Consider the following 72,089-nt stretch of genomic DNA (forward strand, 5'->3'; position numbering starts at 1 on the left):
TGTTGAACATTTTCTGAATCTAACAATAAATAATAACATCCATTGAGTTTATTTTAATCAAATATACTTTATATATTTAATAACTATCAAAATGTGTTTTTTAATCAATTAGTCCTACTAATAAATGTAATAAATCAATAAAAGAAGAAAAAGTTTAAAGACAAACATTTAATGACACAAGAAAATAAATATTTTAAATGTGCATACATTTTTAACAGTCAAATATGTTTGAATGTACTAGAAATACTAAAGTATAAAATGTAATTTATTAGTATTTAAAATTGTGTGAGTGTTCAGTAACAAAATATGAGTTCATAGAGGGTAGAAGATAATTATAAAATTTTTTATGCTAAAAGATTCTTTAGTTGTTCTTTAAATATATAATAGTAGATTTCAAATCTCAATGTTAAGCACTTTTTGTATATTATAAATGTAATTTGCACTATTTTTAATCTATCTAAGAAAAAATAAACTATAGTCCATTGCCTTAGAATTTCTTGGTTCAATATAGTAGCTACTAGCTACATATGAATATTTAAATTTAAATCTAAATTAAACTACATTAAAATTAATATCCTTAGTTATACCAGTTACAAGTTACATTTCAAGCAATTACATGAGGCAAATGGCTACCATATTAGACAAAAGAGATATAGAAAATTTTCTCACCACACAAAATTCTATTGAACAGAACTATCTTAGAAAATTGTACATACTTCAGCATTAAAGTCCCTCTAAGTTATACAAGACGAGATTTTCCACATTGGTAACATATATGCTTTTTTTATTCTTTGCTCTCACTCAGAAGAGATCAAAATATGCATAGAAGTGGAATTCGAAGATATGTTGGTACCTACATGGAAAATTTTCCTTTGGACCTTTTATTTGAAATTGTTACAGCTTTTTAATTAAAAATATATATAATTAGTTTCTGTCGATTTTTTAAATATAGTTATAAACACTGAAATCATGAGTAATTTATAGCTGGTTTTAATTCCAAGAGATTACTTTTATTATGGATATCCATATGACTTGGCGGAAGAGATCACCTCTAATATTTACCAGTTCTACTAATTTATAGTGTTCAGTAGATATATAATATTGAAAAAAAATGGAAGTAGTATTTGTTTTAAAATATACATTGTTATTAAAATTTCTAGCAAAGAAATTGCAGGGTATAGAATCAAAGCTAATCATTAGCTGCAGTTATAAAAATATATTGTACCCTGATGTAGAATTATACAATTAGGATTAAACAGAGATCAGTGATGTATGGGTGGCATTTGTTATGTGAAGGGAAAATATGTCATTTTTCTTTAAAAAATATATGTTACTATATTAGGACCATTATAAAATTGTCAAGGTATATTCACAGATAACAGTCTAAATTACATAAAAATCTAAGCAAGTTTTTAGAAATCGGCTGTAAAGGCATTGGCTTTGTGTGCTCTCATTTCAGCAACCCTGAGTGTAAATACGTTTCTTAAAAGTATATGATGAAGAACACTAAATTAGGTTTTAATGAAATATAACTATTTAGAGAATGTTAGGTTTTATTTTCCCATGATGTTGATGTGTCATCTGTTTCTTCTGTTACTGAGCTAAATAATAAACATAATGAATCTATCTTTTTTCTGTTATACAGTTATTAATTTTAAAAAGAACATGTATTTTAAAACAGTTTTAGATTTACAGAGATATAAAGATACCACAGATATTTCCCATGTACCCTAGGCTCACTTACTCAATTTATTGACATCTTACATTAATTTGATATCCTTGTTATATTTAATCAACTAATATTGCTAGATCATTATTAACTGAAGTTTATAAATGATTCAGATTCCCTTAGATTTTACCTACAGTCCTTTCTGATCTACATAGTATCCAAGTAACCACATTGCATTTAATTGTCATGTCTCCTTAGGATCCTCTTGGCAGTGATAATTTTTAAGTCTTGCCTTGTTTTTGATGGTCTTTACAGTTTTCAGAAGCATAAGTCAGGTATTTTATCGCATACCTTTCAAGTGTTTTTTGTTTAATTCTTATCTCATGATTAGAGCGGGCTATGTGTTTTCGGAAGGAAAAGCACAGAGGTAAAATGCCATTTTCATCATATCATATCCAGCGGTGCTACTATGAACCTGAATTATTGCTGTTGGTGTTGACCTTGCTTGACAGCTAAGGCAGTGTTGATACCAGTTACATTTTAACACACGATGAAAAATAAGTACAAACTGCATAAATGTATCATAAAAACTCACTAAATAAAAAACAAAGGTCAACATAATTTAAAGTCACGCTAATACTTTAGATGACATATCATTCAAGATTAATTCATTGGCAATATAAAAACAAATATCCAAGCAACAAATTAGTCATAGCATTTTCCATTCAAATCTAAATTATACACAGAACTAATTTGATTTAATTTCTACATAGAAAAAGGTAGGTGATTTTTATTCACTCAAAATTGCTTAGTCATATTATACATGTACATCATGTATCTGAGAACATTGTCATCAGTCACTTTCTAAGTCACTGCTCATGAAAACATAGCAGGTACTTGCGAGGGAATTTGAATTCCAGTGTCAGATCCAGCTGCACCAGAGATAAGGTGCAACACCAACTTGGAATCAACGCTAAAATATTAAATCTTACGTAAGACTTACCAACCAGTATTGGCCACAGGTAACATTTTGATTCATACAATGATAATATATATTCATTCATATATTTTTCCCTGATGCAATGCCATATATAGTTAAATAAGATATGAAGCATACTTTACAAGGGGCAGATCCTATATATGTTAAATAATTCCCATTAGGAAAACCGCAAAATTGTCCCACTTAAATTTGCTGAACAGCCGTGGTCCTTTAGGGCTGGACTAGAGCCAGAGGAACCACTGAGGCTGCCTCAGGCGATGGAGGAGCTGTCAGAAACCTCCCGCTGGTAGGCAGACCTTGGGTGCTCCCAGGCAACTAGGCCAAACATTTCTGAACAATGGTGATGCCAAACCACTGTTTACCTCCATTTCCTGTAATTAGAGCCAGCGCTAGAGTGAAACAGAGTCTCCTGAGAACGGGACATGGGCAATCATGGAGATTTTTTTGTCCAGAAAGGTTGCTTGAACATGGGCATAGAAGTGATTTGAAATTAATGTTTCTAATGTCATATATCCAAATAAATGCGTTAGCATGTTTAAAAAAAAAATGTCCCTATTTGTGTTCTGATATATTTTTGTTTTACTGTTTCAGGAGGCTGATTTCTTATGTCACACTGCACGCTTTGAAATATTCTGTATCTGGGGAACTAATTGTTATTTTCCATCAGTCACACGCTCAGACGTGATTACTTGTTCAGGAAACTCCCTTTGCCTCGACAGAACAGGACTTCTAGTGTAGCTGTGAGATTACACACGAAGGACAACTATCTGCTCAGTAAAGCATAAGGATGTGTACAGCAACATTATACCATGTTTTAAAGTATAGATCGTCAAGTTAGGTTGAAAACGGTCATAGGACATTGAACAAGTGGCCCCAAAAGAACAGGATTTTTGTTCAATTTATCTTTGAATCTCTAGAGATTAGTACATCATCTGCCTTGTAGCAGAAAGTCCAAAAGCAGTTGTTAAATTATTGAATGACCCACATTATTTTGTTTTCTCAATAAAATGCTACATACAATAGGATATATATATATATATATATGCGTGTGTGTGTGTGTATGTGTACAGGATTGGGCAAAAGTAGGTCTACAGTTGTTCCTATGGAAAATAATACAAAATAATTAAATAATAATACAAGAAAAAATTGTTTTGCATACTCACAACTGTAAACCTACTTTTGCCCCATCCTGGATATATATTTAATCAGCCTATCAGCAAAGATGTTTATAATATTTACTATATGTTTAGCACTACTGGTAAATACTGTAATGTTGAAGGCTAAGATTTCATATTTCAATTCCCTTAAGAGAACAAACTAGTATAAATTCAGAACAGGCACAAAGAATAGAAATTCAGGACAGAATCCGGCTTAAGGAGGAAAACATAGTGTTAGGGCATTAGGAAGAGCATAAATTGGGGTCACTGCTCGGGGCACCTGAAATGAAAATGTGACCACGGGAGAAGCAGCCAGCCTGTGTGCCCTGGTCCCAGACCAGCCCTCAAATCACCAGGCAAAGCCCCAAGACGAGTCACTGCAGTGAGTTGCTTCCTTAAGTGGAATGTGTAACTTGCGTCCTGACTTCAAAGAATTTCTATTTGAAAATAGGATAGTGAAATGGAGAATGGTATGAAGTTTTCTAGAACTCATAATATACAAATTTGAATTTAAAAATAACCTAGAAACATTTTTCAATATTTCTGTTTTCACTTTGCAAGTTAGGTCATAACATTCTATATACTTAAAATTTTAATTAAGGCATAAGTGATATACAATACACACATGCTTAAAGCTTTTAATCTCATACATTTGAATATGAATACATTCTTGAGCCAAATACCATAATCAAAAATAGACCTACCCTGTGCTCCCTCCAACCCCCCCAGGAGTTCTCAGGTCTCTTCCAAGTCCTCTCCCTCGGTCATCTCTCCTCATCCCTTCCCCTTGCCAGCATCACTGTGCCTCTTTCATTAATGATTCATTTTGTTTTGGAGCTTTAAGTAAATGACAACATAGAGTCTGTACATTGTTTGAATTTTTCAATGCACTATAATTATTATTTTTTTATGTATGTTGTATGCGTCCATAATCCACTCACTTTTTATTGCTGAGCTACCTTCTATTGTATGGATATGATTTGTTTATCTGTTTCCCTGTTAACAGAAATGCGAGTTGTTTCCTGTGGGGGTTACTATACATATAGCTGCTATAAAAATTCATGTAAAGGCCTTCTTATGGACTTTCTATACCCAGTGAAAGATTTTTGAAAGAAGGAGAAATAGAGAAAATTGAACATACAAGAACTAAAAAGAAATCAACACTGGCAGACCCACAGTATTAAAGAAGCTAAAAGAAGCCCTTCAGGAAGAAAAAAAATGATCTCAGATTGAAATCTGAAGGATCAAAGGAGCACTAGAAATGCTAACTTAATGGGTAACATTTTGTTTTAAATTCCATATCTTCTAAAAATAAAACTGACTCGTTTTAAAATTAATTTTATTGGGGTGACATTGGTTAATAAGGTTACATCGTTTTCAAATGTACAATGCTATTGAGGAGACAGAGGCAGGTCAGGCAGAGGGACGGACCGCGGGAAGGGGAGGCTGAGACACGGGGGAGCTTGAGAGGACTTGGGGCTCAGCACACAGGCAGCAGCCAGGACACAGCAGATATGGAGGTTTATTTGGACTCTACAGACCTCAAAATAAAACTAAAATCAAGATGGATATTATGTTCCCAGATGAGAAACTCCCAGCCCCCATTTATAGAAATGCAAACTAGAAGCTCCTGGAAGGACCACAGGTCAATTATGAAACAAAAAAACCCCAGAAAGGCTGGTTTCATGTAGGAAGGGAACAGAACTTGTATCCATTCCTTTCTCTGGGACCCTGATGGGCTGGCAAAGGAACCTTATTTACTGTTGAAGAATATAGTGCTGCTGATTCGGACCCATTCCAATTAATATACCTACGGCTTTCTGGGAACAAGGCAACAGGATTGTTGAATGAGTTCTGCAAACCATAGAGCATGTTTCTGTTGCAGAAAGCCAGGTTACCTTAGAAAGGATTACAGGAAACTAAAATTGCATTTAGAAAAGCAACCAAAAGCAAGCCTAGGGTTGCTCCAAGGGTGTTTCCCCTCCTCCTCACTAATAGCCTGGGAGAAGTTGAAATGATCATAGGAAGGGAAGCCACTAAGGTCCCTATAGATGACCTAGGGCTGAACCCAGTCAGGTGGGAAACACAAGCTTTAAAATGTGTGGATGTAGCTAAGGCAGAATTCCTTGAAAGGACCAGTCAGAGGCTAGCAAAGTATTTATCTTCCCCTAGACCACAGAGCTCCAGGGGCAGCCCACGGGGGTCCCCTCCCTGCTGTGGGGAGTCTGTCTGTCTTTCAAATAAACTTTCTTTCCCTTGGTCCGTGAACTCATTTTTGGATTTTATGAGACAATGAACCCAAACACTGCCACTTGCTTTTACTGTGATACATCACCTTACACTGCACTGTGTGCCATCGAGCTATGAATGTGGTGTGTATAACGTGTGTAAGTATAATGCATGGCAAGAAGAGTGTAAGGTACGGGAGGAGAGAAACAGAAGTACACTATGCAAAGTAAAGTTGTATAGCTTCACTTGAAGGCAGACCGTGATAAGAAACATTCATGACTTCATGATCTAAGTGGCTTACAGCCATGAAATCCTGCATATGTCACCTCAGAAAGTGACCATTAAACACTTAGCTGAAGTGCCAGTTTGGAATGGTACCCTGAGGAGCTGGAGTGCTGTGCTTCAAGATGGTATTGGTAAATTAAAACATCCAGGATATATGGTGTTGTTTTATGGTACTTAGCAGGAAAAGATATAATTTATATACTGCAGAGGACAATCTATCTTGATTATTATGTGTAGCTAGTGGGCACATGTGAGTATGTATGTCTAGGACTTGAGAAATTCACTGGGGTGTCTCTTGTTGCTTCAATGTCTAGTGAAAACATTGGAATGATGATTTCAGCCACCCTCGTGTGACCAGGACAAAAGAACTAAGGGCTTAATTCCCCCAGGAATTGAAATCTGCAACCTAGGAAAGTTGAAGAAATGCCTGAGGCTGATGCAGAGTATCAGTGGTAGAGGAAGTTGACAAGATCATCAGTTACGGTCTCAAGACCAGTTACAGGTTTTGGACAATATGGTATGTTTCTCTAATCCCTTGTCCGAAGTCTTTTTTAGAGTGTAACGAGCCACCACATTGAGTGCACTTACTGTGGCCAGAGCTGTTTTGAATGTAACAAGTGATTATATGTCTGCTACTCACAGTGTCCGGGTCCACAGACTCTTAGTGTATTCCTATTTATAGCTGTCGCTTAGTGAGAAGTCTCTGTGTAACCCAGTAGCATTCGATTTCAAAGCCCTGAATCTACTCTCCTCTCAAATTTTCTACCTCTTCTCCCCAAAGCTATAGAAACATGGGGCAACCTAGAAGTGTGGGAGATTACAATACCAAGAAAAAACTTTGTCCACTGGGGTTCAGAGGTTAGTGAATAAATGAACCAACATTACTTCCTTTGTAGAGAGAGGACGATGTAAATGTGGCATGATTTTCCAGATGGATTGGAGCAGGGTCTAAATCTAGACTCTCAAGGCAATATCCAGGTCAGCAGCTCACCCGTTGCTGGTCTTTTCTCTCTTCCTGTCTCACTTTTTCCAGCTTTCTCTTTCTTCTAAGGATGACCTTGCAAATAAACTAGCTGTAGGTGTTTTAGTCTCTGCTTTTATGGGAACCCAAAGCAAGACTCTATACTACTAAGGTGAACTCTGTTTTTCATTGTGAAAGAATTCTGTTGAATTCATCTTCCCTTCCTAATCTTCACTCTGTAATTTGTTATCTCTTGAGAATATATGTTAGAATCATGTGATCAAAATGTAATCATTTTTCAGGTTCTCATCATGGGCTGACATATTGCTTTTCAAAGCTTACCAATTTATACAGCACCAGCAGTGTATGGAATTGGTACTTAATTGATAATATTTCCCATGCTTATCTTGATAGAGTCAGTGTAATTTTGGCCAGACTGAAAAAAAGTTTATAAGTCAAATAAAATATTGTTTTATTTTGCATTTAGAGCATCCTGCTGTTTTATCCCCATACTCTTAACAAATATATTTTCTATTCTGATTTATTTATGCAAAAAAATCTAGAAACATTTGAGTCAATTATAGTAACTATAAGTAAGAGATAATCAATTCAGATTACAATGTGTAAGCAATATTTCTGATTCATATTGGGGTTAAAACCCTTTTTATTTGTATTTCGATAGATAATTAATAAAGAGGAGGCTTACCTTTCAATTAAAGCAGTTTTTTCTAGATAATTTCAAATATGTACACTTAAAAAATCAAACACATAGGTTATCATTTAATAAATTAAATATTGCAATAATATATGGACTACACAATGATATACATAACTAGTAAGACAATTCAATAAAGCAATCGACTGAAATCTTATTTAGTTTGTTGATAGATATATAAACTGTCAGATATTTGTTCTCCTATACTGTAATACACACTCCGCCTTCATAAAAGAAGATTCGTGTTTGATCTGTACTTTGAGATCGTGTTATTATGTGTAGTGTAGATACACTTTTCAAAGTAAGTAAACTCATGTTCACTCTGTGTCCTTATTGCATGTATTTGTAGTTCTGTTTTGCCCTTATTTTAGATATGCACACCTAAGTTCCTTGAGGGATTAATATATTGGGAATCTTCCAACCCAGTGTCTAATAATAATAGCTGCGTATTGATTTAAAATAACCATTTTGATCAACTTGACTTAATCAAAATAGTTTATTTTTTAAATGCTTTATCCATTTTAATTCAAATGTTTTTAAAAATAGAAAATTGTTTATATATTCAAAGCTTTTGAAGTCAAAATTCTTATCCAACATATTTAAAAATTAGTAAATAATCTATTTGTTATATGTATTGATGACTCCTGTATTTGTTCTGGTAATACAACTTTTTTTCAGTTATTTTTCAAGGAGATTCATCTAAAACTTTTCATTAATGAAAATCTAGTGTTGGTATGCACCTGTGATAAGGGGAGTCGAAGACTACTGCTTCCTGTCTGTCACACATAATTATTGTCTCTTTGCTAGAAAAGAAAATTTTTATTTTTATATCTAATTGAGTGTGTTGATAGAATGAAGTTATTCATAATTAATGAATATTTTTATTAATAAAAGTGATATAAATTTAAGATAATATATTTCTTAACAATTATCATTTATTATTAATGAGGATTTAGATAAGGATGTTAGTTACTGTTTAAAACCAATGCAGTATTTTTTCTTTTTATTTCTATTATCACTGCAAACAGTTATTTGATTGGTTGCTAGCATGATATCAGTATCATTATAAGTCACCATAAGTTGAGACACAAATTAAAAACAAAATTGACCATAAAATTAAAATTAGAAATCATATTGTCTTTATATATGCATATGAATATATGCATATATAAACTATTAGATTAATTATGAACTTTATATTGCCTCCATTATACAAATGAACACCTTGACATTTTTGTATGACATCAAGGTATGACAAAAATGAGCCATAAATAATATGATAATCTAGTGATAACTTTGTCTCTAATTTAAAGCAATATGACAATGCATAGGTACTAAAAAACTAAATGAACCAATTCAAAGAAACTTAAAATTAATCTTACCTCACAAGAACCTCAAATTAGTAGATCGACTTTTGAAGAGTGTTTTTAACAAGCCTTTTGCCTGGGATCATTGGGATTGATTTCATATGTATATATATATATGCATACATTTATATGCATATATATAAATATGTGAACTTAATTTCAATGAACCAATTGTCATAGACACCTGAGGAAATGGAAACAGGCAAGGACGAAATGTCAGTGTAGTCTAAAACATTTTCTCCCCTAATCTTCAGCATTTCATTGAATTAAAACTGGAGCAGTATTTGAAGGTCTGATGACAGGGATTTGATAAATAGTTTATCAATAACCTGCAGTAGATAAAACCACATAAGCATCTGTTCAGGAAACACATAACTAAATCGAACATGTGCCTTGGAAATGGTTGAGTTGGTTTAAGCCTTAAAGCAAGGGAAGAAAATCGAAGCCATTCCTGCTACCAAATTACATTATCTGGTCTAGAAATACGGGAATATCTTTTAATATTTTGAAACAAATTATTTTGAAGAAAATTCAGCTTTGCAATTTCCCGTATCTATGCAATTGGATTGAAAATACTGCCTTCCCTATATAACTCATCCTTAAGTGCATAAAATTATTGTATATCCATGTTTGCTAAATACTTAGCCTCCATTCTGGAAAAAAAAAAAAAAGCATGGCTATCAGATCATTGTATCAGAAGAACAGGAACACTTTTAAAATGTTTGTAATTTTGTTTTGATAAATGGTCACACAATGGGTTCATCATACTTTGTTTATACTATATGTGAACTTAATATTATTTTCATTAACAAGCTGAATGAATCTGGGAAATAAAAGGACAATCCTGCCTGCCTTTCCTCCAGGCAGGAAGATTCCGCCTTTCTTCTGTGATGTGCATACTAATTCCATTAAAAAGGAGAATTGCTAATTTGTGAGTAGATTGCTGAAGCATGGAAATAGATATCAAATCCTTTGAAAGTTTAGAAAGTCTCTTTCCCAACCACAGCTCTGTGTAAGAAAAGAAATGTTAGAGTTAAAATAGAAGCAAAACACACACAATCCCTGGCAACACATTCCGATCTGCTGTTTTGGTCAAGAAGCTGCACAGAAACTGTGCCTCTAATTTCCACACTGGCAAGTGCTGCCGTGTTTGTTTTGGTGTCATTCCAGCAGTTCGAACATGATAAGAATCTTCGTCGTTATCAGAGCTGCAGCCTTGACGCATCCTCTTTTCTAAAGTTTTTTAATTAATATGACGGGGAAAAAAGCGAGGTTCTGCTCCACCACTCGGAAAATTTGCTGGATTTGCAGAGAAATAGTCTTGAAGAGTTTGATGGAATTTTTATTGAGAAATATTACTTTTTTACCCCTTCAAAATGAAATCCCCGAAGAACAACTTCACACAATGGAGTTTATCTATGGCTCTGCCTCCTCGGGTAGATGTCTGAAGCCACACAAATGAGAACAGTTTTTCATTTATTTAAGACTCTGTGATTGCAGACTCAGAGGCTGCTAAGCCTATAATTTGTCAACATGTCCATCTGGAGAGGGTGATTGAAAGCCAAAGAGGATATGCTTCTGAAGACTTGCCAATTTTATTGCAGGTGGAAATCTATAGGTATCTTGAATCAATACATAAGTTTTGACAGGGTTGTTTATTAATATCACTTAAAATGGAACGTAGATTAATTGCACTTCTCTTAAGGAGAAGGAAATACTTGCAGAAATTACCAAAATTGACTTCGTTGATTTGTGAAAAAATAAAATTGTAAAATATGACTTGAATGCAGAGTTTGGGATAATTCCCTGACTCTTGATTCAAGAGTTTCTTCTGTGCATGTATGCATGATCAATGGACTTGGACAACTAAGCCGGGGACAGTACGGGGTGGGGGTGGGGAGGGGAGTGCCAATGGGGTAAAAAAGGTAAAATATCTGTAACAAAAATAAAAATAAAAAATAAAATAAATAAAGTCTAGTAAAGAGAGGACCTAAGAAAATTTGGACCAGGGATAAAAAAAATGAGAATATATGATAATCAAGGATTTGAAAGAAGATTAATAACAATTTGAACCAATTTTCAAAGCTTTTAGGACATTTTCAGAATATGTTATCTTTAAAAGAACATTGTAATACAAACATATACTTAGCTACTATTCATAATGTTTATTAGCAACTTAATGCATTATATGCAATCTCCTTCCTGTATATTCCAAAAAGTGTATAAAAAATATTACTGCAAAAAAAAAAAAAAGAGTTTCTTCTGTAGCAGAGATTACTAATTGTCTATTCAATATCGATTCTTATTTCTTAGATTGACTATAATATTGGAGGCAGATATATACACATTTCCAACTTAAAGACTGCCTTTAGCAGCCTCCATCTCATAGAAGAGGTAGGAAATTAGATGTAAGTTGTTAATAATATCCTGATCTTTCTTCTTCATTTTCCTTCCTGCTCAAAGCATGTCCTTCATGGCTCATGCTCTTGCAGTCATATTATCACCATGAGTGTAATGTTAAGGATAGTAAAGAAAATAAAAATAAAAAAACAGGAGAAGCATGTGATATTGACCATATAAATGAGGCAGAATAAACCTCCATTTTGTTTAAAACTGTATTTGTTTGCTTTAGGTGTCTGTAACTAAATGATAAGTTAGTATTTTTAGTCATGGGAATGTTGATTTCATTTGATGAAACATCGCTTGTAAAACAGTTTCCTCATGGCTGTAACCAAAGTGAGTGTTAGAAATTGGATAACCAATATTATATAGCTGTTGTCATTGTAAATGATTCAAACTTTCATTTTTAACTAAAATGTTATAAAAATGGCTTTCTTATTGAAATGAACTTTGCCTTATAATTGAAGTGTATTTTGTGGGTTTCATTTAAAAATTTTTTCTCATCTTTTTTCTGAAATTGATTCTTCATTTTTTTACAGAAACGTAAGACTGAAAGAGATCTGTTTCTTTCTTGGCAGAGGTGAGTGTCTGTCAGAAACAGACGTTTGGTCGTGGGGAAGGCTGGCGGGAGTATTCTTAGGATCACCCTCTGCCAAGGGCAGGGAAGGGGAGGAACAGGGGTGTCAGGGATGGTGTGTCTGTGACACAGTCCTTGTTTTAGCCTCAGGTAACCCAACATGGGCATCCGTGTTCAGATGGAACCTCAGAGTGGTCTCTAGGCGAGGCAGGTGGACAGGTCTGTACTACATTGGCACTGCCAATCTTCGGACATGGACCACCCAAGGAACGCATTTTGGTTGTGTGAGGCCGTGGTAAGCCCAGTGGGGGCTTGACAGTTGGACGGAGTCTGATGGCAGCACTCTGCTGAGGTTGCAGATCTGTTTCCGGGTGGTCATCTGGGCAGCATGTCACAGGATCACAGAACAGGTCATAGTTTAAAAGATAAGCAAATTTCCAGTGCAAAAAAGTGATTAGGATTGGCATTGTTTTGAAGAGAAATAAATACAACTGTGATCAGAACCTAATTTTTATTCACTTCCTCCTTAGACAAAAGGTTTAAAAAGTGCTTAATTTTTTAAAAACAAACAAAAATATTGCTCAGTTAAAAGAACAGTATACAATTAAAAAAATTAAAACGGATTGAATTTTAGACAAACTTGTCTTAGGGGATTCATCGTTTCAGTGGAGGGACTTGAAGCTTGCTGGGGAGAAGGGCAGTGTCTGCTGATTCCCAATTTCCCGGTGACAGCACAGGCGTGCCTTTGTCCAGACTCATCGTTTACATCATTCGTGTGTTTTTTGTTTGTCTGAATCAAGATCTAAATGAGTTGTATCTTGTGATTGGCTGTGATGTTTAACTCTGTTTTCAATCTGGAGGCTCCTCTCAATCCACTTCTCCTTCCATAATGTCATCGAAACGGCGTTGCTTGCTTTCTTGAATTCTCTGAAGTGTAGGTTTTGCTGATCCATTATCCATTACCCATGGTTTCGAATAAAATGGTAGGTAGGTCTGGAAGCTTCATCATATTAAGTTTTGAACTTTTTTTAAAAACAACTTCATTGGTGGTATTTGGACCTCTGTTAGGTAATAGACAATATTTCATCTCTCTGTAGAGGCTGGTAGATTCCCTTGTGCTGATTACGAAGAATCACAAACCATTAGGAAATGTAAAATCATGGCTTTCCAGTTCTGTCATTGCCTCTCCACTCGTCAGTGCAAATACTTCCATGAAGAGAAACGTCCCTTCAGAATCACTTTATGATCTGAAGTAATGAAACTTCATTCATAAGTGGAGCTGATTTGAAGATTTGATGTGCAAGCATTGTCCATATGTGATCAATAAGGCATTATTATGAATTTATAAATTTAAGCATTGTAATTTTTTTATTTTCATTATGTTTATTCATGCTTTATATATATATAAAATATATATGTATATATATTATATATATATTATTTTTACCAGTTATGGTCATTAGCTATTGATAATTTCCTTTTTTTACCTTATATTTCAAGATGTTTTAGGCATGTAATTTTCTGTACCAGATACAGAATTTGCTGTTTCTTCTTATGGTGAGAAGTGATATTTATAGATAGCAGATTAAGTGCTAGGTTCTGTGCAATATTGTTATCAAAACAAAAATATAGACATGAGAATATTTATCAACTATTCAGTGAAGAAAAGTAGGAAAAGCAGATATGATGGGCCAAGACCAACAATATGAAGTTTATTACACATGAAATAATCTCTGAACTCATGGCTAAGAAAATAGTCTCCACATGGAAAAGCTCTAATATAAATTCATTACATAAAAGACTCAGGTGCTCTATTTGACCATTAGCTAAAAAATAACCATCAGTGACATGGTTGCCAGCAAAGCCAATGGGACCCTTGACTGCAAAGTGAAATCACGGCCAAAATTCAGATGAAGAGAAATGATGGTTTATCTAATGTCTGTACTACTCACAGTGCACCATTGAATTTAACCAGGATTCAGTTCCTAGTTTAAATATTGGTTGACTGGAAAGGAGTAACCAGAATGGGGAAATTTATTGAAACCATATCTTATAAAGAAAATGAGAGTTGTAGAAAAGTCAAGTTGTAGCCCAGTAAGGACAGGGTCTAAAGCAGAACCAGCCATGCATTTAGAAGGCCAGACTGTGCAGGAGAGGATTTCATAATTGTGTAGATCTGGGGATAGAGCAAACCTTAGAGAGTAATTGAAGTCAGATTGTTGTACTTTATACAAGACTCATCTGTCCATCAGAGGTATCAAAGTACAAGAAAAAATATTGAAGCGGTGAATGTTCTGGTAAGATTGCCTTAAAGCAAAAAAATTATAGTAATAGTTGAGTGAGCCATCTGGCCATAATGAATAAGAATTCAGAAAACATTCTACCGTTAAATGTCTCCCTCACCACGTTTAATTTCTAAAGTATATTTCCTCTACCATCCAGTATGCGTGAGCCACATAGTCCAGTGAGTAAGAAGGGAATTTTCACTGTCCCGCAGCCAGAGAGAACTGAGGTCCAAAACTTGCCTTTGCAACAGCAGATAAGGCAAATACACAGACTATAAAACACGGAAAAAAGAGAGTCCAAAGTCTGGAAGGTTGCTTTGCTACTACCCTTCTGGAAAAAATATAGAGTTTATATCTCATTCCAACTGGGAGTGTGCACATCTGTCTATTCTGTCATTCCATTGATCCATTTGTCAAAAGAAGGGAAGTATAATACTTTTTATGCCATGGACATATTTTGACAAGATTGAAATTTAGTGTCATTGATTTTACACAGTTGGTGGTCCCCTCATTCACCCGCAGTCAAATGTAACACTTGGCTTCTCCTCCTTTTCCTGCTGTTAGTTCTTATTTATCTATATGCCTTAGAGTTTGTATCACTCATGTAAAAAAAATAGTATTTTTAATCATTTAGCATAGAAATTAAGGTGTATAAAAGAAAAATAGGATAAAAATAGATGAAATGTTTTGGTTTGGTTGTACTGGGAGCCTTTATAGAGCTTATAATTTTGAAGAGTAAATTTTATAGAAATGCAGTAAAATCCACAACAAAATGATATGTAATAAGCAGAACTCTAGACTTTTCTGAACCTTAATATAAAAAACTAAACTAATAAGTTTAAATATCTAATTTGCAAGTAGTATTTCTATTATTTGTTTTTTTATTTGAATACATAAATTATTATGAGGCTATAGTGGGACATTTAATTTTGTAACAAGATTATTGGCTGTTTAGCACACATTTAAAAATCCTTTGAGTTTATATTATGTACACTTTTCCTTCTCTCTACAAAAATCCCATTGAAAATTGACATTGTCGATAGACATCTAGCAAGTCAATATTTAAAAGACAATCACTTTTAGCTTACTCATACATAGAAATAAATTGCCATTTTAAGCAATTATTTTAAAAACAAGCATACAGAACTGATTCAGTTCCATTCTTCAGCTTCTTCAGTGTGACTGCAATTCACAGTAACTGTAAACCCTGTGGTCTTCAGAACACTGCATGTGGTTAGCATGGGTAAGATTTAGCTAGTCGAAATAATGCTCCAGGTGAAATCAAAGGTACTGGCCAAACAGTGACCATCAAGTCCTAGAAAATGTCTCTACAAAGATTCTAAGACACTCAACAAGCAAAGGCAAGCGAAGGAGGGAAGGTGACCATCTGCTAAATTACACGGCATTGCATTTTAATATTGAGTACATTTGGATTTGTCAAGTTTCTGTACTGTCTCTGACTCCGACAATATTTTTGTGAAAAATTTAATCGCATATATGTATGAGGAGACAGAGGCGGGTCGGGCAGTGAGGGACGGGGCCATGGGAAGGGGAGCTGAGACACAGGGAGTTTTGAGAAGATTTGGGGCTCAGCACACAGGCAGGCAACCCACTGGGGTCCCCACCCCACTGTAGGACATCTGTCTTTCATACAAACTTTCTTGTTCTTATCCTTTGTCCATGAACTCATTCTTTGATTTTGTGAGACAATGAACCTGAACACTGCCACGTGGTTTCACTTATATTTGCATTATACTTAATAAACTATAAATAAATGTTTTAGAATGTGTATATGCATATATATACACACATATTTATATATGTTAGTATGTGTATATATATATATCAGTGTGCATTACAGATATATCCTAAAATTATATATATATATATTGAAAATAGAAATTGGTACAAGCAAAAACCAAGATTTCAGCACTTATTAGTGTATAATGTGTGTGTGTGTGTATGTGTGTGTAATGACAGAATACTCTGTCATTCCAAACATATATATGTTAAAATCTTGGTTCTAGCCTGTACCAACATTTCTACTATGGGAAAGTTGTTTTTATTCTGAAACTCAGAATTTAGAACCTTAAAATAAACTTGATGATAAAAATGTTTATTACACATAGTTGTTGGTAGATTTTTAAAAAACGCTATGAAATTAAAATATATACAAACATATGAGAGCAATTACAAATTACCATAACACAATAAAAAGTACTTTTTCTGCAAATAATGATAGACAGGGATGCTGTGCTGCAAGAATCTGACAGGCTTGGCATCGAAGGGTCATTCCCTGATCAGAGCATGAGGTAATGGCTTTGAAAATTTTTGCATTCCAGTCCCTTTTTACACCCCTAACCCAAGATGACACTGCCAGGACATGTTTCTTGACGACTGCAATTTAGAAAGATGGGCTGGGCTTATTGGATGAATTATTTTCCTGAAGGAATAATATGCACTTGAATGTGCGGTTAGTTAATATCAGCATGTGCTAGAGCACTAAGGTCTAGAAAAACACCCCACTGAAATCAAATAAAATCTATCTGATTTATGTGCCAGACAGCTAAATAAGACTCACAATGATTTTAGCAGCTTTACTGGTGCTCAGATTTACAGACAATTGAATTTCTACAGCAGAATCTTCCTGACAATAAAATTTAGTGCTAAAGTAGGAAACATTGTTAGCACTAAGAAGGATATTGTTAAGAAGAGAAATTGAATTTTGTTGTGGCAAATTTCAGTGTGAGTAAAGTTAAGTTAGTCATCTAGGGAGACACACAAAGAGCCCTAAAGTAAATGTTTAGAGTGATATTAACCTTGCAGAAACAGAGAATAGAAAATGACCTGGGGATATCATAGTAATTAATAGTCTGAAATTAAAAGTTCAGGATCTAGCAGGTATAATGAAGGAAAGTAAAATCCCAAGACATATATATTTAAGCAAAAGTAATTAAAAATCAAGTAGATAATACATCTTATTCACATAGAATGTCAGTACTAATCACCATCAATATTAAACTGAACAGAAGTATTGTTCTTTTTTCTCCCTGCAAAACTAAAACTTTAAAAGATGGTGTTAAATAATCATCAGACATATGTAGAAGGAAAATACAACATATTGGCCAGGAGCTATTAAGAGCTTTCGAGTCCAGAGAGTTTCTGATATGCATTATAAAAGCCTCCAATACATGTGAGTATTCTAAGAATATAATGACCATGTTTGACAAGGCAAAAACATTTGCTAGAACTTATTCTATTTGAATATTAAAGTTGGCTTTTCTTCAGTGTTTGGTCATAAAACTATATTAACTAAGTAGTATAGTTTTTGCATTCTATAGACTTGATTGATATTTTCTGATAAAGTATAACATTTTAAGTTATAGGAATCTATAATGTCAGAGATACAAATTATAGTCCCCATATAATTATTGCATACTGGTGATGGACATTCAATTTTTGGCTAAAAGTATTTCTCAAAAACACATATTCACTTCAACAAATATTTATTGAATATGTACTATTTCATGAACACCGGGTGGTTACGGCAGTGCACAGTAGAAAGGACCATAGGATTACTTTGCCAGGGTGATTGAAAAATAAAATAAGTGCTTTTTGGAGGGAAGAGAACAATGGTCATAAAGCAACGTAGGCCCAGGCCCTAATGTCTCCTGGCTTGATTTTTTCATTTTGGCTGAGCCTTCTGTAAGTGGTGAGCTTCGCTGATTACTTGAAAGGTCTGTCTGAGCTTCACTTTGCTGTTTTGAAAACTAGTGGTAATACTGTGTTAGGATACTGAAATCTGTAAAATTTGACTTATCATAGGGACCCAAGAAATGATTGTGTTTGACTTATTTACTTGTTTGTTGGTTTGACCTGTAATATCTATACCTTCTTTGGGTTTCTTTTCTGAGCCTATTCTAAAATTAAGGCCACACAACATAATCTCTATTTAATTTTTCTCCCATTTGTAGAGTATGATATAACATATGCATTCGGGTGAAATATTATAAGAAAGCAACAGGAAGAGATTATTGGAATTCATTTGGGAGCAAGCATTTTATCAAGTAAACTTTGGAGTGAATTTTGAATAGTAAAAGAGAGGTAGTAGATTCTCTTTTTTAATATTATTATAACTCAAAATGATACTTGAATATCATTATAAATGTTTTCTGTTCAAATTTATAATTATCATGTATTGATGATATAGCTTTTTTGGTGATTCTTTTGAGGCATGAAATTTTATGACTTGCCATGCTGAATTTAATTCTGTGTATTTACTATCCAGTAATTATATCTGAAAAGAAATTACATTAAAAATGCCACTGTGATTAAGGGTTATGAGAGGATTAAATAAGATAACAGAATTATTGAAAATGACTATTTGTTCAGTCTTTTTTGGACATAAAGTCTATGTTTCATATTTATATATACCAGTCTGTTTTTATTAAATGCTGTATAAAATATATGCATTTTCTTATTAGCTTTTGATTTTTTGAGTTTGGTATCTTTTGACTTTCAGCTGTGAATATTAAGTGATCAGCCCCCCCCCCCCCTTTTTTCCCCACTTTCAGAACGATGTGATAAGAGGATGGAGATTTTCATAGACATTGTGGTTACCCATGGTAACAAGTATTTGGAGCAATTATGAACTGTTTTGAATACTGAAACTAGTTGTTATTCTCTACTATACCGGCAGATTTAATTGAAGTTAAGAATGCTAAAACAGCAGATTTTTCATAAAAAGAACACCGACTTTCCATCTTTCAGAGTTGAGTGTTTCAAAGCAATGGCAAATACTGAAAACATAAGTGAAAATATAAACCTTATATCCTCAGAGAGTCACATAGATATTCCATCTCAAGAACACAAAACTAATTCAGAGTCAGAATCAACTCAACAGCACATAACTAGTACAATTTAGAGTATAGATATGAAGAATGAAGTAAATGTTTTATTTGGTGACTTTTATTTTATTTGTATCTTTAAATTGAGTAATGTGTAATGTTACATGATGTGTAGCATACAACTAAACTGCATTTGTTGAATGAGTCGTTTTACATTTGCTTTGCTGCTTTCTCAAGGAACTGTCAAAGGTCGATGAAAGGATAAACTCAAGTTGAGTTTGAAAAAGAAAGCACAGACTTCAAAAAATACTCACATTATGAAGGAGGCATCTACTGATTTAGGAATATTTTGTCCATGATCTTGAAAATCTGTTTGACTTCTGTTTACACATAAAAGCAATAAGCCTGGGCTTGCTCTATTCAACAGAGGGCTTAAGACATGTCATCTGAGTTTTTATGATAAATATTGAAGAGAATAACTAGAGTTGACACTTTTTGTCTTTCGTTCTCTTACCTGCACTACACTTTTCTATCACTGAAAGGTGGAGCTAAATCCAAATAAAGAAAAAACTGAATCCAATAATTAAATTGCTCCAGTTTCTTGCTAAACCTTTTAAATAAAAAAGTTAGAATTTTTAAAAATTATCCTGATATTTTAATTTCTAAGTGTCTCTCTTCATCATAGAAATACCCACATTTTACCTAGTAAAATTATTGCTAGATTAAAATTGACTGAGAAAAAAATCAGTCTTGTCCTATTAAAGGAACTGTGCACAGCTGTTTGAAAAAATACTATTGGAATACAGACGATTTAACAGGCAAAAACATATCTGCACTATTTTGAGTGTTTGTATGTTTTCAAATCTTGATAAATACTAGTTAAGAGGCATGCATCTTTAGAACATGTGAATCAAAAACAATCAATTGTTTTAAATATCAGAAAAATATCAAAAACATTTTTGCTTTGTTTAAAAATAGAACTTGACATTCAACCAATTAATTTGACAAGATTGATTAAGCATAATCTGACACCAGTTACGCGTAAATGCCTGACATATATGTAACTGTGTGTGTAAAGAGAACTAACTAAAAATATAAATGGAGGGCATTTTAAAAGTTATGCATTTAACAATTCGTGGAACAAAAACCGCTTTAAATATGCATTAATTAAATTGTTTTCCATTGGAAAGAAGAAGGTACATAAAATATGGAAGTGGTATAGTTTAGAAAGGAGGAACCATAACCACTCTCCCTTTTCCTTTTAGATTTCCTGGTAAAGCTAGTTTGAGGCCTGTCAAGATCAGCATATTCTGAGATAACAATAGAGCAAGTGAGCACGAGATTTGCATCTCCACTTTAGAGTTCTCATTCTCGAACCTCCTTTTGCCTTATCAGTACAGCTATGAAAGGGCTCCGCAAATGCAGCTGGAGTGGAAGCTCTCATTGCATTGCAGACTGGAAATCTAATTGTTCATGTCCATCTCTAGCAGCAAACCGTGTCTGCAGACTTGCGATAAATCCAACCAAAGAACAGGACAGGCCTGGGGATATATGCAAAGAAAATATTAACCCACATCTGCAAGAGTTAATAGAGCAAATACTATTATAGATATTATGTACATAAGTTAATTTCATTTATGCTTTACATTGACTGGCCTCATCAAGCCGAAAAATATTGAACCTGCATTTCAAGTAGTATAGGTCAGTTTAAAAATGCCTAATATTATAATGCCACTAATAAATTTATTTTTGTCATTTAGATCAAAGGCATATATTTGCTGCATTTCCATGCCTGCTTTTCAGATGTACCGCTATTCTTTCTTCCCTCTACAGATGTAAACTTAATGCTTATAATCTTTCAGAGTATAGAAAATAACAAGACTAAATTTATGTGATATTATTTTCCCCCAAACAATCTTTTTCTCTTTGTACAATTGCATTCTTATTTGTTTATCCATGCTGTGCTTCAACTCATTTTTAATACTTTACTGTAAGAAAACAATGTATTGTATACTGGGAAAGAATAGATAATAAAAGAAAAATCAAACTTGCTGGTTAAAAATATATCATTTTTTTAATGTAATGAGAAAAATTTGATGTCTGAATAAAAGGACTACTATTTAAAAAGCCTATTAGAATGAATATGTAGAAAGTAGAAATATTATGACCAACTCCAATAAATAATCAATTATGATTATATGCTAGATTTAAAAAAATGGACTCTGTATGATTATAAAGCAAAAAGCAAATAAAAGAGTAAAGAAGAAGAAGAAAGGGAGGAAGCAACAATGCAAATTTAATTCCCCCTGTAAAGGCAGCAGAGTCTGCAATCATAACAAATAAAATATCAGTTTCCATTTTAGTATCTTAACATTTGGGAAGGACTTTAGGCATAAAAATTTCTACAGATTTGATATTATCAAATGTTTAGGAAACATATAAGGTCCCCCACCCCCTTTGAGAAGTTAGTGTTGCCTTTTTGATAAAAGTGATTAATAAAGTATTTTGTTATAAAAGATTGATGCTTGATATCATAGTAAGAAAATGTATTTGAACTAAGAGTACAATTGGTAGTGTAGTTATAACTCTTTGTTTAGTTGGCATTTACTAAGACATTTTTCCTAAACATCATTTTCGTCTAGATCAGCTTCAATTTGTCTTCGTTTATTGGGGTTTCTCTAGGAGTCTATGTTCAATATTCTGTTAACACCAAATATGGCCTAGGTCATGTCATAATTATTCTTTATTCATGTGAAGATTAGAAAGTATATAGGATAAAAACATTTCCCTGGATAGTATTCTGAAGCCATCCATTAATGTGGCTGTTTTATTAGTTAGAAAATTGTAAGATCATATCCTTATAAAGAGTAGTTCTTTGATAATATGGAAATAAAGACATCTTTCTTAAGCCAATTTTTCTATTTATATTTTTGAGACACAAATAAATTAGCTTGATTTAATAGTGTAAGATTTACTTTTTGGGAAGAGTCTAGATTGATCACAGACTACATTGATCACATGGAGGCAGACGTGTACAATGGTTTGGAGTTCAAAAGACTTGGGTTTGTAAACTGTGGTCAAAACTTATTTTATAACATTGGGCAAGTTAATTAGTCTCCATGAGGATCAATTTTCTAAACTATAAGTCTGATAGAACAATTTCTGCCTTGAATGTTTAGTTGAGTTTGGAGTGATGTTGATAAAACATGGTCCATACTCAACAAGCATTAAATTCATATATTGGATTAGATTGATGGCATGAAACCTACATGACAACACAAAATTAATTAGATTTTTAATTAAAATTTACCCACTCCTTTAAGTAGTTGTACCGTTTCAGATTTCCTATAGTTGAAATAAATAACTTCATCGTGGTAGACAGGTGAAAAACTTACAGGTTATGTTGCTATGTGCAAAGCAGTCTTAATAAATATTGAAGATTAATCATTGATAAATATTCCTGATAATAATTTTCAACACTTATTTTTGAATTGGGAATTCTTGGAGTTGCCAAAGTAAAAAAAAAATATATATATATATGTATATATATACACATACACACACACACACACACATACATACATATATATGTGTGTGTGTGTGTAACTTAATACATAGAAATATATTTCTTAAATTTTCCACAATTTATTATACTACGGAATTTCAGAGTAGACATATGACCGGCATGTAAACAACATTTTGGGAGCTATATAGTTCTACTCAGAAATCCATTTATCCATCTCATTGAGGATGAGAACAAAATGATGAAGAGATCAATAATCCAGGCTGGGAGAACAGCATCTTCAAATGACTGAAGACTAGAGAGGGCATCGTAGTTCAGTATATTTTGAATATATAATGTAGGATGTAAGACCCATGGTAAGAGAGAGGAAAATAGGAGTAAGAGGCTATCAGATGATTTGTATGTCATCCAATTAGGGGAGTGGTCTGTCAGATTTTTACCTTGACTTTTAGTATGGAAAATTGAATTAAATCAAGAAGTATGGGGACCCTAGAGGCAGTTTTGGTAATCCACTGAAGAGATTATGGAAAATTCAAAATAAGAGATAATTTGGGGTAAAATTAACCAGACTTGATCATTCTAATGAAAGATTAGGAAAACTACTAAGTCCAGATCAGAGTCATTCACTAGTTACAACAGCCCAGGACTCACAAGAGAAATCTTAGGGAGAAGCATCATATTAGAAATTATTAGTAGTTTTAATGTTCAAATACTAATTTTCTTTTGTGTACTTAGTATAGTTCTAAAATATTTTGTAAAATATAGAGAAAATACTATTCTGTTTAGATGCAATGATTATTTCATTTTGTTAAACAATTTTAAAATATTTTGAACTATATCAATCAATGATTACTTCCATTTATAACATTTATATATTGCCATTGTTTCTGTATTTCCATACTGAATCATCTTAGCTTTCTTTAATCATATTGCAACCAAGACAGTGTTCAGGTCCAGGTTTGTTGTCTCACAAAATCGAAGAATGAGTTCATGACAAAGGGGCAAGCTAAAAGGAAATTTATTTCAAAGATAGACAGACTCCCCACAGCAAGGAGGGGACCCAAGTGCGTTGCAAGTGAGCCTTCTTTTCCAAGGGTAGATATGTGCCTTGCGAGCCTCCAATTGGTCCTTTCAAGGAATTCTGCCTTAGGAACATCCATACATTTTAAAGCTTGTGTTTCCCACCTGACTGGGTTTAGCCCTAGGTCATCTAGCTCTAAATTCATATTACCCTTCTGGAAAGAGCAGATGTGGGCATCACAGATTTTAAAAAGCTCGCACTATCAGGTGAATTGGGGCAGATTTGATTAGCAAAGGTATATAATGTCCCATAACATTCCCTCGTTGGAAGTGGAGAGGTTCTGATTAAAAAACAGACATTGATTACTTATGCCTGATTTGCACAGAAGCCTTACTCCCAGAGAAGAGCCAACTTAGTTGGATGTGGTTAAAAACAAATAAAGTAGCCCCAGGTATCTATAGGGGCCTTGGTGGCTTTCCTTTCTATGATCATTTCAACTACTCCCAGACTCTTCGTGAGGAGGAGGGGCAGTGCCCTGGGAACAACTCTATGCTTGATTTTGGTTTCTTTTCTAAATCCAGTGTTGGTATCCTATAACCTTTCTCAGGTGGCCTGGCTCTCTGCAGCTTCAGAAACACAGTCTACAGTCCACAGCAGAACTCATTCAGCAATCCTGTGTCCTTGCTCCCAGAAACCAGTAGGTATATTAATTGGAATAGGTTAGACTCGCCAGCCCTATATTCCTTAACAGTAAATAAAATTTATTTGCAAACCCATCAGAATCCCAGGAAAGGGAACTATACAATCAATCACAACCAGCCTTTCAGGGTTTTTTGTTATGTGATTGACCTGTGCTCCGTCCAGGAGCTTCTAATGTGCAATCAAGCATAAGCTTTCATTCCTGTAATGCAGGGGCTGGGAATTTGTGGCCTTGGAGGCACAATTTCCCATGTTGACTTTAGTTTTATTTTGAGGTCTGTAGAGTCCAAATAGACCTCCAGATCTGCTATGCCCTGGGTTGCTGCCTGCGTGCTGAGCTCCAACTCTTTGCAAACCTCCCCACATGTATCAGCCTTCCCTTCCCATGGTCCTGTCCCTCACTGCCCAACTTGCCTCTATCTCCTCAATATCTTTCCTGTCTCTGTACACCCACCACCATACTGTTTTTTAAAAGTTAAAACACCTTCAAGTAAAACATAAGGTCTTCTAGCAGCAGGAAAATTTGGTTGTTTTGACCACTGGAATACATCAAATATGTAGATAATGATACATTTTATGAAATAAGTGTTCAAGATTTTTAGTGAATTTCTAGGTCAAAGATTAGCCATGAAACTTTCATGTGACATTTGAGCTTAGCAACAGGGACAAGGAGATTATATATGATGCACATGTCTGTGTTGTTTCTTTTGTTTGCGTATTTCATGTTAAATAATAACTTACTACCTGACCAGATTTTCAGAAAAGGGTTACATTATTAACTGTGAAATATGATAATGTGTTATTTTTAAGCCGCCATTAGAACACACCTACTTTCTGAACTAGGTTCCTGTGTCTCTGAATTCCATGAAAGAATTTGTTTAGAAGTTTTCTAACTTTCGGGGAGCAGGGGAGGGGAGTTAAATTGTGTTTATCATCACAGCTATACTATATATCAATTAAAAACCGATGCCTCTATTAAAAACCATTTGAGAAATCACAGCCTTTTGTGCTATATAAAGGAAAGTATATTTTAACATATTAAAATTTTGATATGTGGGTAATAAGTACATACTATTTTTAGAGGAAGAATTTAAAACTGACCTGTGCAAGCAAATATAAGACTAAGAAACACTGCTCTTGAAAAAAAAGTACCTGAGATCTCTGTTCTTTGATTTATTTATTAAATGTCTTTGTTTTACTCTTATTAAAAAAATAAATTTTTACTAAAACCTATACCAATCAGATGTCGAAGCCCTAGCTCTGCCATAATCTACACTTCTCACGTGAGGCAGGAAAAGCCAATATTACTGAGTCTAGCTGGCCAAAATATTAAGCTCCCAAAGGGTGCTTTTCTCCTTCATGATCTAATTCTATGAGCCTTCTCTTTGTGCTCAGCTCCGTCATTTCTGATCCTCAGTGAGCATAACATCTGTGAGCTTGATCACTCTTCTTCCTGATGCCAAATTGGTGGCAAATGACCCACACATTTCAAATAATATCCATATAAGCTAAGAATAAAAATAATTCATCCTTTTGTCTGGAACAGGTGTTTCTGAAATGACTTTCAGTAACTCATGCTTTGGTTTGACCCCCAAAGCTGTGAGAGTATGTCCTAAGCAGGTGACAAATTGCTTATCCACAAAATTAACATTTGTCACTTTAAATGATGCAAACATTTTTCCAGTACCTCCATATCATTCCATCTATGTCATTTTGAATGTTTTACACCCGTATGCCATCCTAGCTTTGCCTTGAAAACTACCTAAGCCACGCTTTGCAACACGGAAGCTGCTAAGCAAACCAAAAGAACATTCTGTGCAATTCTGAAAGTCCGCTGTAATCCCAGTTGTGTGAAATGGCAGAGGAGATTGCTCTATTTTTTGTTTAGTGGCTTTGTCCACTCACAAGGTCATATGGACTTGATCTTGGCTCTTTGTTGGGATCTGAAAACATCAATAATATTTTCATTTTACTCTGAGCATGAAATCATTCCCTGTATTATTTCTCTTGTGTCTCCTGATTTTCCTAGCAGAGATGAAGCAATAGTGGTCCCATATTTAGAAAAAGTGACATTTAAGGAAAGATTTAGTGCACATTTACAATAGATCAAGCATGCATGATAAACTACCGTATATACCAAAGGAGTGCAGTCTTTCTACTATTAACCCATCCTGAAGTTTTCAGTATTTTATCTTTATATTTTGCAGGAGGCCCAATCAGGGGGATTCTTATATGTATTCAGAAATTTTGACAGTTTGAACCTTATGAAATGAGTGTTTCCTTTATTCGTGCAGGTAACAGACGAGTAAAGCGAGACCCGTGGCAGGGTAGACCGTTGCACTTCTTTAGCGCATAGGCTGTTCCAGATTCTCTGAGGACTCCAATGAGAAAACACATTTTGTCAAAAAAAAACACAAAAAACTGTTTTCTAATTTATATATGATATTGCTACTTTTGCTAAAAGCCCAAAAGTTTGTAGTAAAATAAATAGAGCTTTAAAACTCCTAATAAAATGAGAAAAGAAATTATACAAAGTAAAGGTAAAACAATGTGTAAACAGAATTATGAACTAAGGTAAAAACAGAGATAATTTGTATCTGAACCATATTTTTATTTTTTCTCTTTTAGTTACATGTGTGTGTGTTGGATCGTGTTGGCAGTGACATTCAAAACCAGATATGGGAAGTGCTATTAGTATGATTATTAAATAAACTGAAATCTAGATCCACAATTAGGCCCAGGAAAAATTAAATTAGTTTAGTGTAGACAGTTGTCACTTTTTATACCATATTAATAATAAACATATTATTTTTCTTACATTTGATGTCTTTTCATAAAATTCAATGGCTAAATTCTTTTGCAAATCCTGACGATTTTTCTGGTACACCTGGGAAATATCACTTCTGAATCCTTACAGTGACTTTAGAGCAATACTGTTTTAATTATCCTCAGAATTTTTTATTATTTTTCCTAAAATAGAAACATAACGGGATAGAGTTCTTCAGCTGTTTGTTACAAACCCATTTCATAATAACAGAATGAGTATGTGTTTACACATGTAGATGTCGAAGTTTACATAATGCAGCTTTAGTTGAAATCAGGTGCATATTTTAACCGCTATTAAGTAAGTTTAGACATTATCTTCTGATATATTCAGGTGAAAATACGATCACTTTCATTGTCATTTTATCTTGAACACAGTTACGTTATTCAAGCTGTTTAATTGTTTCATTACCCTCGACAACCAGACTGATTCGGCTCACTGTGCCATTGGACAAGTCCCTGGAGTCTTACTTCCTAAAGTGAAGGAGTTTGCTTCAAGCCTTCCTGCATTTCTTCTAGGGCTGTGATGCTCCAGTCCTGTGCCAGAGCTCATCAAGTCTCCTGGAATCTGAACACCCTTATCCACTATTTGTGTGGTCACCTGTTACTTAGCTTCTTCTCTTCTTCATCCCTGTCCTTTAAAATTCGTGGACCATTCCATGTACCACGTCCCTCTTAACCCATAAAAAAGACGCAAAGCTATGTATTGATTTATACATGTCTTATGTCCATATCGAACTTCAAACTCCAAGGAGCAGACACTGTGTGTAATACTAACTAGGTGTTTCCCATTGTTCCAAGGATTAATATTCTTTATTGTTCTTGGCACAATACTTTGCAGAGACAGGCGAGGAATACATACAATAAATGTGTATAGATAAATTAGTTTAATTGCTTGGTTGGTAATTATGTTACAGATAATAAGTTGCTTCCTTTTAAACTCTTCAAAAACAATACAAGTACATTAACATTGCAAATATGAAAATTATTTGTTTTTAAGGGATTTCAAATTCTTTAAGCTTATTTCTTTCACTGAATATTGCTAGAAATAGATTAGAATTAGGTCTATAATGTAGCTAACTGCTTCCTCTGGTTTTTCTTATAGAAATTACTCATAGATACGTACCAATAATGCTTTTCAGCAGATTCAGAGTCTTCAAAGAATTAAGTTCAGTTGTGGTTCTTTTTCCAGCTTTATTTTACAAAACAAAATAAGATTAATACCCCTAAGAAGAAACAGGTATCACACAGTTTATGGTACCTCAAATACAAAAAGTTGGAAACAAAATTGTCTGTATCCTGCAGGAAAATTATCTCTTTTAGTAGCTTGCAAGTAATTTTGGAAATCTATTTTCCACTAGTAGTATGATGGAGCTGGTTGCCTGGGATAAGGTACGACTTCTAAAAGTTGTTTATGGTTCGATTATTTTTTAAATTATTCAGACTTCAGAGAATGGAATGCACAGAAGGCACTGTTTATCATCAATTATGCAATATTTTAATTAAGCATGAAATAATAAGCAAAGGTGAAATCTATTTTACTTTCCAGTCCAGTGATCCTCAAATGTGTATATATTCAAGAAGCCCAGAAGTCCATGTTGCAAATTCCCAGGAACAGTTTTGTGCCTGCACCTTGGAAATTCCAGGAACATGCATTTTGAAAAGGACTGGAGGTGTTGCTGAGCCAGTGAGAATTTAAACCAATTTTCAGACGTTCTCTTGCACTTCCCTGAGGTTGGGACAGTTGTGGCTCAGGGCACAGAACAGGCCTGAAGTAAACATTTGAGGAGTGGATCTAAATGCCAGGCGTGCACATCTTGTTGAAATTCTAAAATCATAATTTTCCCACATCAGTTAAACAAATACAGTCTCATTATTCTTAATTATGAAAAAAGTGATGATACCTGGCCCTGGCCGGTTTGGCTCAGCGGTTGGAGCATCAGCCTGCGGTCCAGAGAGTCCCGGGTACGGTTCCCGCTAAGGGCACTTACCTCGGTTGCAGATTGTCCACGGCCCTGGTTGGTCGTGCGGGTGGCGGCCACTCGATGTGTCCCTTTCATGTTGATGTCTCTCTCTCTCTCTCTCTCTCTCTCGCTCGCTCACTCTATCTGAGCAGAAAATGGAAACATGTCCTCAGGTGAGGTTAAAAAACTAAAAAAGTGATGATACCTGTTCTTATATAAATACAATTTAATAAATTTTAATTCAGTAACATAAGTGGTACATACACTGATTTCTAGTAAAAATTATGATAATTAAAAGAATAATAGTTCTTTCTCTATATATTTCCCATCCATTATCCATGTCCATTATTCTCAGTCTCATAAATAATTTATACAAACTTCAATCACCCTATTCAGTTATCATTAACATTAGCTATTGAATTATAATTTCTTCTTCTATGTACTCACAATGGCGGACTCAACAATTGTGAACAACGTTTCATTAAAGTGGCATTGCTGACCAAAATGATAAATATTTAAATAAAATGTTAAACACTGAATTATTGCTAATATATTGTTAATTCATTCTGAATCTTACTTCCTGTAGGGCCACATTTTGTGATCATGGGTCATTACATATAATTACATATGAAGAGTAAAAGCTATTTTAATGTATATTTTTATGGTTTCTTAAAATGCATGCGCAATCTGCCCTGGCTGGTTTGGCTCAGTGGTTAGAGCGTCGGCTTGCGGACAGGAGAGTCCCGAGTTCGGTTCCCGCTTAGGGCACATACTTCAGTTGCAGTTTGTCCCCGACCCCAGTTGAGGCTGTGTGAGTGGCAGCCAGTCGATGTGTCTCTCTCACGTGCATGTTTCTCTCTCTCTCTCTCCACCCCCTTCCTGCTCTATCTGAAGATAAATGCAAAAATGTCCTTGGGTGAGGATAAAAAAAAAAAATGCATGCACAATCTCAAATTCATTATGTTACTCATTTTTAAATGTTTGGTTTCCATTGTGCAAAATATTTATGTTCTTTTGACTGAGAAATTCTTATATCTAAACAAGGATATAGTTGCTTCGTACTAGCTATCTGTAAATCTATCCCAAATTCCATTTTATAAGTTAATGCCAGGATATTGTTATTGTGAAACATTCATCAACCTAGTAATTAATTGGTAATTCCTTTACCCCGCCCCCACCTCCTAGATGCCAGGTTCTACATTGGAAGAGTGGATGACACAATCTAAAGTTAAGAGCAAAGGATGTGTAAAGATCTTAATTGTTTTATGTGCAAATTCCAGGAATCAGTCACAAAAATACCATTACTCTGCTCCAAGGCTAAACAGGGAACTGAATTCCAAATGTCTTTATAATTTCCTCTTTATAAATGTAAAACCTATCAATTCATTCATTCAACACATACATGTATAAAGTTATTTTATACTCCATTCTACTGAAAGTCTTAGAGATACATGAATAAGACAGTGACTGTCTATAAGGAACTCAAGCTAGTGAAGACAACATATATGTAAACAAGTAATCAGTGTATATTTTAACATGCAAAAATGATAAATATAGCTCCGATACACTATTTAAGTAATATTTTAAATATGACACTAATTAAACTATTTACGAAATATTTGTTATATGATACAGATACAACGTGACACAAAACCAAAATCCTGAGAGTTTGAAATTATAGTCAAAATATAAATATTAATTCATATAATTATAGACTGACTTAGGTACAATGATGTTGATTCTAGATGATAGGGCTATAAAATAATTTGCTGGACACACATACAATAACTTGCTTACATGCAATACTTAAAAATAAAAATAAATAACAATAAAGAATAGGAAACTAAATTTTTTATGGACTCATTTCTGTAAGTATGAATTAGGTAGTTTATATAAATCATAACCAATTTGTTAACTATGACAATACTAGTCAAAGTTTTAAGATGACAGTAGTGATACTCAGAGAGGCCGAAGAGCTTGTGCAGTAACTGACACAATTACAGTCCAAGCAGGTCTGTCTGGTTGATTGTCAAGCTGTGCTCTCGATCCTTCTGCAGTATGTTAACTTGGTGTGAGTTAGACTCAAAAGAGAAGGGAAGATAACATGCAATTCAGTAACAGTTTCTGCAGGATTGGAAAAATTATAGTAGACATGAAAAACATTTAATTATTTAATGGCAAAAAAAAACAAAAACGTGCTCAGACAGTAGAAGAGGTTTTCCATTGTGTGGTTGTTTTATTAGCAGTAGTAGTATAGTAATAATGGGTATGTTTTTTATATCTTGTCACTTAACCTGTTTATTTGTTCTCATGGTTTGTTGTAGAGTCTTTGGGACTTTCTACATATAATATTGTGTCATCTGTGAATGAAGATAGTCTTAGCTATTCCTTTCCAATCTGAGTGCATTTATTTATCTACATTACAGAAGGATTAAGAAGAGACATTCTTGTATTGTTCCTTATCTTGGGAAAGTATTTCATCTTTCACCATTATGTATAATGTTAGATACATAATGTTAGCTGCATGAAATCATTGTTCAGGAATTTTCAGAAATTGCTCTGGCCGGTTTGGCTTAGCAGTTAAAGCATTGGCCCATGGACCAGAGAGACCCGGGTTCATTTCCCGCTAAGGGCATGTGCCTCGGTTGCAGTTGTCCCCTGTCCCGGTTGGGATCATGTGGGTGGAAACCACTCGATGTGTTTCTCTCACATCGATGTTTCTCTCTCTCTTCCTCCATCTCTCCCACCTACTCTATCTGAAGATAAATGCAAAAAATAAAATAAAATAAAATGTCCTCGGGTGAGAATAAAAAAAAAAAAGAATTTCTAGAAATACAGCAAAGAAGATTGTACATCTAAAAAAGAAAAAGAAAGTGATAGGAGATAAGTCAAAATTTGAAAGGTGAATGTGATTTGAAATATCAACTGATGCAACATTTATCTATCATAATGTAGGTGTGGTATTCTTTGAGGATTAACATAATTACTGAGCTATTGGTCCCTAAAGAGGCACTTATCAGTTGAAGAGAAATGAACTTTTGGAAAATGATGAATAGATCAGTTTTTCAAAACTTTGAAATTTAAACGTTTTGTACGTATGATATATGGAGCAAGTATTAAAAATGCAAAATCTTCAGACTTTCCAAAGCTCAGCTCATCAACACCACTGTTAGTGAGACCTGAGAATCTTCATTTTAACAGGCACCATAGATGCTTTTGATGCAGGTGGTTTGAGAACTATACTTTGAGAAACATTGGCTTGGAAATGAATGATAATATATACACAGATGAGAGATGGGAGATGGTGTATGGAGAGAGAGAAAGAGAGAGAGAGAGAGAGAAAGAGAATAGATACAATAATTGACTTTGGACACATATTTTAAGGGATAAGAAGCCTCTAAATGTTTTTTTAAGCTATATACTGAGATTTGCAAGATAATGTATTTTAAAAGCTAAATGAAGATAATTATACAAAACTTGGTGTAACAATAAGAAGTACTAAGAAAGACATAGGCCTTTCTGTTGCTTTCCTAAGATATGTGAAATCTATAATGATATTAACAGCTAACATTTCATTAGCCCTTAATATGTGCCAGACACTGTTCATAGTGCTTCGCAGGTAAATTATTTAAGATCACAGTAATCCAGTGTTACATGTCATTACTGTGTCTGTTTTACACAACAGGCAACTGAGAGCAAGAGGCTGGGTGACTTGCCCTAAAACAATCAGAAAATGACTGCTGGATATAAAGCCCACAATTTTAATCTACATAATGTACCGATACGGTGATTTCAACTTATTTTTATTATAAATATGCAAATTAACCTATAGTGAAATGTATGCAGTTAAAGATTTTTTTCATTAAATAAATACTACCCAAATATTTATAGCACTTTCCCTAAATTTCTAGAAAAGTTTTTAAGATTAGTTTTGAGTATAAAATGTCACTACACAAATCATTTCAGATCTATTTGACATATATCTTAGCTACCTACTTTAGTTCCATCCATCTTTGTCTTCAATGTATAGAAATATGTCCACAAATAGTGGAAAAATAAATGCAAATTCACTTAAATGAGTGGAAAATCTCATAACCGGTGTCAACTGTTATGTGAATTAGAAGAACTGAATGAGTAATGACTGAGCATATATAATTCTGCTGATGGTGTGGGATTACATTTACATACGTGGCACTTGTCCCACAAAGAAAGACAGAGACAAGTGAACTGTTTTTAACATATCAAGTATATCTTTGGGGAATTTACAAAAAAATATTTTCTTAAAATAGTTTACTTGAGTTGGTAGCTTTGCACCTTTACATAGCACCATTCCATAACGACCAATTTAACATGGAAATGATGAGTCCTGACCGCACACAGTGCTTCTCTGCTGAAAAACAAAAATGTATATATCTCCACAAATAAAAATATAAACAAAAATTGCTATATAGAACAAATAATAAGCTTAAGGTAAACTACTTCTCATATGAATATTAAAAACTAAATTATCATATTAATTGGAATGTCTCAGGTCAATCATCAAAAGTTAAAAGTGTGCTTTATCTATTAAAGCAGTGGAAATTTTTTTCAAATAATTATGCATTTTAGAGATAACATGTTCAAGGAAATGGGGTTTGCTGATGAAATTGTGCCATTTGGAAAGGTCCCAATTGTACTACGTACTAGATGAGTGACTCGAAGCATAACCTCTTTCTATTTCAGTTGTTTTACATAAAAGGGACTATTAAAATGTATCTTATGTCATTGTTCTTAGCAGTAAATGTGATAATTCAGGTAGCAGAATTCGAGACTGGTAAATTCTTTATAATCCTTAAGCTATTTTCATCATCACTATTACCTCAAAAAATAAAGTAGGCAAAACTTTAAAAAATAATAGATAATATTTTATCTTAATATTTATATTGATAAAAGAAGAAAACCATTTATAATGTGAAATTATTTTTATTTTTATTTATTTATTTTTTTAATCCTCACCACCCGAGGACATTTTTCCATTTTTTGTTCAGATAGAGTGGGAGGGAGAGAGAAAAAGAGAGAGAGAGACATTGATATGAAAGGGACACATCGAGTGGCCTCCACCCACACGGCCAACCAGGGCCGGGGACAAACCACAACCAAGGTACGAGATCTTACCGGGAACCAAACCTGGGTCTCTCTGGACCACAGGCCGATGCTCTAACCACTGAGCCAAACTGGTCAGGGCATGAAATTATTTTTAAAATATAAAATCCTAAAGAATAAAACTTGTAGAAGAAAACATAAGTAAATCTCTTTGTGACAGCAGAATGGGCAAACGTTTCTCCAACAGAAAACAAAAGCACAAAATATAAAATAAAATTTTGATAAATCAATCTTCTCAAAATTAAACACTTTTGCTTTTCACAAAGCACCAATTAACAGGAAAATGAAAGTGCTAGTCACCGACTCTGGGAGAAAATATTCACGGCATGTATATCTGACAAACAACTTGTACTGAGAATTCTTTTTTTTTTTTTTTTTAACCTCACCCGAGGATATTTTTCCATTTTTTGTACAGATAGAGTGGGAGGGAGAGAGAGGAAGGAGAGAGAGAGAAACATCGACGTGAAGGGACACATCGAGTGGCTGCCACCTGCACGACCCAACCAGGGCCGGGGACAAACTGCAACCGAGGTACGTGCCCTTAGCGGGAACCGAACCCAGGTCTCTCCGGACCGCAGGCCGATGCTCTAACCGCTGAGCCAAACTGGCCAGGGCTGTACTGAGAATTCTTACAAGTCAATAATCAAATCAACTCAATATGAAAAATGGACAAAATGTTTAATAGGCAATTCACAAAATAACTTTAAGGATGGTCAACAAGAATATCAAAAGATGTTTGACATCATTATTCATTAGAGAAGTGAAAATTAAAGCCGTAGTAAAACACCCCTCCACAACCATTGGCTAATATTAAAAAGACTGACCATCTCAAACTATTATTGAAGATGTGAAAGAAATGAAACGTTCATATCTTGCAGGTGGGAATGATACAATCGATTTGGAAAATTGTTCGGCAGTTTTCTTTGAAAAATGAAAGTTAAACTTACTTTATGATATAGACAGGGACAGTTTCATTAGTGAACAATAAAAGTATAAATAAATAGTTAGATAGATAGATTACATTGAAGTCTCTCAAATAATACCATACGTTGTCTCTTCTGCTCTCAGTTTTATTCTAGAAACACCCAATTTCATCAACTTAAAAAACAGCTGCCCTTTGCTAGGAATCTAGAAACTAACCATTTCTGAAAGTTAATCATGAGTATCCATGCATTGTTCAGAGTGTAATTTTGCAGGTCTGCTCCCAGGAGCATTGATATTTTTATTGTGTTTTTCGTGTGCTATTTATATGTTCCTAGAAAAACCTAAAGGAGCTCTTTAGCTCAGGACTGTGTAGACTACACAATAACTGAGAACGACTACATCTGAAACTTGGAAGAGCATAAATACGCAATTCTTACAAACCCTAGTTCATCATGGACATGTGAGATACATTATACATTTCTCAGTAAGAAGGAGTTTGTAAATTTCCTTAACATGTGAATCTACTTGTGCTTGGACTGTTTTCTCTGCTTTATTCATCACCCTGTTTCTTTATTACCCCGAGAGTGTCTTCTGGGTTCACACTCACATGCATTAGGGGAAGAAAAGAATCAAGCACAGCTCACGAAATTCTTTTTCTTCTATGGTGGCAGGTGCCCTAACTGCTGGTTACATTCAGTGTCTCTGTATCCTATCAGGTCAATGACCAGTTTCAGTTAGAAATAATCACTGGCTATATTTCCAGAGGTTCAATTCCCGATCCTTCTTGACTGCATACACTTCCAAAAATGTTCACTATGAAATGAGCTCCGCTGCTATAATTGCTCTGCAGAGTAACAACTGTTGCTCTCCCTGTGTGTTTACTCTCATTTAGAGATGCTTTCATCCCTGTCTGTGGTCTACGATATGCTGCTGCCATAGAGTTACGGCTACCGTAACCGTCATCAGAAAAAACAGTCATTCCAAGTTGAACATCACATAAGCAAAACTCTTCCTCTGAACAGCTTTCCAACTTTGTGCTACTACAGGTGATCGTCAGCAGGCAGAAAATGAACCAGTAAAAAAAAATCATGGCAGGAAAAATTATGGTTTCTAATGTCTTGATTTTTATTTTGTATGTTTTAAAATTTTAAATGACTATGAAACAAGCAAGTGGAGATGTCAAGAAGATCGTTAAGCATATTTATTGTGAGCTCAGTGGAGAGCTCTGGTCTGGAATAAGAACTAGAGAGAGTCATTAAAAAATCACACATAAATCATAGAAATAGATGAAATTGCTTAGGGAGACAGTCTGACAGAGAAAAGGAGGAAGGAGAGGTTCTAATAAGAAAACATTTACATGAGTAGTTAAGGAGAAACAGGACTTACAAAGAACTGGCAAATATAAAGAGGACAACTAGCAATGATTAGGCCACATGAGCCAAGAGAGAAAGTATTTCTTCTGCTGCTGCTTTTTTTTTTTTTGTTAATCCTCTCCCAAGGATATTCTTCCATTAATTTTTAGATAGAGTGAAAGGTTGAGAGGGAGGGAAGGAGGGAAGGAGAGAGAGAGAGAGAGAGAGAGAAACATCGATATCTCTCACATCGTTTGGTTGCCTCAACATGACCCTGATGGGGGTCAGGATCGAACCTGCAAACCAGGTACATACCATTGACTGGGAATCAAACCCACAACCCTTTGGTCCATGGACCAACACTCCAACTGCTGAGCCAAACCTGCCAGGGCAAAGAGGAAATACTTCAAAAGGAGTGTAATATCTACCCTGGATGCTGTTGACTAGACAAGGGAAGGAGAACAGGAGAGGGACCGCTGGGATTTTCAACATGGAGGAAATTGATGTCCTTCAAACGAGGGGGCTGTTGGAGCAGAAGACAGGCTAGAATGCAGAGAGAAACAGTGCACAGAACAGTGTAAAACAGTCTAAAACCTTAAGCAATAGTCATACAAAGAGCAAAGAAACAGGAAAAAAACTGGAAGGGTACCTGGGATCTAGGAATGATTTTAGTTTTGCTGTCCTTCTGTTATAATATTGGAGGTATATCTTCCTATTGCCAAAGTTAGCACATTGTCTTCTACACGTCTGGTCACAAGACAGATGTGCTCACTGCAGGAATTTCTCAAATTCCTTTTGTCAAAGATGGGATAAGCAATTGAGTCTAAATAGATCTCTCTTTTAATAGGAAGGCAGTGTTTCCCCTACGTTCTTTCATCAGATTCTATGATACATGTCACAGAGCATAATTTAATGATGCCCCCCATGCTTAAACCAGTCATACAAAATAAAACGGGGTTACCATGATTGCATTAGAAGAGTTATTATTTGTTGTCAGGTCTTGGGAATGGGTCCACCTTCCCCGAGCGTTGTGACATCCGTGTCCAAATGAAGGCACTGCAAAACATCAGAACAGGAGAATGGAGGGTAGCTCTTACGTAGAGAACTAATAAACAGCTCTACAACAAGTCCAATGGAGAAAACATGACAAGTTTGAAAGCACATTTATCAGGAATGTGTAGTTTGATTGTCAAGCAATTTTGCATGCATATTTAACTTACAGTAACCTACACTGAAAGTAAATCCAGGCCGGAGTCACTTTTTGAATTACCCAAATTGGTAATTATAAGAGTTTTACAAAATATCAGTGTTCATGGATTTATAACATCATATTGTGGGATAGTTTCCAATATTCTAGAAGACCCAGAATTCTTCCTCTCATCCTTAGTCTCAGGAAAGTCAGACCAATGTGACTTGTCACGAGGCAGTAATGGACGGGTCTCAGAGACCATTGCTTGTCCATACCTCCCTCTTTGATATTCGACTTCACTTTAGTGATGGGAAATACATTGTCCCCTTTACCGTTGAAAACCTTGAGAGGTTCTATAAATTGAAAAATGCAGAAATTCCTATAATAGATTAAGGACATCTTGAGCTTCCTATATTTTATTCCCTTCCTATATATTTATAATGTAAAAGCCTCCACTAGCTGTTTTATTCTTTCCTAGCCACATAGTTTGCAGAGTTCATTTTTGTTCATAGAAAGAAGTGACTGTTGCAAGGAGAATGAGTAAAAGCGAAGTTCCTTTGGCTTACTAAAGTGAAGGTGTGTCTGCACCACTTGGAGAGACTATCTGGAGAGAAGACTATCAGGTTAAAACCATATTTATTTTTTTCAGATGTTAATATTTAATAAGACCATGATTTCATAATAAAGAAATGACAATAAAAACAGATTTTTAGATCCTGCTGATATTAAGACATTAATACTTGGAGGATATACTTAGAGTCTGGAGAGTGACATCTATTTAAGATAAAGTTAATCAGATACTGATTCTATACCTGATCAAAAACTGAAAGCACATGCTTGTCGGGGGGGAGGGGTGGGGGGGGACTCAGTGGCAACTAAGTGTAGGTTGTGAAAAAGTCTACAATTCTTGCTTACCTTGAGTTGCAAGGGATGTAAATTTAAGTTCTGACAACATAAGGTGGTCACAATGGCCACTTTTCTGATGGAGATCACTGAATATTTCCTGGACTCTAACAGACAATGTACTTTAATGTAGATTATATTGATCTACCCTAAGATAACTGTTTCCTCTTACCTTGCAATAACGTGGAGCAAATCAATACAATCTGCATTTCAATACTTTGTTTTACTGACTTCTTAATAAGGATGGCTTGAAAAATCTCATTAGAGGACAATATGCCTACACCTTCTAATAACTGAAATGCATACAGGTAGGAAATTGGAGAGCAAAATAAATCATTTTATTTTTAAATCCACCAAAGCAATTAATGCTTCTATACTCTAGAAACTTTACTGATGATGATGTGACCTTGCTAACTTGATGATACTGTCTAAAAGGCCCTGCTTAAAAGCATTCATATCACACTATTAAGGCTATAGATTATATGATTCCATTAAAATATAAGCAGTAAAAAGAACTGCCAATACATGTAGAACAAATCCTGTCTCTCAATTTTTTATTTTTTACTGGTTTTAGTGATCCAACCACTTCCAAGACTACAGACATTATTATCTAAAAGTCAGTGGAGTCCGGCTGGTGTGGCTCAGTGGATTGAGTGGTGTCCCTTGGTCTGAGAGGTATCAGTTCGATTCCAGGTCAGGGCAGATGCCCAGGTTGTGGGTTCAATCCCCAGTAGGGGGTGTGCAGGAGGCAGCCGGTAGATGTTTCTCTCTCACACAGATGTTTCTATCTCTCTGCCTTTCTTTCTCTCTAAAAAATAAATTTAAAAAAATATTTCAAAAATAAAAGTCAGTGCAAAAAGTGTTCCTTAATCGACTATTTTTGCAAAAGTGTTCGCCCACCCCTCTGCCTTAGTAGTCTTATGTTCTGTCAGCAGAGACACGCAGTTTGAAGGCAATGACCAGGTGTAGCGATGTTTCCGCTGCTATTGTTGCTAGACTGGCCGAGGCTCAATGCATCATAAATCTGAAAAATAAATTGAAGACAACAAGAGCAATGCAAGTCCACCGGAGAGACATCTGTTATGATCAGATAATACAGGTCAGTACAAGGGGAGCTGTTAGCACCATTGTTTTTTATGTTCCTATTATATATAAACACCAAAATAAAAGAAAGAAAAAGAAAACATGATAAAGACTATGAAGCTGAGATTTTATTGAATGCTTGATTTAATGAATTTAGGAATTACATAAATGGATAATTTATACAGACAGAGGAGAGAGAGATTTTCATGTCCTCCAGTATTACTAACAATTAAAATAACTTGTTATTGTAGTAAAAATAATTAAAGCTACTTAATACGCCTATACGATTCTTGAATTAATGCAGTACAAAGGCATAAAAGTTATCTACATTTACTGCAACCTTTAATTTAGTGCTTTGATTTTTTTCAGTTTTGAATATTCAGTTCAACTCTTAGCTCTTTTTCTCAAATTTGCATGCAAATATTTCTCCTCTTCAGTTTCACCTTAATTGTGCATGATTATATTATTTTGAATTTTATTTATTATGAAATTACTTCTAAGCACACACATACAAACACACGCAAACACATAAATTATCTATATCATACAGCACCAGGCTTGTTTCATAGTAGGACTTATAATTATTTTAAATTTGATAAAAATCTAATGAAGTGTAATTCTAACATTGCATTCTCCTCATCAGTACATACAAGTCATAGGGATATTTTCAAGAACATTTCAAAGCTGTTTTTATGAACTTCAAAAATTGACATTTATAGGAACACTTGTAATTGATATTTATTAGAGTCTTATTAGGCCATTTAAAGGTACATTTATAAGAGCATTTACAGTTAAATAGGATTTTTAAGACCCAAAACAAGTGATTTAACATTTTTTTACACATGGAACTAGTCACATATACGTGAATAATCACAAGGAGTGACGAATCATCAAAAAGTAGTTTTCTGCTCGTTCACATTTGCTCTTAGCTCTACATAAAGAATGCAGTATTAGTTTTACTTTTAAAACAGTTTCTTATTGGTTCAGCCAGAAAGAAATATCCAACTATATGTCCTGAGGAAATCTGGGTTTACCTGTTGTAGTTAAGGTGGTTAAAATATATATATATATATATATATATATATATATATATATATATATATACTCATTTTTGATTGAACCTAATGCACTGTTGAAACTTGATTAATGAGTGGTTGAACTTTAGAAATATGACACAGGAACTTGTCTCACAGAGAGAAATTTATAGTTAAAATGTTAAGGAATTAATGTACAGAGGAATTTCACAATATTCAGCATTACCTATGAGGAAAAAAAATTACTACTTTGGAAAATAAAATGATATCTTCAGTGCAATAATGGCTATATCCCTAAAATATCAAGAATATTCAGTAAACATACACTTAATGGAAAAACTGTAGACATATTCACTTTAAGATCAGGAAAACACATAACTATTTGATCTTGCTGCTGTTGTTCAAAACAATACTTGCCAAAGCTCTAGGGTCATATAAAAAAAAAAAGAAGAACTGGAAGGGACTAGATGAAGCTATGGTCATCACTGTGAAAAATCTAACAAAATCAATAAGCTACTGAAGTGGTCGAGAGACTATGGTAATATTTAGTCAAATGTAACATGACTTTTTCCACACCAACAATAAGCAATTAGAAAACGGGAAGACGTGCCAGAGTATGGTAAATAGGGTGCAAATCACAACTCACATGTAATTCAGTATTGCGTCATTCCCATTGACTACAGTGCCAACAGTCAGAGCAGGCAGGATTCAGCTGCCTGGTCTCAGCGGTGTGAAATCACCAGTGGACCGTTGTCTGTTCTGGCTTCAGCTTCCCTAAAGATAACTCTTACTGCTGTGGCATTTATTGCCTTCTGAAAAAAAGAACAACAGCAATCGAAGAAATATCCACCTGGATGTGACCTATATTTGATCCAAATCCAGGAAAATTGTTCAGGAAGAATAGTGATGACTCAGGGACCCATTTCCTACCTTCCCAGAGTGTCTTAATATTTCTCTAAGGAGAGTCTCATCTCTTCCATATTCTCTTTCAACGTGTAAAAAATAACCACAACCTCACTCCTGTTTGTGAATCGCAATTGATAGTAAAATTAAAGTCAATCACTTAATGTCTTAGATGTGAATTAGGTGCACAACCTTAGCGTTTTAATGTATTATAGAATATAAAATCTATATATAACTCAAATGTTAATGAAAGCTCTCATATGTTAGGATATAACTGAATAAGGATTGCTGAACATCATAAGGGAAATGTCTTAACTATTAACTATATAAACAAATACTTTAGTACTCTATTAAAAGTGATCTAAATAAGTAAAAAATGTAACATATTAATGGATTAAATGGTTGATACTTTCTCTTCTAATTAAACCAGGAACTAATAAATGCAACACCAATCAAAACTGCATATTAAAAATAAAGATCATTAAATAGATCGTGTTTGAAGGGAATAAAACATGGTGGAAGCTCATCTTACTAAATATAAGCACACAATAGAAGCCATAGAACATAAAGCAATGATTCCAAATAAAAAAATAAGAGATGATCTATGTTTATATGCTAACCAATAAAAGATAAAGCAGCCATCAAAATTAATGAAGACAAGATATAAATTTTATATACAATCTTGGGAAAACAGTATTACTTTTTGGAGAAAAACTAAAACTAGATCTGTATCTTACACTTAATAAAAATATGAACTTCAAGTGGAGGACAAAATGTGGAGAATATCTTAGTCACCTAGTCATGGGGAAATACTTCTTAAACAGTACCATGCATCACAAATAGTAAGGAAGCTGTGGGTTGTTTACATTAAATTAAAATTGTGATTGCACATAGATAAGCAGAGTCAGATTAGCAGAGATACTGTTGGCCAGGAAAAGATATTTGTGAAATACACAATCAGGACATAATATTTAACATATGCAAATAATTCCTGCAAATTAAGGAATAAGAATGAGAAAAATGCACAAAAGATATGTACATACCAGACCTGGATATATATCCCAGAGTAGGATTTCTTAGGTTGATGACAGGAAATACTAAAAATGTTTATCCCAATTACCTTCGTAAAGGTAGAGAATTGGTGACAACCAATAGGGATACAGATAAGTGAAATGCCAATATTATGCAGCAGGAAGCACAACCTCAATGTAGATAAGCCTGTGTGCGTGTGTGTGCGCGTGTGTGCGTGTGCGTGTGCGTGTGTGTGTGCGTGTGGCAAGAGTAGGTTTATAGTTGGGATACAAAAAATAATACAATAATTAATAAATAATAATAAAAGAATAAACTTGGTATTTTGGGTACTCACAACTGTAAACTTACTTTTGCCAATCTTTCATATATATATTTAAATATATTTATATATATATACACATACATATTACAAAAAGATACATTTGTGTGTGTGTGTGTGTGTGTATATGTACATATATATATATTACAAAAAGGTAACAATATAAGTGTTAGAAACAAGGAAGACACAGAAAGAGATGTGTTTTGGCTACCCTGAAGTAATAGGATGGATCCCTATTCAACATTTGGTTGCAAGGTCAAAACTGGTGACGCTACATTCATGAGATTTTCTGGAAAGAAAAGGGTGACTCCAAGATGGTCCAAAGTTGGCTTAAGATAGCAGAGGAAGGAGACTAGCTGCAGTTTTTATGGTGGTTGGGATGTGGGCTAAGGTGAGTGTTTCCATGCACGGAAAGAAGCTTCATGATCTGAACTTTCCCTTTGCACCCAGGGAGAGAGCACCCTGCTTTCTGATTAGTTAATTCAGCTGTAGGACAAAGGGAAAGGGGAAGTGTGGAAGCTTTAAAGCTGTTTGTAAACAAAAAATGGACTCAGTCTCTATTATAAGAGCTGTAGCAGAATAGAATGTATGTATCTGTAAGCACACAGACACACACACGATACATTCCCCAAGAGTAGGTGCTTATGCAACACCTTCAAGTGCACTAGGTTTGAAGCTGATACAGGTGGAAGGGAAACAAAACAGTAACCTCAAAAATACGTTTGCAACATTCCCATGTAATAGATAATCACAATCAAAATAGTAACTACTGATTAAGCAAATGCTAGAGTTTAAGAGCATTAAGTGCATTATCTTACTGAATCAGCCTTCTGAATAATTCAAATGAAACTGAGGTACTACACCAGAACTCCGATAATTACCTCTGCCCATTGCAGGATCTCTGTTTCCAGTGAGTCAGTGATGACAGACACACTATGTCTTTCCCTTAGAGATATTTTACAAGCTGTGACACATTTTTATCCATAGCTCTCATATAAGTGTTCCTAACCTGTCACTGAAAGGAACGGTAGCATTTGTAGTGAGCCTGAAGATGTGCCTAAGAAGTGCTAGAGGTGCTGATGATAATGTAGAAAGAAACCTTGTTTAATGAAAATATGTATCCAGATGTACTCATTATTTTTCCTTTGCTTATAATATCCTTGGTGAAATAGAATATGAATGTAGCTGGAAGTTTCAATATGTAGTGAAATTTTTATGTGTTATTTCATGCTTCCACAACTAGGTCTTGACTATAAAAATTTTAAGAAAAAGTAAAAATAACATTTGCATAGTGAACAATTCTACCATTGTGGTAGTCTCTTTTTTTATCTTATCTAGAAGATGTCTCTGAATTGTTTTCCTAGTTTTTTATACTTCTCTGTCTACCTGAGTGGTAAAATGCCCTGATGTCTACATAACTCCTTCCCTCACTTCCTACAGGTGTCTGATCCAGTGTCACCTGCTAAGGGAGGCCTTAGCCAATCATCATGTGTGGAATAATAAGCCTCATCCTTATCTGGTACATCCTGTCTGCATGCTTTTTCCCTTCCTTAAAACGTATCACCATTCAGTTCATTACGTGTTTACTTGACTGTTTATTTATAGTATCTTCTTCTAAGATATGAGTTCTGATATACTTTCAGCCTTCAAATATATTTTCAGTGGTAAGAACAGGATTAACCTCACTGAAAAAGTCATTTTACCAGTGGCCAGACATTGATCCCTTCAATGTTGTTGAGCTAATTTTTCTATCTTATTGAAATATTTTGTTTAGCTTGTGGAGAAGATATATTTTAAGCCCTATCTTTGTTCGTAGTTTGAAACATTAAAATTAATAACCTGTGTGTACTTAATATTTTCATAAAAGATATTAGTGATCATATAACTTAGTTTAAAAACACATCAATATTTTATAAATTGAAGTTCTGTGTCAGGAAATACCATGGATTTGATCCTTAGTTGTGTTTAGTTCTCTTTATATACTTGTTATAATATTTTTATTTGAATGCATTTTATTCTTCATTTGGGATATTTTTAGTAGAGGTGGTTACTTTTCTCTCTTTTTCTTGCAAAAAGATAACAGAAACTGTGTCTACCTGGATAGTATTCACCCAGCATCCTTGGAATTTTTCCATAACAGAGTTTCCCTTTAGTCCACATTCCACCATCTTCCGCATGGCCATGTCCTTCAAGAAAGACTAGCTACTTTCCTAGTCAAAGAAGCTGCTTCTTCTTGGATAGAAACCAACTTTATAATCTATAGAGTAGAATCTAATTTCTGGCAGTAACTGGTTTAGACAGTAGGTTATTTTTGCTAATATTCATTGAGAAGCAGTCAGGGGCACAGAGTGACCTGTGGGAAATTCCTTCCTTCCTCCCTCCATCCCTCCCTCTCTCTCTCCCTCTCCCTCACTCTCTTTCTTACATACATGAGGGAGAAATGGCCTCTTTTATGCCTCTGGACATTGTTGTCTCTAGATGCAAGAACTGAAATCGCTGTGGCCCTTAAACGATGGGAATGAGGTGTAGCCCGAGGACAAAGCAAACACAAGGAGCAAAGCGAACTGAAGGGAATGCAGAGAGGTGGACTTGGAGCCTTGCTCAAGGCATGTGTGGTGCTACCATGTTTTTGAAACTTCTCATAATGGGATACATTTCCTATTATTTAACTGAATAACATTAATGTTTACTACTTGCATCCAAAAAGATTCCTACTGATATAAAGCATAAAATATATCAATGAGATGACATGTTGACATGTTCATAATGAAAGGAATTGTTTTTTGTTATTTGTTAATGTCAGATGAAAGGATGAGAAAAATGATCCTCTGATGTTGCTTGTTGGAGGGTAGATTAATAAGACATTTTATGTATCTATTTTTATCCTCACCCGAAGACATTTTTGCATTTACCTTCAGATAGAGCAGGAGGTAGCAGGGGGAGAGAGACACATCAATTGGTTGCCACCCACACAACCCCAACCAGGGCCGGGGACAAACCACAACTGAGGTCCGTGCCCTTAGCAGGAACCGAACCAGGGACTCCCCGGTCTGCGGGCTGACTCTCTAACTGCTGAGCCAAACCGGCCAGGGCTGAATGCAATTTTGAAATATTGTGTTCTTCTCTCTTGACTTCCTGCCCTCTCTACCCTAGTCACCCACAGCATCCAGCTCATTGAAAAGAGCCCAAGCATGATGTAAGCTGCACACATACAGGTAGGGGTGGTTTCCGAAATGCAAGGATAAGATCTACTGGAATTCTTGAGAGAGTAAAAGTCAAACTTCCGTCTTAGTGAGTTAAAGGTTTTGAGAACCCAGCTTAAAGAGTTTTTCCTAGTAAAGAGAATAAACTCATTTTGCATACCACCTGGGTCACTAGAAGCTATCATCAGTGTTATAAGTTGCGGCAAGTAAAATAATAACTGCTCCGGACCGGACAGTGCATTTGGGACAGACAAAACGAGAGGGACAGAGAAGCAAACCGGGGGGATCAGTATGGGCAGGTATTTGCTCCCAGGGCTCTGGGCTACGGAGGAAGAGAGAGAGAGGGATGAGGGGTTGCTGAGAATTCTCCATCTGCTGTCCCCTCCACCCCTCACTTATCCAAAGCGTCAAGGTGTTTGAACCGTGCACCTGGGTGGCTGCGGTCACCGGCCTGCGCAGTCTGGCGAAGGTTAGGAATCTCTCTCCTCTGTCGCCAGAAATCTGTGTGTCCTGTGGGCATGAAAGTGAGAATAAGTGGACCTGGCACGGTGCCTGCCGTAGTGAGAAGAGATGAACCTGCCAAAGAGAGAAGCTGGATCCCTGGGTCCATCGGCTGGACGGGCGGAGTGGCCAGCACTCGGGGTCGCATTGAGGCAGGGACAGAGAGGGCAGAGAGCTAAGGGACTCCAAGGCAGCTGGTGTCTCCCAAGAATTTTGAAAACATGCAATAGCTGACTATTTAGTCAGGAGCACGGACCTCTTTTCCCAGAGATTGTAAAAAAGAAAAAGTGACAACAGTCAACACAACAATAGAGTGAATGAATCAAAAGTATACTTAATTTTTTGTCAGATTGGCAAAATATATTTTTTGGTGTGCCCAGACTTCCAGTAGTCAGTTGATGTGTGCCATGAGGTTAGAAGGGTTGAAAACCGCGCTCTCAGAGGAAAGAGAAGACATGCCGTCGCTGTCCTAGAGGTCACACAGAAGTGTCTCCAAGCTCACACACCCAGGCAGACAAGCAACGTCTTACTGAACAGAAACGGAGATGTAGGAAGTTCGAAAGTAGCTCAACCTAGAGAGCATGGACCGAATGGAGTGATGCAATTCGGGGATTCTACTCTGTAGTCCATGTTCCTTACTTCTAAGGTCAAAAGCTACCTCGATGTTTATTACTAGATTATTGGAGAATCTCTGGGACTCGGTTCACTTTCTTCTTATCTGTGCCTTTATCACCAGCTTCTAGAAAGAGTGTTCTCTCTGAGGGCCCAGCAGCTCTTTCCCACCTAATTTCTTAGTGTTCTTTTTGTGTTTGTCCGGCTGTGAGGGGGTTTGGGGAAATCTCTCAAGCTTCAGTGTTCTGGATATAGACTTGTGTTTATGGTCTAGTCAGCTAGCTGGACATGGTGCCGAAAATCTCTGAGTTTGTTTCCTTCTTTAATTATTCAAATACATCAGACTGCCTGGCTGGTGTGGCTCAGTGGTTGAGCGAAGACCACTGCACCAAGAGGTCGCCGGTTCGATTCCTGATCAGGGCACGTGCCCAGGTTGTGGGCCCAATCCCCAGTGGGGGGCATGCAGGAGGCGGCCAGTAGATGTTGTCGCTCACCGATGTTTCTGTCTCTCCCTCTCCCTTCCTCTCTCTCAAATCAATAAAGGGAAAGAAATTTTTTTTTAATACATCAGACCTACAGCGTTCCTATTCTATATTTGTATAAAGTACCTACTCTTCCCTTATGCCCTTGTCATGATCTGTTTGCAATTTCTATAGGAAGTCTTTTTATCACCAACACCCTTTCAAAGGAGCTCTGTAACCTAATTTGAATATATTAATAGCATTTAAGCATAATTTTTTCAGAATGTAATTTTCCTGTCATCAAAGACTATGCTGTCCTCCTCACTGACGGGCAGATTTTCTTTTTAAACAATATACACTGCACAAGTACAATGTGCTAAATAATTGAAAAGGCCAAGATATCACAGAAAATAGAGAAACCATTAACATATAGATTAACCCCAGAAAGGGAGATATTTGATGGGATATTCAGTGTGATTCATATATCATAAATTGGAGAAGCAGAAGCTTTATTTTGAAAAGCCCCTAATCCAGCAGTCAGCCTTCCTTCCTGACATGAAAAGTTTAATATAAATGCAATGTGCATGAGTACCAATTACCAGGATAAAAGAGAAGCTCCAGGTGATTAAGAGATTATGGTCCTTTGAAAGATGCAATTAAATGGCAGAAAGTTTCCTTTCAGTAATTCCTAAAGCAAAAATGTATGGATTTATTTTTATTATTCCAATAAATTAAAACTATAAGATAATAAGCCCAGTAAACTTTATAGCTTAATCATTACATTAGATAAAGTATATCTTAGACATCATTTATTTTACCAGTGCAACTGATTGTTCATTGTAAATATTGTCTTTTAGAAAAAGATGCAATCCTAAATAATTTTACAGTTTATTTTCTGGATCCAGTGCAATGTTAGAGTATGAAGAAACTGTAGAATACATGTAAAAATCGACAAAGTGGCCCTGGCCGGTTTGGCTCAGCAGTTAGAGCGTCGGCCTGCGGTCCAGAGAGACCCGGGTTCGGTTCCCGCTAAGGGCACGTACCTCGGTTGCAGTTTGTCCCCGGCCCTGGTTGGTCGGGCGGGTGGCAGCCACTTGATATGTCCTTTTCATGTTGATATTTCTCTCTCTCTCTCTCTCTCCCTCCCTCCTACTCTATCTGAACAAAATTTGGAAAAATGTCCTCAGGTGAGGATAAAAAAAAAAATCGACAAAGTGCTTTTTCTTAAATTTTATTCAAACACTTGATACGTAGCCAGTCTCAAGAGATTATTTAAATAATTTACTTTAAATTATCATTAAATTCTACTGAAATTACTTAATTCTTTCATATCGAGGTTCCAGAATTTCACCTGTGGACAGTCTCATACGGTCTCCCCCCGGGACAGAAGCAAAGCCAGAGAAATGTACGGCTGTCAATCAGTTTCGGAGCCAGAGCAGGAAGCTCCACCCCCTGCTGCCAATTGGGCAGGTTTTGCACTGAAACCCGATGAATCAAATGAGGAAAAGTAACTATGAAAATACTCAAAAAAATCGGAATACGTTAGCTTAAAAATATGTAACTGCAAGGACACTTCTTAAAATGTGCTATGTCATATGGCAAATTATTTTTAATAAGAGATTAACCAATTCCTCTCATTCTCAAAAGTATAGGAGAAAAAGGGTTTAAATGGAGATTTTATTTAATCAACCATCCTCGGGATTTTATCTCCAAACTCCCATTATTCTTTTTTGTCCCGCTAAACAGTGTAATTTGTTTCTCTTAGTTTGAGAAATAGGAATGATCATTTTATATGATCTACATATTAATAAGCATAAGTATTTTGCTTCAACTTCTATTTATTAATGAAACTTTGGTTATTCAAATAGAACACAGAAAACAACAAAAGACCGATAATAGGTTATGCATAACACTTGACCCAAATTTTACCTTGTCTGATATCAGAATAATAACCCCTGCTTTTTCATAATTTGTATTTCTAATATACATTTGCCCACACTTGGTTTTCAGACTTTCTTAATTATGTTATTTTTATACCTTTTATAATGTCCACAGGTCACATTTTTTCCCCTTATTTTTAATTTCCTTACTGTTATTTTAGATCTACATTTAAATGTATTTGGAGCTCACCACAGTCCTTTTACCACATTTTCCTAGTAATTCCCTTGTTGTTTGAGATTATCTTCTATTTTCATCAGGATGACCTCATGAATACAGAAGTCTCTACATTTTGCATGTTTAAAAGAGTTTTTGTTTTTATTGTTTTCATCGCTTGTTTGGGTATGAAATGCCTGATGTAAATTTTATTTTCTTGAGCTTCTTGAACATGTGGCTCATCTGCCCTTCTTTCTGTGTTGCTATCAAGGATTCTGGTTACAGCTAAATTCTCTTTCATCTAAATGACTTCTTTAGTGGGAAGTTTAGAGGATGTTTTTCTTTAGTGTTAAAGTCTATTAATTTACTTGGGTATGCCTAGAAAATGATGGCTGTGACCCAACTTACCCAGGTGTGCATGGTTACTGTTAACATACAGATTCGTGTCCTCTTTTATCTAGGGGGAGTTTTCCTGGATTATAGTCATAACAATTAGTTCTGTTTTATTTATTTTTCTTATTCTTCACACATTTTAATTATATGCATGTTGGATCTTCTTGGCTATCTTTTATCTCTATCACACTTCCAATGATTATCTTGTCTCTGATGTATTTCATTTTTTCATTTCATTTTATGTTCATTTTAATTTTTATTTTGGTTTGTCAATGCATTTTTGTTAATGTGTGTTTTATTGCACTTTATTATGTTTTAATAATGCACTTTAATGTTTCAACCAAAATTCTCCCTTGAACTCTCTGAAACGCAATCATTTGTCCAATGATTTTACTTGCATGTTTGCAGAATTTTATCAGCTCTCATCTGATAGTTTCCTAATTTTATCATTTCTGATTTCCTGTGTTTAATTACAGATGCAATGGATTTGTAATCATTTCTGTACATACTCCTTTAAAGATATGTTTGAGGCATTTTGTTATACTTTGCTTGTATGTGCGTGTAAGGGAGAGATTTTAATTACATAAATGTATTGTCATTTTCTCTTTTCTTCTTGTAAAAGTTTTGTAGAGATATTGTTAGCTGTTTTCTATTAATTTTGAAACTGACCAGCAATTAAAAGTGATTCTGTGTTGGCAGGAGTAACAGTTCTGGGTGGCTGACTTGATTTATATTGAGAGTGACTTTGTTTCTTGGTATAACTTGGAGTAATTCCACTCATTATTTTCACATTTTTAGTGAAGAATAGCTACTTTCCTAATTTTGTGAATTTCTGTTGATTCTGTAGGACAATTTGTTTCCATTTCTTTATTCATTGTTTTCAACTTGCCACCTACCACAAATGTTGTTTGGCCCTTCCATGTTACACCCCTCTCCCCGGAATTGATCTTCCATGAGATTGCCATTTCAGGTCTAGCATCCTATTAAGCTCCTATCCACTCCTCAGGGCACAGTGTTCATATGTGCCTTATCTTGGACCTGTTCCAGTATTTCTCTGTGCAAGAGGGGACTTTCTCACCCTCGATGGAATTTTATCTGTGAGTCACTTGCTTAGAATCCTGACATACTTCTTTCCTGGCAGGTCCCACTTGGTTATCCATGGGCTCCAGAGCTGGATCTGATGGTACAGAACGGTTCCCTACTTATTCAGAAACAGTTTGTAGGACATTGTCTCTGAATTTTGCTATAGAACTAAGTAGAGTTTTGATATTACTTTCCCTTTTAGATGATCTGGTTTTTAGGCAGCAGCCATTATCATTCTAGAATGCTAAAAGTTTATGTGTAGTTTTTTAAAAGTCACCATCTACAAAGAAATAAAATTTCCTTCTTGAGCATAGAAAATGTGTGACACATGACATATAACTATAGATTTGCACACATATCTACTTTAAGGGATAATAAAATTATAGAAAATATGTAGTTTTTAGAGACTCATTAATGTAACTTTTTTTAAAAAAAGAAGCTTGGAAAATTATATTAGCAATGCCCAATTCTACCACCTTCCTCCAATTATTAAGCACTAAAATTTTTAAATAGATATATGTTTGTTGTACCAATTAACAACTTTTATATTTCTTCCTCCAAGTATTTTGCCAATTATTGTAGACAATTATTACATTTGTGTTTCAGTTAATGTGTTTGTACTTATAGTCAACTATTCTATAACTTCTTAAATTTATGTAATTCAACATTAAAGTAAAATAGTAAACACAACATTTAGTGTGTATGAGTCCAATTTAATACAGCAGATTTTGCAAGTTGGAACACTACATAACCACCTATAATATTCACAGACAATAAAATATTCTAAAATCAACAGCATGTAAAGAGTAAAAATGAATAAATGTATTAGCAAATAAAAATGTTTGAGGGCCGTTCAAAAAGGATTCAGGCAATAAAGCTCTACTCTAAGTCAATAAATTTGTTTTATTTAAAGTCTTCTTGGAACATTCAGCCAACCTCAGAGGATCTCATAAAGACTTGAAGCTAATGGACTATATCACACATTAATGCCAAACACATAGGCACCTGGCATCCCTACAGACCAGGTAGCCAAAGGCCAGTACTGCAATGGTTTATAAGGCTAATGTGAAATTTCTAACAATGGAGTAATATCAACAGGAAGTAGAGCAATTGGGCAGTTGAGATTAAAAGCTAAAGCTAGCTATGATGAAGTACATCAGCATGGGACAAACCAACAGAAAATGCTAGAAATGTAAAACCCAAGAAAAGTACAAACAAATGCCATCTCAAAGTATAACATACACTATTGTGCAAAACATCTACATAACATTTTGCACTCAAACACACACATCCATAACTAAAATCCATTGAGTGCTTTTACCCATTCAACTTTTTTTGAAGAGAATGTCCAAGTCATTTTCTACATTCTAAAATTATACCGTCATTCAATATACTTAATACCAATTAGTAAATAATGAATGCTCAAAGTCAGAAACATTTTACATTCAATTTCCTGTTTTAGAGAAGCAAAATAAACCTTAGGAAGGACAAAAATTAACTACAGAGAAAAAGTATGGTTCAAGAGATGTATAAAACAAAGAAACAAATAAGCTAATAAACAGTGACCAAGTCCTGGTGCACCTCCTGGCTATCAGGGACTAGTTTGTGCATTCCTTTGGAGAGGAGAGACCCAGCAGTAGGAAATGGATTGAGAAAGAGATGATAACTGCATCTTTGACTCCTTTTCTCATTGAGCTGGGAGGGCCACTATGTGTTCCCATGGTTACTATGAAACATAGATACACATCAACATCGTCGATTCTAAATCCTGCTGGGCTAAGGAGATGGTGAGGAGCATCCCTGGGTATACTCTTCTCCAAATCCTCTCTTTCAACACTCAGGGCTGGAGGTTGCATTCTAAAGTTGTTGCTCCTACTAGAGTGTGTAAAAGTCAACTCTGAAGACAGAAGTTGTGGTAGAGAGACAGCGCACCAAAATACGTGGTGGTAGTTCTAGAGAGCCTGTGTTTCTCCTTGCGAAGGCTCATCCTTTCCTCCTCCATCTCACCATCAGGGACATGAGCAGATCCTAGACTTTGATCCTCCTTACTCACCGTCAGGGACATCAGCAGATCCTAGACTTTGATCCTCCTTACATCTATATTACCAAATATAGTAACACCTAATTCCTGGGGAAAATGAGCTCAGGTCAATAAACTAAGTATTTGTAGACAATACAACCACTATAAAAGAAAGCTAACTCACAGGCAACATATAGTGGATGAGGCAAATTAAAGGAAAAGACTAATCAAGAATATGAAATAAATATAATACATCATCTAAAAAAGTTAAGAGAGGCTATTGAACATATAGAGCAAAACATCTGTCTACTTTTCTTAAATTATTTGAATGCACACATAAGTATGTATATTTTACATTCAAGTTATGAACATAATTATTCATAAACTAGTTTTTTATGGGGAGAGAGGGTACACTTTGTGTTCTCTTTCTTTTTTGTTTCACCAACCATTCTCCAAATATATATCTGTATACAATTGCACACCCACACTCCCCCAATCCCCACCCCACACTCAGACATGCATAGATGGCAGAACTAGGAAGACAGGTTTTGTCAGTGTTTTGTTTTGTTTTGTTTTAATCCTCACCTGAGAATATGTATGTTTTTGTTTTTTGTTTTTGTTTTTTTTAGAGAGAGAAACATGGATGTGAGAGCAAAACATTGACCAGTTGCTTCCCACATGCATCCTGACCGGGAATCGAACCGGCCACCTTTCACTGCATGGGACAATGCTCCAGCCAACTGAGCCACACCTGCCAGGGCTTGCCAATACTTCAAACATACATATTTATCTTTTCAGAAATCTTTGCAAATTTCTTTCCCCAATCTACACTGTTTAGTAGATATCAACTGAGATAACTAATACTGCCCTCATTTAAACCGTAAACTATTAGTGCAGGTAGCTAGTTAGTACTAATCGAGGAACAGAGCAAAGGGATCAGATAGTAGACATAAACTGAGAAGCTGAACTGGACACAACCTGTTCACTAGGAAGCTGCAGCATTCATAGGCTCCCCAGGGGGCTGCTGCACCCTCTGTTTCCCCAAAGAGGCAGGAAGAATCATTATGGGTCATTAGCTGGGATTAGGAGGGAGAAATAAAAGTATCTACTGGACAAATGTGCAATAGAAGTCAACATGGCACAAGGGGAGGTGCTTTTTCTTTGAGACATGTGCAGTAGGAACTAAGATGAGGACCATAAATGGGCAGAGTCCAGCCTGAGAAAAAGATCCGACTGGATAAGAGACACAGAACTTGGAGATCTAGGGAATAGATTGGTTGGGGGGAGGGGCAAGCGCAAGGCCAGGAGGATTGGAAGATTGATTGGTTACTTTGAAATACCTCCTAGTTTTTCCAAGTGCGAGATATCTGTAGCCTAACAAAAAGTCTCTGCCTCGCTCGCTCTCTGTCTGGGTAACACGTTTGTTTTGCATCCTCTCTCCATAGCAGCCATGCAGGCCTCTAAGTGGGAGCTACAGGCCTGGGCACTCACCCCAGTGCCCGCTGCAGTGCCCCAGGAATAGGCTAAGCGAGCCCAATGGGGACAGAGACTGAACTTGACTCCGAAAGAATTAATGGACCCTGGCTGTACTTCTGGGCTTGGTAGAGGTAAGGCAGGACTTCTTCCATAGTGGGACAATCAGAGATGAGACACTGGGCACCTGGAGGCAGTCTTTATTTCTATTTCAGTAAATCTTATCACTACACCTCAACCTCCCACGTGTGAGTCCCCAGACATGCTTTTCTTGCAACAACGTGAAAGGACCCCATTTCCTCCAGCAACAAAACTACCTGGAATTTATTTTTGGATAGGATGTAAAATGTACATCCAATTCTGATTTCTTCCTGGTGAATTTTAAACTGTGTACACATATTAAATATTTTACACTAAGTTGAAACAACAAATGTGTCATGTATTGTTATATAAATAAAGATGGTCTATTTTGTTTCTTTGTTTTATTCCACTCTCTGGTATCTATGTAAAGGAAATTTCACTGTACTGTTTATATTTTTCATATGGTTCTATTAGAAGTTTCATTCGCATGTTTAAAATTTTCAGACTACTTTTCCAAATCCAACAAATGGGATTGTATTAAATTTATAAATTATTTTGCTACAATTAATATTTTTCTTATTTTGCATTTTTGATCAAGAGCAATGAAGGATATTGTGTCTCCCCACTGGCTAAGATTATATTGTAAGGTATTCAAAAACTGTTATAGCTTTCTTCATATAAGGATTATGACTTTTAAAATATTACTCTTATAGAATACACATGCGGATTTTTTGCCTAGATTTTCAGTGGAACTTTTTCTTTCATCTATATTTCTAGGTTTACTCCTATAATAGAGAATAAGGAATGAATCCACATGCCAACAAAAAATCCTATTATTTTTAAAGTAGTATTTTTGAGCTTTAAAATGTAACATTATATTATCAGCAGAAAAAAAATAGCTTTATCTCTTCTAACATTTTTCTAGTTATTTTATTTCTTTATTTGTACCATTTACTAGAACTTGCAAAAATTACAAATAACAATTATGATCAAGAACATTATTGTTCTAAATAAATTATCTTAGTGCATCTCTATTTAAAATAGTATTTTCTATTCAATTTTGTTAAATAGTCAATTACATTTAAGTAATTTAGCATCTGTTCTTATTTTTTAAGAGCTGTTATTAGAATTAACATTTAAATTTAATTAAATGACTTTTTATCCTAGATTGATATAATCATACATTATTTTAGCTTTATATAATGAATTGGAAAATTTTCCATGTTACACATCTTCAATAATTTAGAGAACTTAATATGTTCTGTAAAGGGTAGATCAGATTCAACCATGAACATATTCATTACGGTTTTTAACTTTAATCCCCCTACTCATATTTTCTACGACAACTAAAATATTATGCTTTTTTATTTCTTCTCAAGGAAATTCTGGTATTTTACATATAGATTAAAAATTGTTCATTTTTCAGAGTTTCATTATTTTGGTTAAAATTTTCTCTTTTGTTCTTTGACTTCCTTTCATTTTACCTTGCCTCTGCTTTCTCATTTCTAGTTTCATCTCTTCTTTCTCATTTTTCTTTTCTAACATGAAGGCTCATGAGGGCTTTATCTCTTTTAGTAACTGGTTTTAAAAAAAACACATACATTTGCATTTTTTTAAAATTTTTTGTTTCAAGCTGTAAGACCTTCAGCAAAATATTCAACAACTGAGCCCCTGTATCTTTATATTGAAATGCAAATAATGTTGAAACACAAAAATAAATTGAAAAATACCTCTGCAATGGCAGATGCAAAGTAAGAACTCAGTATTAGTTATTCTTCTTTCCTACTCCTCTCGTAAATATAAGTGGAGTAATGCAGATTTAGAAAAACGTCGTGTCACCAGAATGACCTATGTGTGCACAGTGAGTGAGAAGGAATCACAGCAGATTCACAAACCGTGTGCAGTGTGGTACCTTTAGCTCCTCTGCCTGTGTGTGGTGGTAGGGACTGGACAAGCAGAAGTGAATTCTATTCTTTTGTTGAAATCTCAGTCTCTTTAGTGGATCTGTGACCCTGGACTGGAACATCACAAGTGTTTCTTAACTGTTCGTTTTCTCCCTTCAAGTGAGACAAGACAGGTAGAGAGGGACAAATACCCCTCCCCCATGTGGGGTAAGAGTCTGGTCAAGTCTTTCCCACTGAGAGTGACCTTTGCTTTGACAAGTGTGCTGGAGATTTCACAGTGATTACTCATCTCCTTCGCTTCCCAAGTCAGGACTGGATCTTTTCATGAGACCTTGGTGGAGTTTTTGGAGGTAAAAAATCACAAAACTGTGGATCTCTTGTGAAACAGTGATCCCAAGAGTTTCTCACTCTCTCACCCTCACTCAACCTACAGCAACTCTTCAAAATGACCATTTAAATATTCCTACCAGTTTATTGAAAATGTGTGCTAGAATATCCTTTTAGATTTTAGAGGCCATAGCAGCAAAGTAAAATTTCTAGAATGCTTAGCATGTCTCAGAACTGTGACTATAGATATCTGCGCAGGGAAGTCTGTTCAGCCTCTCTCCCCTGTGGCAATAGTCTTGACCCTACTGCAATAGTCTTGGATGAAGTTGTCCTACGTGTTTAGCTCTGTCTGCTGGGATTTTTCTTTGGCATTTTGAACTAGATCTATGTAGCATCACCTAAAAAACAGCAAAATTTAATAGAAAAAAATTGAAAATGTCATTAGTATAAAGCAATTGTGGTGATATATACAGTGGACTGTGGGAACACAGAAACACCAATAATCAGCATGAACAAAGCATAAAAGCTTTACGGGGGTGAAATTCAAGTCACGTTTTAAAGGGCACGTATTAGAAATCGCATCATGTGGCTGTTCCAGCCGAGGAGAAAGCACAGCAAACCTATGGGTGTTCTTCGTAATTAGGACGTTAGACGTTCAGACTTACCTGAGATTAATATACCAGATTGAAACTGATGCTAAAAGGATCACAGAGACATACACAGGTCACGTGAAGAATATAGTTGAGGAAGAAACATTAGAAACAAGGGGAGCAGTCAAAAATTCCCAAGGAGTGAAATAAATCCAGATCAGACAAATGTCAGTTTAAATGAAAATTTGTGGATAGATTCAAAGGCAGAATCAGTGTACTGTGTTAATTTAATGAAGTGGGTCAACAAGAAGAGAAAAGACAGAGACAAGGATGTTTCACTCTCCTTTTCAGGTTCTTTTATTCCATGACTGGTAAACACAGATGTTCGCAGAGCCCCGGCATCGCTCTCTTTGTTCTATGTGCGTTCTCATCATTCCAATGGTCTTAAATATCATCTCTCTGTTTTTCAAAAAGGATGAAGGCTGAAATAAATTTGGGGAAACAAGTCTCTGAGAACGATTTCTAGATTAATGAGTGCCTAAGAATTATGATAATGGAGTCTAGATAAAATGAGCACAAAAATCTATAAGCTGTTTAAAAAGTTGATAGTATTTGTTGTTGGAGAAAAGACTGAAACAATTTTATTTGTTAAATATTTAAAGTTTCCCAGGCAAATCCTAAACTGATACTCTCATAACCTAAATCAAGTTAGCTAATTAGTATGCTGATGTTAAAGGCTTAGTCCTTGAGGGCCCATAAGTCATGTATTGGAATTGGAATTGGAGTCTGTAGTGGTTCACGTGGTACCTATGAAATTTTGGATGAACACTTAATCTTTTCCATGCCAAAGGCTTTTTCCTTTACTCTATGTTATATCATTTCCTTTTTCTATATCTCCAGAGCTTCCTTTTTTGGTTAATATGAGCTCTGACTATTAAAAAAAAAAAAAAAAAAGACGTGCACTTAGAAAATTTGACCTGGCAGTGTAAGTAATTTGCCCAAGGTTATTTAGTGAATTAGTGGTAGATATAAGGGTATGAAGCTATAATTCCTACTCCAATTTCCTGCCTGAACCATTAGATAGCTCCATCTGTTTTGATTCTATCATTAATATGAAGTCATATATCTGTCTTTTAATAGAAATGAACTTGTCTAGTTGCTTAAAGTAGAGTGTGAAAAAAGATTTCCATAGCTTTAAATGTCTTATTATTCCTCAAAAGAACAACTTTGAAGGTGGTCCTGTTAACATATTTAAATAATCTTAAAAAGTCTTTATAATACCTGTCTTTAATTATACTTGTAATAAAAGAAAAAAAAGTTCTCATTAACATGAGTATCAAATGAACCTCTTTATGCTAAACATTAAGTTAAGCATTTGATATGTTGATAATATGTCATGGCAGCATTTTGAAATGATAAAGTGTTCATTAATGCCTGCTTAAGATAAAAGCAACACGACATTAATTTGGTTCCATTAATGTTGTTCGCACAATACACAATGATACATTGATAAAGCCTGGCCACTTTTCTTAAGTGCTAACCAGTATAATATTATATAGTAAATGAATTGAATAGCCTCTCCAATGCCACTGTTCACTAGTAATTCAGTTAATTAAATATGTCATATAAGCCATTAATAACTTGATGATTTACCTTTTAGATGTAATCAAATATTGATAATAAAATATTATCCAAGATAAATTAAATTTATAGGCAAACATGAACAGGCAAACATTTTTTCTATTTTGTCTACAGTGTTAGATTAGGATGTTTCCAAGATACTTGCAAATTTTTAAAAATTATAGGAGGGTTTATATTATTGACATATGATACTTCAATTGTATTTATATGAGATTAATGTCAGACTTTTCTCAAAATTCTGGCCAAATCTTCTTCAATTTTGTGTGCTGTATTTAAGTCATCAAAAACAATTTGAGCCCTATGTCCCCAAATCTCTTATACACACTGATAATATATTCCACACAAACCACACTGATAATATATTCCACACAAACTCCAAATCTTTATATTATCTGTCACCATAAATACTATGTACATATAAATAATAAGTAAAAATTTTCACAAAACAAAATATAAGGGTTTTAATTGTTTTCCAACAATAGATTTCAAAATAGGCTAATAAAATCTCCAGTTTTTACTTTAATTTATTTTAATTCAACAAATATTTATTGAGTTACTTGCCATAATCCAGGCACTGTGCTAGATCCTTAGTGTTAATCAATTAACACACCAGAAAAAGAACTCATCATCATCAAACTTAAAAACTGGGGGTAAGGTTGACAATAAACAATGAATAGTGTTCTTAACCTTTTTTATAATTTTCTCACTCTCTACTTCCTTGTCTATGTCCAATGTTTTATGGTCTTACCTCAGATATAGGAAGCCTTGGATATGTGTAGTCATCATCTGTCCAGTGGTATTATGTTCAGATGTGTGTTCTCTCCGTGATATTTTGTTCCAGTACCTGTTTCCTCTGGCGTCCAGTGAGACATACTTAGCCCCAGAATCACACCTGCTCTATTTTATACCATCTGTGATTTTGTATATGCCCTGGTTTGCCCTCGACTAGCTGGTTTGTGCTGGCTTAATAATTAATCATGCATTCTATAATTCTCAGCAGTCTCCCAGTTTTGATCATAAATGGTCACCTTTTCATGTGAGTATTCTCCCTATTTTGAACTACATGGATTGGGAGTTTTTCAGGCCTTCATGACACTGTGTCAACAATCCTGCCCAAACAGGATGCAGCCATAGAGATTTTTTTTACAAGACTCACCATTTCTCGGCATGGATGACAAGTGAGATACGGGCTCTTGGAACTCTTTCTTTTGCTGTTCCCAGTGCCTGAGGAAGGTGTGTGGCACAGGCCCGGCCCATCTTCCGAACTCATCTCAGCAAATAACTTAGGGCTCTCCTCTGCTGCTTTTCTGGTTTTGCTTAGTACGGAAAGGTGTAGGTTGGCTTTTCCATTTTTTTTTTTTTTTTAAGTGGCAGAAGTCTTAAGCCCAATTCTTTTGGGGTTTGCTTTTGATATGCAAAAACAGGCTTTCTGAATTCTGAAATCTTTTCTTTCTCAAAAAGACATGTACTTGCAAATCAGAACCCTGCTTTTCAAGGTGGCTTAGACACTTGGAGGTGTACTATCTAACTCTATTCTCTGTATTCTGCTCCATAATTCCCCATCTGAGGCAATAGTTCCAGACACCTTAGCCTGCAGGTATAGATTCACAGAGACCAAGAGAAAGGACTTAAAAAGAAATGCACTACGTGTGTGTGTGTGTGTGAGGGGGGGGGGGACGTGCATTTTCTAACTTATCAAATAAAGATCAGGTATAGTAACGTATGTCAAAAAGGTAATTTGCATAAAAATGGTCATGAAGTGATTGAACAACAGAGTCGGAGCCATGATTATTTGATAAAGGTTTAGTTAATTTATTAGGAAGGACACCCTGTAGAGCGAAAGAAGGACAGGGTAATTATTGTCAGCTCTTATTAAAAGGAAAAACTTGCTTCCAGCCCAAAAGATTAAAATATTGCTTTCACGCTCATGAAAAGCAGAAGGCAAGTTGATAAAGGCAGTGGTGTCTGCCAGACTGTGCTTTGACCCAGAGTGTAAGCAAAGACAAGACCCCCTGAGGCTGACATCAGCCTAGATAGCAAAGCACAAGCACTTGACTTGAATCTTCACAAAGAAATCCCCACAGCCTTGAAAAAGGAGCATCAAGAACAAAATAGAAAATAAATTATTCGAATAGTTACAACGGTACATTAGGGAGGAAAATTAGAGCATTTTACCAGAACCTACTGCATGTCTTTTTCATTGCAAAAAAAAAAAAGAAAGAAAGGTGTGTTAGAAAGGTGTGTTTCTCATTTCAAATGGTCAAGTCATTTCAATAAATCATGTTGCTGTTTTTTAAAAAAAAGCACAACTTTCCGCTAATGGTATGCATAGATATGTGGGTGAAGGGATTCTATCTGGATCTAATAACAAAACGGTTGTCACCCACATGGGCTAACTTAGTTAACTGGCAATTACTATCTAAAGCAGATTTTCTACTCTCTGTGCTATCTACTGAAAATATAAGGTGCTACATAAATTAAAGAAATAATAACACATAGCATAAAATGATAATCATGTAAAAGTTCCTAATATGGCCTGTTTAATGTATTGAAACAAATTTTACTTCAAATTCCCACTCCAGAGACCCTCCCAGAACTGTAACGTGGAGCAAACATTGTTGTAGCAAAATCCCTGGAATGTACCACAGCCTGGGCTTCCCCTTTGCCTGTCCAGAGCCTGCTCTTCGAATATCCTCCCAGGATGGAATTCTGAATCCCTTCTCCTTGGACCCCTGACTTCATATCCTTTAAGTGGATAAGGTATTAGCACATCAATATTTTATTGAAATTCTATAATAAGCAACATACGCATTACATGTCTAGGATACGGAGACCGTTTTAGTACCAGGAATTAGCACTCTATTGAGTAGGAGGTGACATTTGACTCTACGGGTCATTCTTTATAAGTCAGAAATCATTTTATAATTGTAAAGTAGAAGAATGTGGATAAGAGATCAATAAATAATGTACTCTATTCTGGTTATCAGAGACACAAATAGGATTAAATCCATCATAATAAAGTTTGTGTTTATAATAGGTAATAATTTATTTTTTACAAAGAAATACCTGAAATGTTAATGGTCACTCGGCTGGCAGAGGCTCTCCAGAGGTGATATAACTTCACTAGGGATGACTTTGCACATCGATGATTGCAGGTGGCAGAGATGAGGTTCATTTTTTTTAAAGGAACTAGGGACTTTGCATGGTTCAATAATCGTGTGGGATCCTCCAGGAGTGATATCGTCCTTCTCCTTCCCATGAAATGTTATTCAGTTCCCAGGAACAAGCTCAAGTCCTGGTTCCTTCAAGATACTTGATTTGCTTTGTCTCTTCTGACCTCTAGTGATCACTTTGTTCTTTAAACTCCTACATTTTACTACCACGCCATGTGCTCTTTGTTTTTACATTGGAAATATTTGGCCTTACTAGCGTCATGTAAGTTTGCATTGTTTCAGCAACATAGCCCTAAGGATGCTGAAGTCTGGGCATGTGTCTTAAATCTTACAAAATACCCCGAACGGTGAGTATTACAAAGAAGTAGCACAATAAACATGTACTAGAAATGACTGGGCTATACTAAGCACGGGACGCCTGGCTGGAAGTTAGGAGAACAGACGGTCACGGGGCATGGTTTCTCAGAGGTTCCTGGCCCATATTGTTGACGTTCCTGGGCAGAATAATTGTCTCTTTAATTAGCATTAATATAAGAAATAGATTAACTGCATCAATGTTACCATTTCTTTGATGACACAGCTCAAAGCAGCTCACTGCAAGAATTTCCTGTAATATAGTAGTTCAAGAACCCTGCAGCTTCGTAAGTAGCACGAGGGGCATTAGGAGCAACCGTCTATGGGGAGCCAGGTTTTGTGCTGGGTGCGGGACATCCAAAGTGGTGTACTTCACGCCTGTGATTCTAAGTTTACTGAGGAAGGGCGATGGGAAGGAATTGCTATGAGTGAAGTGTGTGTGTGTTACAGGAAAGAAATATCAGTGGACTTTATACTTCTAGTTCAAGAATATCTCTGTGAGAAAGTAACATTTCAACTCTGGCTTGAAGAAATAGGTGGAGCAAGGTGAAACATGAAAAGGATAAAATATGCAAAGAAAGCAAAAGATTATGAATGTTCTAGAGTAAATTAAATTGAGTGTGGGCTAAAGCTTGGCGCAGAGGGAGAAGGAAGGAGAGGAAGCAGACACGTCCATCCCTTACTCATGTTGTTTGCTGAGAGCCGACCATGTTTCAGATAATCTGCTAGATGCTGGTAAAACAATAGTGAGACTTGATCACATATTACACGGCAAGGATTTTATTCTAACTGAACGTATACTGTATTAGTAAAGGCAAATATCAACCAAATGGTTGATTGTAATTGAGTTGAATTATTTTTAGAATCCAAACTCAGATAAGATAAATTTTATCACCATTCTTAAATATAAGACAAAGATTATGTCTACATTGGTAGTATGTCAGGATGCAATAAAGGAGATGCCTTAAATTCAGAGGTCAAAGTTTCCTTGAGCAGAATTCACAAACTGAGGTTTTTATTAAAAATAAGAGCTAAATATCCTGACCAGTGTGGTTCAGATGGTTGGAGTATTGGCCTGAACACCAGAAGGTTTCAAGTTTGATTCCCTGTCAGGGCACATACTTGGGTTGTGGGTTTGATCCCCAGATGGGGCCTGTACAGGCGGCAACTGATCGATGTTTCTCTCTCACATCGATGTTTCTCTCTCTCTGTCTCCCTCCCTCCCTCTCTCTCTAAAATCTCGGGTAAGAATTAAAAAAAAACAAAACACAAAAACAAAAAACAGCTACGTATGTAAAGGAGAATACAAAGGACAGTGGATGTGTTAGTAGATGGGAGGAAGCATAATATTTCCAAGAAATCAGAATTAGGTCAATGTAGCTGGAGTCTAGCAAGATGGATAATGCCTCAGGAGCGAGACCATGTGACATCTTCTAGACCATGCCAAAGATGTCCACATGCATAACATAGCTGCACTGTATGTATATTGTGTTTCTTCAGAGCATGGGGAAGCCATTGGAATATTTTAAGCAGGAATGATGATATGATGAAGTTTTGAAAAGACCACTAGAACTTCCTGTGACAAACAGGAAAAAATGTTCTGAGGGAATGGGTGCTTTAACACTTGTGTCTCCAAAAGTCCAGAGGAAAAAGAATGTGGCCAAAATTGTATAAAGTCTGCCTGAACTGGAAAAGGATCTGAGAGAGAATAGGTTTCCAATGGGTGTGAGTCTCAAAAAGGAAGATTTTTTATTGGCTTCCCCTACCGTAGGAGTTCAATGACCAGAAGACTGCTTTTAAAATTCAGAATGGGAATTCAGTTAACTTTATGGGGACAATTTTAAGGCAGCTGAATAAGGTACTTCTTTACCATCGTTCATGGATAAACATTTCTCAGTGTCAATGAAGTCCAAGCAACACAGTTTAGGAAAATGGAGAGAGTCACCCCCATGTCACAAGTCCTAGGGGGAGAAACAGAAATTCAAATAGTCTTGGAGACAATAAAATAAATGACATGTATGTTTGGCTTCTGGAAAGGAGATGGGAGAGAGAAGAGTTGATCAGAGAGAGCCCGAGACAAGTCAGTGTCCCAGTAAGTGTAGGAGGAAATAAGAAAAGTGCCTGCATTCTACCAAGAGAGGAGCAGAAGCGTTCAGAGAAAATTGCTGCCTTGAGCTAATGTGTGAGATGAGGATGCAGCACGCCTGCATCAGTGACTGGATGCCCTCATGGGATCCCCGATGGTCCGGTGATATCTGCAAGAAACGCAAGACATCTCTGAGAGAAGGGCTTCGTCCAGAGAATGGTCAGAGACCAGATACCTCCCCCTGATTACACGATGGGGGTGCTCCCAGAATGTGGTAGCCATTCTCTGAGCAAACAAATCCTGAATGGCATAAAGGAGAATTAGAGGGGGTTTATTATTCTTTCTTTTGCACAACTGAAAACACAGTGTGATATATCATAACCATGATCCTTTCAGCCTCTCTGGAATGTATAACCTTTTCATATCAGCAACGGTTCTTGTTTTTTCCCTAGTGGTTTCCTATTGTGGGTGAAAGGTGAAAGGTGAACACCTTTCAGCAGTGAGGATTTTCTTCAAGACGTAGAACTGATGGCACCCTTAGAGAAGAATGATCAGGAGTGGATTGAAGAGTACGTGCCACTAACCCTTCCCTTTGGAACTGGAACTTTGGGAAGGCGGCCACCACCATGGGAGTCCTTGGTGCCCCGTGTGGTGGCGGAGTAGAGAGGGCTGCATCTCAAAGCAGGGCCCGTGTGTGGGGGGGAAGGTGACATGACAGCCTGAGGCCCTGAGGACAGTCAAAGACATAGAGGAGCAGTGGCAACATTTCATGTCCCCGAAAAGGAAAAGCAAAACGCCTGGAGCAGAAAACTTCCTGCCTAAGGGGGTCTAATGACTATGATAAGGCCATTATAGCTTCAGACTTTAGAGTAGATCATATGATCAAGACGCCAGATGAGATTCAGTGGCTTCAATGACACATTTCCACTCCTATCCCCACCCCCTCCCAGCCCAGTGGAGAAAAGTCAACAGCTAATAAACAGGAATGGTGAAGTCCAAAGTCACAGTAGATGATTGTACATACTAGGAGATATTTGTACAGGAGAGTTTAAGAATTATCCAAGACTCCTATGAACCTCAGAAGCCAGAATCAACTTAACACATAAAAGAGTAGGAAGGAAGATATCCAGAATTTGACCATGTTCAACTTGTAATAAATAAGAAATCAAAATATCAATGAGTTTTAACTGGCAGTGACTTAGGTGTTGTGCTTTGGCATTCATCTCGATTCCTCCCTTCCTCAGAGTACACTCTGGGCAGTGCCCGGAAAATGAAAAGGTTGTGAATTTCTGAACCTGTTTACGATTGGTGACCATGATAATAAAATAAGAAAGTGAGGCAGCCGGGAACCAGGATGAGTCACAGGAGATTTTTCTAATGAGGAAATTTTGAGCAGAGACTTTCAGATAGAAGGGGGAAAAATCACACACGTATATTTTGATGAAAAATTCTAGGTGGAGTGAAGAGGAAGAGAAAGGACTTAGGTGTGGTCATGCCCTGGGACTTATCCCAGAAAAGCATGGAGGCCGGAATGGTGAAAGGAAGGATTGAAATGACCAATGAGAATGAGAATGAATATATATATAAAATACATATATACATATACATATATACATATACACATATACATATATACATATACATATATACATATACATATGATACAGATGTACATATGCATATATACATATACATATAATACATATGTACATATACATATATACATATAATACATATATGAAATGTGTATGTATGATGTCTACATATATATCTGCATATATGCTATATGTGTTTTATACATACATTATATATATTTGATATTTAATATGTATATTAAATAGTCATATGACAAAGATGATATGTACACTTAAAAATGTGAAATTTTAATACATGGACTTAAAAATTCAGAGAAATAGATCTTTCTGTTCTAGGGAAATAATTAAAAATTGAAGAACCATTTCTATGATTCCAGGAATTCAGACGAACAGCAAAAAAACAGGACCTGAGTTGCAATGCCCAGTATTAAAGTTGCTTTCACTTTATAGCTTTGGCATGTCTCACACAGCTCTATTCAAAGTGGGGATTAGAAATATTTTCTTTTCCTTTGCGATGGAGCAACTCACAATATATGGATTTCAGAAACTATTTCACAGAGTCATTCAATTCCATTTATTTCAAATACCACTGCTTTGGACATAATAAATATGCAACTGGCTATAGACACAATGAAGTATTTAATCTTAACCAAAAGGTTGTCGAGCTGTTCAACACGAAAGCCACAGAGCGCGTTTCTCTGCTCTGAGAAAAATAAAATTTTATTCTGGATATTTGTGTCCAAAAACGAACAAGGAGATTTAGACCAAATGTGGGCATAGGGAGATTAAAGGGATTTATTGTATCCTGTGACTTTTTTAAGGCTGACCCTGTGAAAGGTAAATCAATATTTTTCAGAAAAGAAATTGGTCAAAAGATATAGATATGAAGTAATGTAACTTTACACATGGTAATATTCACATGAATTTTAAGATGAGAAGCTAAAAGTTGGATAAAATGCGAATAGGAATTGTATCAGTGGAACAGACTGACATTTTCACTTCGTTCCCTTGTGGCCTTCCCAAACGAAGACAAAAAATGGACACATTCAGTATGAGACTCACAAAAGTCAGCATATTTCTTTAAAAAACCTGCACTCTCCCTGGCCAGTTTGCCAAGTGGTTAGAGTGTCCACCCATGCAAAAAAGTGTTGTGAGTTCAATTCCTAGTCAAGGGCACATACCTGGGCTTCAGATTTGATCCCCAGCCTTGGTCAGGATCATGTGGGAGGCAACTAATCGATATGTCTCTCTCATATCGATGTTTCTCTTTCTCTCTCCCTCCCTTTCACTCTATCTAAAAAATCAATAGAAAAATATTCTCAAGTGAGGATTAACAAAAAATAATAATAATAATAAAAATAAAATAACATAAGAAGCCTTACTTAAGCCTTATTTTTAAGAGAATACTACAGCTTTAAGATTTGTTATGAGAGATGTATATTTTTTTCTTTTTCTTGGTTGACCTAAATAGTTCAAAATACTAATGATGAACATTTAATTTAAATTATCTTCCCTCCTGCTATTTTGCTTTTTTAAAAATGTTTTAATTGATTTTTTTATTAATTTATTTTTGTTACAGATGTTTCTCCTTTTTTCCCCCATTGACACCCTCTCCCCCTTCCTCCCCGCCCCGTCCCTGGCTTTGTTGTCCATGTCCATTGGTTATGCATACATGCATATAAATTCTGTGGTTTACCTCTTCCCTCCCACCACCACCTCCTCTTCTCAGGGTTGTCAGTCTGTACCCTATTTCCATGTCTCTGGGTCTACCCTATTCCTCAGATTGTTATGTTCATTATAGTCCACAAATAAGTGAGATCATGTAGTATTTGTATTTTTCTGATTGGCTTGTTTCGCTTAGCATAATATTCTCTAGGTCCCTCCATGTCGTCTTAAAGGATAAGTGATCTTTCTTTCTTACAGCTGCATAGTACTCCATTGTGTATATGTACCACCGATTTTTATACATTCGTGTACTGATGGACACTTGGGCTTTTTCCAGATCTTAGCTATTGTAAATAGTGCTGCTATGAACATGGGGGTACATATATTCTTTCTGTTCGGTGTTTCAGGCTTCTTAGGGTATATTTCTAGAAGTGGGATCACTGGGTCAAATGACAATTTAATTTTTAATTTTTTGAGGTAACACCATAGTGTTTTCCATAGTGGCTGCACCAGTCTGCATTCCCACCAGCAGTGTACTAGAGTCCCCTTTTCTCCACACCCTTGCCAACACTTGTTGTTTGAGGATTTGTTGATGGTGGCCATTCTGACAGGTGTGAGGTGATTCCTCATTGTTGTTTTAATTTGCATCTCTCTGATGATTAGTGATGTTGAGCATTTCTTCATATGTCTCTTATCCATTTGTATGTCCTCTTTGGAGAGGTGTCTATTTACCTCCTCTGCCCATTTTTTAATTGGGTTCTTTGTCTTCATTTTGATGAGTGGTATGAGTACTCTATATATTTTGGAATTAACCCCTTATCTGATATATCATTGGCAATGATGCTCTCCCATAGAGTGGGGTGCCTTTTCATTTTGATGGTTGTTTCTTTTGCTGTACAGAAGCTTTTTAGTTTAATGTAGTCCCATGTGTTCATTTTCTCCTTCTTTTTCTGTTGCCTTAGGTGATGTGTCAGTGAAAATTCTGCATGGTATTATGTCCGAAATTTTGTTGCCTACATTTTCTTCTAGAATTTTTATGGATTCATGAGTCACATTTAAGTCTTTTATCCATTTTGAGTTTATTCTTGTGTATGGTGTAAGTTGATGGTCTAGTTTCATTTTTTTTGCATGTAGCTGTCCAATTTTACCAACACCATTTATTTAAGAGGCTGTCTTTACTTCATTGTATGCTCTTGCCTTCTTTGTCAAATATTAATTTAGCACAATGTCTTGGGTCCATTTCTGGGTTCTCTGTTCTCTTCCACTGGGCTATATGCCTGTTCTTGTGCCAGTACCAGGCTGTTTTGTAGTATAACCTGATGTCTAGTATTGTGATCCCACCTACTTTGTCCTTTTTCAAGATTGCTGTGGCTATTAAGGGTCTTTTTTGGTTCCATATAAACTTTTGAAATATTTTTTCTAGTTCTGTGAAGTATGTCGTTGGTATTTTGATGAAGATTGCATTGAATCTATAGATTGCTTTGGGTAATATGGACATTTTAATGATGTTAATTCTTCCAATTCTTGAATAAGGTATGTGCTTCCACTTTTTTATATCTTCCTCTATTTCTTTTTTCAATGTCCTGTAGTTTTCTGCAAATAAGTCCTTTACTTCTTTGATTAAGTTTATTCCTAAGTATTTGAATATTTTTGTTATGATGGTAAATGGGATTTTTTTTAGTTTCTCTTTCTGTGAGTTCATCATTGGTGTATAAGAATGCTGTCGATTTCTTGGCGTTAATTTTGTACCCTGCTACTTTACCAAATTCATTTATTAAGTCTAGTAGATTTTTGATGGAGTCTTTAGGGTTTTCTATGTATAATATCATGTCATGTGCAAATGACAGTTTCACTTCCTCCTTTCCAATTTGGATCCCTTTTATTTTTTCTTCATGTCTGATTGTTGTGGCTAAGACTTCCAGTACTATGTTAAATAAGTGGCAAAAGTGGGCATCCCTCTCTTGTTCCTGTTCTTAAGGGAAATGCGTTTAGTTTCTGCCCATTGAGTATTATGTTGGCTGTAGGTCTTTTATATATGGCTTTTATTATGTCAAGATATGATCCCTCTATTCCCACATTGCAGAGTGTTTTTATCAGAAATGGTTGCTGGATTTTGTTAAATGCTTTTTCAGCATCTATTGATATGATCATGTGGTTTTTATTCTTCATTTTTTGTATGTGGTGTATCACATTTATTGATTTGCAAATATTGTACCAGCCTTGCATCCCTGGGATGAATTTCACTTGGTCATGGTGGATAAGTTTTTTGATGTATTGCTGGATATGATTTTCTGGTATTTTGTTCAGGATTTTGGCATCTATGTTCATCAGGGATATTGGCCTGTAGTTTTCTTTCTTTGTAGTGTCTTTTTCTGGTTTTGGAATTAGAATGATGCTAGCCTCATAAAACATGTTTGGAAGTCTTCCTTCTTGAATTTTTTGAAATAGTTTGAGGAGAATGGGTGTTAGTTCTTCTTTGAATGTTCAGTAAAACTCCCTCATGAAGCCATCTGGCCTGGGCTTTTGTTTGCTGGGAGAGTCTTGATTACCTCTTCAATTTCCTTATTTGTTATTGGTCTGTTCAAGTTTTCTATCTCTTCCCGGTCCAGTTTTGGGAGACTATGTGTTTCTAAAAATTTGTCCATTTCACTTAGATTGTTGAATTTGTTGCCATATAATTGTTCACAGTATTTGTTAATGATTTTTTGTATTTCGTGGTGTCTGTTGTTACTTCTCCTTTTTCGTTTCTGATTTTGTGTATTTGGGTTCTCTCTCTTTGTTTCTTGGTGAGTCTAGCTAAGGGTTCCTCAATCTTCTTTATCTTTTCAAAATACCAGCCTTTGGTTTCATTGATCTTTTGAATTGTTTTTTTATCTCTATGCCATTTATCTCTGCTCTGATCTTTACAATTTTGTTCCTTCTACTTGCTCTGGGATTTTCTTTTTGTTTGCTTTCTAGTTCTAGTCTAGTGACGTTAGATAGTCTATTAGAAATTTTTCTTTTTTCTCGAGGTAGGCCTATAGTGCTGTGAACTTCCCTCTCAGAACTGCTTTCGCTGCATCCCATAGATTTTGTTTCATTGGTTTCCAGGAAGTTTTTAATTTCTTCCTTGATCTCCAGGTAACCCACTCATTGTTCAATAACATGCTATTTAGCCTCCATGTGTTCAAATGTCTTTGCATGTTCTTGTTGCAATGGATTTCTAGTTTCATGCCATTGTGATCTGAGAAGATGCTTGATATGATTTGAATCTTCTTGAACTTGTAGAGACTTAGTTTGTGTCCTAACATGTGGTCTATCTTTGAGAATGTCCCATGTGCACGTGAGAAGAATGTGAATTCTACAGTTTTGTGGTGAATTTCTCTGTAGATATCTATTAAATCCATTTGGTCTAGTGCTTCATTTAGAGTCTCTGTTTCCTTGCTAATTT

Source organism: Molossus molossus, unplaced genomic scaffold (genome assembly GCF_014108415.1).
Source record: "Molossus molossus isolate mMolMol1 unplaced genomic scaffold, mMolMol1.p scaffold_m16_p_4, whole genome shotgun sequence".
NCBI lineage: Eukaryota > Metazoa > Chordata > Mammalia > Chiroptera > Molossidae > Molossus > Molossus molossus.